At 38.2% G+C, this 72,089-nt stretch overlaps 1 long non-coding RNA gene across 1 annotated transcript; it reads left to right on the forward strand.

Moving 5' to 3' along the window:
- The first annotated feature begins 25,338 nt into the window (after window positions 1–25,338).
- Window positions 25,339–29,555, forward strand: LOC121140722. The gene is made up of 2 exons (XR_005877642.1): window positions 25,339–25,384; window positions 28,166–29,555. It is a non-coding gene; the product is annotated as an uncharacterized LOC121140722 (long non-coding RNA).
- The last annotated feature ends 42,534 nt before the right edge of the window (window positions 29,556–72,089 follow it).

Below are 72,089 nucleotides of genomic sequence, written 5' to 3' on the forward strand. Positions count from 1 at the left end.
GTATCTTCAACTCTTTTGGAAATGTTTAAGTTAATCTGTTAGATAAGAACTTAATTTAATCTTGTCCAAATTCACCCTGTTTCTCTAGCACCATTTGCTATTTTATAAATTTCAAGTTGACTTTTATCATATTCCAGCCATTTTATTTGTTTCAGAAATCTCAATTCTGTGAGACTGCTTCACTCAGTGTGTACAGTTAAGTCATTCCTTTCTTGATGTTCCCTAAAATATGTGAGCCTTCATTATTCTGTGTAAATATTTCTTCTCTGTTTTCTTACAAGTAAATTTAGTACATGTGTAGACAAATCTTGACAAGTTAAGAAACATTTCATCTTAATTTTGGTAAAATACTATGCTTAATTTATGGAACAAGTTAGGAGGTTACCACATCTATTCAAAAGTTTGTTATTTTGTCCAGAAGTGTGCTGAAATCTAAATTCCATTTGGGTCGATCAAGTTTTATAGTTTTTATTTTTTTCAAATTATAAATAAAACAGAGCATAGCTGTTGACACATCTCAGTTACCTTGGCACGTAAGAACCAATCCAAGGTGCCCATTGTCCCAGCCCTACAAACAACTTACTTAATGTTCATGTTTACCTTTTCTACTTTAAGAGTCACAGGAAAGCATTTTTACATTATTTTTGTTATTCTTTGAAAAAAACATAGAAATATTCAAGATATATTATTCATCTCTACCTTCTATTCCTCCAATGACCCATGTCCCCATCCTCAATATATTTGCATATATACATTTATACATACTCTCACACACACACACACACACACACACGTGTGTCCTCTGAGTCCTCTTGGTGTTCCCTCTATGCTCGTGGCTGTGTAGTTATCCATTGTGTTGTGGGCAACCTGATATTGGTCACCTCCTCCAAAGAAATATGAATATTCCTCCTAGCAGACATCAACCACCAATAGTTCTTTAGATAGAGATATACCTTAGAAACGCCTCCTGTCTTCTGGAATTTTTAACTGACTTTAGACTGTGTAGGTCTTGTGTAGGTAACCACAGTTGCTGTGAGTTTGTGAATCCACCAGTCATGCCATGTCCAAAGGAAAGCATTTCCATCCTATTCCCTATTCCCTGGCTCTTACATTCTTTTAAATATCTCTTCTGTGATGTTGTCTAAGCCTTGGTGTGAGAGGTATGAGTGGAAAAGAAGTGATACAGATTTCAATTATTCTCTGCCTTTGGAACAGTTATGAGTCTTTAGTTGTCAGTACATTTACATATAATTTCATGCCATGTTAGCTGTGTTTTCTCATATGTAAACTTACTTCTTTTCTTTTCAAATACCTATGTAGTAGATCTACAACCAATGTGACTGAGGAGGCATGGATCTGACCTGGCTGCTGGTGGGTCCCAAGAACAGTAGGTAATCCATAGATATTAGCTGAATTAGCCAGTCTTTTTGGGATTTAAGCCTTTGTTTTTGTTTTCAAATGTATTCTTTTTAAACAAGTATTTGGTTTTCAAATAGAGTTCTTGGTGTGATATTTTGGTGTCCAGTGTTTTTTATCTTATTGTAAAGGTCAAGTACCTTTATAATATATAATAAATGTAATATAATATAGCAAATGTAATACCTTAATTATTTGAAGGTAGTACAATTTGAGATCTTTACTTTCTCCTACGAATAATAGCACATTTTAGTTGGAGAGACTGGTGAGTGCTCAAAGCTCTTACAGTAAACACAATAAGAAAAATTATATTTACACACAGAGAAATTACATGTACAAACCATGATAATATTGACTCTTCTATTTCATTATTGCCCTTTTTGTATTAGATACAAGTTACAAAGTGCTGGATATTAGGCTTCCTCTTTTTCTAGATAATATTTTCTTTTCTTTTGGGTAAAGCAAAGGGACTGTTGAGGATTTGGACCTACAATACCAGTGACTGTCAAACACATGTTCTATTTCTGACCTATTCTGCTGGTCCTGAACAATATTTTCTACTGATTTCAGATAAACTTTACACTAAACACTTCAATTTCAGTTGTGAACGTTCTTAAAGTTACTTTTTCCTCATTATAAATGCATGTCAAAATTTCATTAAAAGACTAAAAGAGAACCTATCATATGACCCAACTGCAATATCCCTGGGTATAAACTTGAAGAATTCATAATTTAATGTATGATAGAGATCCTTGAACCTCTCTTGTCTATTTACAATATCTGTGAGATGTAATTAGCCCAGTTATTTATTAGCAGATAAATGGAAAGTGAAATAATGGTTTATAGTTACAAAGTAGTTTTATTCAGCCAAAAACAAGAACACAATTGCATCATTTTCAAGAAAATGGATGCAACTGGAGAAATTATGGTATGGGTATGGTTTTACATTTATTGATACAAATTCAAGGTCAATTTTGTGATGTGTATATTTCTCCTCTTGATTAAATATTGTGCTTATACTGATCTTTTACAACGTAATGCATAATTGAATACAGATTATAGATAGTTACTTATAATAGTCAGAATTTATAGTTAGGTAAGTTAGGTTTTCTAGATATACAGAAATATATTTGAGATAGATAAACAGTCTTCAAACCTTTCAAAGACCTTCAGAAAATGTCATTTAAAATGGTTTAGGGTTTTTCTTAACAATGAGAAATGTCTGCTCCTGGCAGCACCAATTACGTCTGAGAGGAAGATGGGCATCGAAGAAACTTGTTATGGAGTTTGCTTTCAACATGGCAAGATTAGCCATTTGGGCAAGAAACTGCTCATGCCTGTACTGCTTGACTGTTGTTGTATAATCTGGACATGCAGGACCCACAGAAAAATGATTGCTGAACTCAGTCTTACAGGGTTCCTGCTTCATGGAAGAGTCTACCAGACTTTCTGCAGGACACAGAAAAATGACTAACACACTGCCAATGCAGATGGACAGTTTGAAATTTCCTGCTTTGCTGAGAAGTGTTCCAGACACATTGTGGCCTATGGGCTGAAGATGGATACCCCAAAGTTGCAGAGGAAATTCGGGTGACTGTCCAGGCAGTAAGATATCTCTGTCAATCCTAGTGTTTATATATTATCCTTCTGTAGTCTTTGATGGAGTTGAAGACAGATAGTTATAATTATAGTTTTCCTTAATTATGATAAAAGATAAGCTACATATAGGACTTTGGACTCACAAGGATGGGATGGATGATATTTTCTTTAAATCTTGCTAAATGTTAATAGACAAAATGTAACTGTGTTCTTACTTGATAACTGTTCTGTTATATATAATTTGACTATGTTAAAGTTAAGACCTTTCTTTTTGTTTAAACAGAAAAGAGGAGATGATGGGGGAAGTCCTGTACATTTGTTAATAAAGCACTGTTGAGCCAATAGGAATCTAGATAGGTTGGACTAGGAGTCCAGGAGGATTGTGGGAAGGAGAAACACAAGAGAGTCAACATGTAACCACCATGGGGTTGGAGCCCGGAACTATTCTCTGGTAAGAGACATACTTAGATTAACAATTGTGGGGTAATTACTTAAAGCAGAGCTAGCCAGTAAGAGACAAGCAGAGCCAACAACTTCATAAGGAATATAGCCTCCTGTGTGTTTATTTGGGACTGATGCGGTTCTAGAACCAGGCTGGCGGGAAGGCATTCTCAAAGGAAAAAGCTTCCTTTTACAAGAAATCTATTATATATGAAAGAGCCAGATTCAGAAAGATCGCTATTTGCTCCTTTGAGTCATTTATGGTTATCAGATCTTACATAGATATGTAAAATGATACATAAAAACAGAAGTGAGACTGGAGGAATGGAGGGGACCAGTGGTAGGTGTGAGCATAAGTGAGGGTAGGCAAAGGGGGTGAACATGTTCAAAATGCTGATATAATTGGGAGAAAATGTCTGTATGAAGTCCCCCAGTATTTTCCACGGATATACACCAACCACTTTTAACCAACTCCCAGAGATGATATGAAAGGAAAGTTGACTGCTTTTGTTTCTTACTCTTAGTGCTGAGTATGCTAACCATACTGTGTCAGTCAGTCAGTTCTCTCTCTCTCTCTCTCTCTCTCTCTCTCTCTCTCTCTCTCTCTCTCTCTCTCTCTCCCTCCCTCTCTGTCAAGAAATATCTGCAACAGGTTGCATTTTAAAGGAGGTTTATTTCAGCTTTCAAGTCTTGAACTGTTAAAGGGGGTTTATTTAGCTGATAGTTTGTGAGGCCCAAAGTCCGTGTGGCCTGGCACAGGTCTTGTACAGAGAGTTGTCCTTTGCTTCTGTCAATTTGTGACAGATAGCAATGATGGGAACAAGAAAATTCTCTCTTGAGTAATAAAGCATAGAGAATGGAAGGGAACAAGCTTACTGCTTTATAACAACTCACTTGGGGAAGAGCAACCAAAGGGTTGAACAAGAACCAAATCATCCCCATCCCCTGATTGGTTACCCAAGAACTTTTTTCTTAAGATTTGTTTTTTTTTATGACATATACAGTGTTCTGCCAGAAGAGGGCACCAGATTGAATTGTAGATGGTTGTGAGCTACCATGTGGTTGCTGGGAATTGAACTCAGGACTTCTGGAAGAGCAGTCAGTGCTCTTAACCTGTCAGCCACCTCTGCAACTCGCAACCCAAGAACTTCTAACTATGCTCCAACTCTAAAAGTTCCAACATGTGCCAGAAAGTGGTGGTACACACTTCTAATCCAAGCACATCGCAGGCTGATTTCTGTAAATTCAAGGCCAGCCTGGTCTGCAAAGTGAGTTCCAGGACAGGCTTCAAAGGTACACAGAGAAACCCTGTCTTGAAAAAAAGAGTTCCAACATCACACAAAAGCAGCACTGTAGAGACCACACCTCTAACATATGAGCCTTCAGAGACACAAAAAAAACAAAAAACAAAAAAATGGTATTTATACTATAACACCACTGAAACATATATAGATTCTATACATTCTATAGAACAAAGCAATGATCATACCTGGCAAATTCAAAATATGTGAAAAGTTCAACAATGAATTAGGTGTGTATCAGTAGAGGGATTTGGAATTGAAAAAAAGTGGAAAAGAACCAAATAAGGAGTGAGACAGTTTCTATCATCAACTACTATATCTAATATAGGTCTTAGATTAAATTAGTAAAACCATGACAGATATTCTCATGAAAAATCATCTTTAAAAATAAACAAACCCAAGAAATAGAAGTTAAAAATTATTTGAGTAAATTTTAATGATCATGCTGTTATTAAAGGATCCAAGGAAGAGAAAAAATATTCCATAGAACACACACACACACACACACACACACACACACACACACACACACACACACGTACACTTCACCGAAGGGGTGCATGTTGTATAACAAAATAAAGAAATAAAATAATGAAATGAAATGCTCTGCAACTCTAACATAACATTATTTTCTGCAAGTGCCCCATTCATGTGCTTATGCTTTTCCCTCAACAAGATTCCTGTAATCAATAACACATTGCTCATGTTGAAGAGGAAGGATATTTGAGCAGAACTGTAAAATGTAAATGTAGCGTCTCCATCTGAACCACCGCTTCTCTTTACCTCTTCTCAGGATGGCCAGAATTGCTGTTTCTCTGTCATCCCAGGTCCTGCTTAAGATAATCTAGAGAACTTTTAGCCTCACTGTATGCTTATCATCCTTGGAAAGGAAAAGAGGAACATTAATTTTTCTTATAGTGAACACTGAGATGGTGGGACTGATATTATCATGAAATGTCTTCTCTTCTGATTGACTCAGAAAGTTTGGGTAACTACCTTGAGCTGACAACATAAAAAAATTACAACTTAAGAATAAGCAAGGGAAATGGGTCAGTAGATAAAGTACTTGCTGCACAAGGATGAAGAATTGAGTTTGGATTCCCAGCACCCACACACACAAAAAAGGTGAGTGGGGCACTGTGCTAGCAATCCTTGCTCTGGAGAGGCAACTGGATGGTACGGTAGCCTAGAAAGCTACACTAGTAGACCTGGAGTACTCCCTGCTCAGTGCGAGACAGAGGGAAATAAAGTGTAGAACAGTTGAAGAAGATACCCAATGTCAGCCTCTGGCCTCTACAAATACATGGACACAATCTCCCCTGCATTCTAATTTTTGTTAACATACAAGGTATTGCATTTGATTATGTTACATTCAAATGGACATGGACACACATACACACACATTCATGCACACATGCATGAACATATACCCACCCCATGCACACATGCACACACACACACACACACACGCACACACACACACACCTACACAATGTATACTTTTCTCCTCTAATTGGTCCTCTTCTTCCCTCTGCATAAATCTCACTTCTTGCAGGGTCTTAGCCAAGGAAGGGGGAGTGTGCTGTTCACCCCTTCCCCAACTTCCCAGGATCCTGGAGACAATCAGATGAAGCAAGGAGTCTAGTCAAGCAGGAACTCATTTATTGCCCCACAGCAAGCATCTTTTCAAGCAAAAATCTGCAGAGTGAGAACAGCCAGCCATTTGGTTTAAAGGTCAGTCTATCATGTACCTAGGCACCCTATGCTTTATCTAGTGAACATGGATCATTCATGCAGTGACCTCATCTAGTTAAATCTGCCGATCAGTCACCCTTTTTTGTAAACATCTCAGGATTTGCCCTCCTGACTTCCTCTCAGCACCATCTTTAACTGGCTCATGTGCCCTTCAACTTCTGTTTTATGTCACATATATTCCATGAACTCATCTTCCCCTACCCTGAAGAATACTTCCTCCCCTCTTGTTTTTCTTCCATTTACATTATTTAACAAGATGAATTAATGTGGATATACATACCATGCATGAGCACACAGGCACACAAACATGTTATGCTTTTATATATTTGCATATATCTGTATGTGTATTTAAATTTAGATTCTTCACATAATCAAAAGCATACAAGAGTTGTCTTTCTGAGTATGGATTATATTACTTTCTTAGTCAATAATCTATAGCTGTGAGGTGACACCCATGGCCAAAACAACTATTATAAAGGAAAGCATTTAATTGGGGCTGACTTACAGGTTCAGAGATTTCATCCATTGTCATCATGGCAGGAGGTAAGGCAGCATACAGAAAGATGTGATGCTGGAGAAGGAGCTGAGAGTTCTACATCTGGATTGCCAGGAAGCAGGAAGGGAGAGCCATGCTGTGCCTGGATTGAGCTTCTGAAACCTCGAGCCCTGTGACACATTTCCTCTAACAAGGTTACACCTCCAATAATGTTATACTCTATGAGTCTATGGGGGTCATTTTCTTTCAAATCAACACAGTTACCTAAAATAATGATCTCTAATTCCAACCATTCTTCTGCAGGTGTCATGGTTATATTTTGCTTTATGGCTGAAAAACTCTTACTTTGTATATGTGTCAATTTTCTTCCTTTTAAGTAATCATGTGTGTGTGCGTATTTGTGTGTTTGTGGATGTTCACATCTATGTTAATACATAATAGAATTCTATTATTGCCTATTATTAATTTTGGTTTTAAATGTACTTCTATGTATATCAGAACAGTGACCCCAGCTTTTTTCAACTTCCATCTGTTTGATAAACTGACTTCTAACCTTTGTCTCTCATTCTATGATTGTCTTTATCAGTGAGGTGTGTTTCTTGGAAACATTGAAAGTTTATGGCTAGTTTTGAATCTAGCCCCATTTATAAGTAATAAAATTATTTAATTAATTTATTTTTTGTTTTGTTTTCTTGTTGGTCAGGTAATTTTTTCACCTTTAATAATATTAGGGGTTTTATGGTTTACAGTGTTGAGCACGATGTATTCCTTCCATGTTCTCATGCTCTCATTGGTTACATACTCTTTGTTTTTCTCACCCTCTTCTATGCTGCCATGATTGGGTCTGTTTTCCTTCCTTTTCTGTATGAAATATTCCTTACAGTGTCTACTGCAGTGTTTACTTGATGGTTGTGGTTATGAACTACCTTAGTTGGTTTTTATCTTTTAATGGCCTTATTTCTCTATACATTGTGAAGGATGGTTTTGCTTGATATAGTGATTTCATTTCAGGACTTGAAAAGTATATATCATTCCATGCATTTCTGGCTGCTAGGATTACTGACTAGAAATCTTAAATTATTCTGATATATTTGCCTTTGTGGATGAGCTGGTCATTTTCATTTACAGCTGTTAGTGTTGCTTCTTGACACATTGACTATAACCTATCGTTATGGGATTCTTCTCTGGCAATCTATTTAGAGTTCTAGTGCCCATTTTGTTTGGATGTTCAATTCTTTCTTGACATTTTGTTTTTTGTTGTTGTTGTTGTTTTTAAAAACCTATAGTTGTATAGGTTCTCTCTCTATGTTTGTTTTTTTTTCTAACTGCAGTCTCTTCTTTTTTCTTGTTAGTTGATATTTCATGGCCATCATGGCCATAATTTTTTGGCTCTCATTATTATTTTATCAACCCTGTCTTCCTTTTCTGATATTATTTCTTCTGCTTGCTCAACTCTATCATTATTTCCCTGTGATTTTATTTGATTTCTTGAGGCTATACTTGCAACATTTCTGGATTGTTCCTATTCAATATTTTCTGGGTTTTGTTTCTTTTTCTCCTTATGTCAACCTTCTTATAACTTTTGTTGTATTTTTCCTTTATGTTGCTGACTTTCTTTTCAGGGTCCTGGTTGAGTTTCCCCTCACATTTGTGTCTTTTTTGTCATCATTGATCAATTTCTCTAGCAAATGTTTTAACTCTTCCTCCCGTACTTTGTTACATTACAACCTTTGGGTTTAGACTCTTTGTGAAAGCCACATTAGATGCCTGTTTCACTTTTCTAAACTCCAGGTGTTATGAAGGTGTGTCAAGTATTTTATCCATTGAGCCACCTCCCCAGACACAGAGTCCTGTTTCTTTATTTGAATGTTTTGCACAGTTGAAAAAATCCTGCAAGTATAAATTTACATCCCATTCTTTGCTTGATAACATAGCTAAAAGTTAAACTGATAACTCATATTAATAAAATAGTCTAACAAAATATTTCACATTAGTAAAAGTTTCATAGGCATAATTAGGGAATAATAAATATGATGCATAAAATTAAAGTGAGCGTTTTCACTATTTGTTATTTAAAATAAAATAAAATACCAGGTCTGAATGATATTTAAAGCCACTTTTGTTTATACTGACTAAGAAATGAAGAACAGTCTATGGCTACTATTTTGTCCTCAGTTCTGATATTGAATAATTTTACCCCCAGAAGCTTACATCATCAAACATTCATCTTCATGTTTGGTATCTGCAAGGAAGATGCTCCTCATGGCTCACTCTGGACCTGACTACAAACTCAGTACCTATATAGAGTAGTTCTTTCTCAAAATGAAGTGTGATAGTTTCAAGGAGACGATTTGATTCTTTTCAGAGAGTTAAATATGGAATGACACACTGCCTTTTCCACTAATTTCCATTAGGAGAGGTCACATGGTAAGGTTCAATGTTGAAGGACAAGGGGGTTGGGACAGGAAGAGAAGGGAAAATGTTTTCTAAAGCAGCAAACACCCCAATTTGTTATTATTCATCACGAAGGAGCATGTTCAGAGTTCATGTAAATTTGTTAAGGAATATGTAAGGAGAGGCAATAAACACCTCTAATTTGTGATACTTCAAAGGATTTGATTTGCCAAGAGGACTTTGCTGCATTCCCAGAATACTGCTCTAAACATACAGGGCAATTTTGTGAAACTGACATTGCATGAGAGATTAAGGCATATCTGCAGAACTGAATAATGATAGTAATTGAAAATATGCTTAGTTCAGACGTATTCATGCTCTGATAAATGAGACACAGTCGTACCTGAAATCTGATATTTTAAAGAAAAAATGGGGTTGGGGTTCAATTAAATATATAGCAAACATAGGCTTTTAAAGTAATGGTTTTGTGAACACAAGGTGAATTGCAATTTGAGCCTGTGTAGAATAGATGGTAAGATAGGGTGAATCTTCCTCAAAGGTGTTGGAATCCTGGTAACTGAAACCTCCACATACTTCATGTATATGATTTGGATTAGGGAGACTTTGGATGGGGAAATAATCTTGAATCATCTACGGCTACCACAAATTTAATCACAGTTGCCCTTATGGGCAGGTGAGGGGCATTTTACAGCAGTTATGGGTAAGACAACATGATTGAGATGGAAGTATAGACTGGAAGGAAGTTTTCTGAAGTTGGAGAAAGAGGCCAGAAGTCAAGAAATGTAAGTGGCCTTTAAAAGGTGAAAAACATAAGGAAGTGGTTTTACCTGAAAATCTTGCACAGGGTAGGTAGCTTGGGTAACAACTGGCTTTCAATTCAGTGCAACCACCTTTAGACCTCTCATCCTCCAAACTGTGGCTATTAGTTACAGCAGTGGTGAGACCCATACCCAAAGTACCCAATAAAGGTTTTTCTGAATTGATCTGTATATCAGAGATGACATTGTGTAAAGAGATACATGACTAAGGAAGTTTATGTCGACATAATGAGCCTCAGGTAGTATTCATTAAGGGGTCTGTTTCAGTTGAAGACTAGAAATGAAATCTTTCAGTTATGATGTGTTGATTTCTGATCATCAAAAAGATGTTAGCATTCTAACATTCAATAGCTATGATAGCAAACTTAATTGTAAATGATAGTCTTTTTAAAACATTATTTTAGTTACCTATTTTTAAGTGTGCAGTGTGTGTGTGTGTGCATGTGTGTGTGTGTGTGTGTGTGGACCAGAAGTCAACATCAGATTGCTCTTTAGATATTTTGAGATAAGATTTCTCACTGAATCTGGAGCTCAACCAGTTGGGTAGACCAGCCGGCCAGCAAACTCCAGTGTTCCACCTCTGTCCTTGTATCCCCTCGCTGCAGATCTAGAGCCACTGTGCCAGGCTTCTTCATGTGCCCTTGTGCGAGGCTTCTTCACAGGGGCTGTGGATCTGATCACAGATACTCAGTCTGTGCAGCAGGTACTTTACTAACTGATCCATTCCCCAGTCCGAGACAGTGTTTTCACAGATAATCAAACTTAGATGATATTATATTAGGCATTGTCGTGCACACCTGTAATCTCGGTACACAGGGCATTGAGGTAGGATGATTTTGAGTTTGAGACCTCACATGGGTAAACTTTGTCTCAAAAATCAAACAAAATGTCAATGGTGCATTGATAACATGAACAACTATTTATATTCTCAGGCCCTTTTAAATTATGATTATAAAGGCAAACATGAGGCTTCCCATTGGATCAGTTTTAAATCTTTTTTTCCTTTTAATGAAGTTTTGCTTTATTTTTTAGTTCAAATTTAAAATTTAAATGCACAAATTTCTAAGTAACCAATTCTGAGTTTAATATGGTGAGTAGTCTGGCTTCTACATCTAGCCAAGTTCTCTCTGTCTCCCTCTATGACTCTTACCATCCTTCCCTCTGTCCCTTCAGTCTTTTAATTCTCTTTCCCTCCTCTTTTTTCTGCACTTCTATCAACCAGGTAGCAGAGTCTGCATTTAAGAGAGTGTGGCACAGACGGCATTGCTTAGAACTGAAACGGACTGCCAAGGGCTGTGAGGGCAATCTCTCAAGGCTCAGTTAGGGAAGAGCTCATCAGATTATCCTCAGATTGTAGATTCAGAAAACACTTCATTCCATCTCTATATTCCCCAGCCACATTCTTTCCAAATGGCAGAACCAAAGGATGTGTTTCCCCTTTTAAGGACAGAATGAGAGCCTTTGGTGTTGTCTGCTGACTTACTGAATTTATTTATGTTGGGGGGATGAGGGAAGAATGGAGGGAGAGTAGGTGCAAGAGAGAGAGAGAGTGAGAACATGAGAGCAAGAGAAGATCAAAATGCCGAGATATCACTGCTTAGAGATGTTGACCACAGCATATTCCTATATACACACATCTTCCAGCATTGGTATTAGAAACTTCTAAAGGCTGTACACCTTTACTGTTATTTAGCCATTTGCATCCTTCTTTTACTAGATGGCTGCCCTATCAACTTTGGGTATGGACACTGACTTTTTGTTTTGTCTTGAGACAAAATTTCTTTGTATATCCCTGGGTGTCCTGGAGCTCTTTCTATAGACCAGGCTGGCCTTGAACTCATAGATCTGGCTACCTCTGCCTCATGAGTGTTGCGTTTAAAGGCATGAACCACCATGCCTAACTACAGATACTGCCTTTTAAGGATCTCCTGATGCCCCTGAGAGGCCATATAGAAGTATGGTGCTAGGAGCAGTACCACATGGAATGAGAATCACATCCTAGGACCACATACTGCTGTGAGCCAGACCCACAGTGTCTCAGGAGGTAACTGCCTTCAAGCACTGACTTTCTTTTTAAACTCACATATGTAGAAAGATTGTTTCTTAAGCAAGAACTGGAGAAGTGATAGTGAGTGCAGCTGAGGTGGTCTAATGAGGAAAGAAGAGACGCTTATTAATTTAGTTTCTCTGATAGGAAGAATTACAGATCTGAAATGTGTAAAGTAATTGTCACAGGTTTTAGTCACACTGCTAAGAAATGACATTTTTTGAGAGTTCAAAGAATAATTTGATGGGATTTAGATCAGAGAAAAGTTCACGACATCTTGTTCATTTCTCCATGCTTGCTAAGAAGTCAGGTAACCACGATGCTGCACAGCTGAGAGTGTGCTCTGTGCCAGAAGCTGCTCTGTGCATTTTCCCCGAAGGAATTCTTTTAATCCCCACAATGACATCTTACAGTAGATGTTGTGACTGCTCTTATGGGTGAAGGAAACTGAGAGTTTGAGTTGTCATTCCTTCTCAACAAAGCAGAGGCAAATGTGGAATAACAATTTCACAAATAGGAAAATGACCTTAATTTGATCTTTTTGGTTTTTAAGCTTTTGTTATAACTGTTGTAAACACACCAAAGAAGCATCCTGAGAAACAATACTCTTTTCTAACTTATAAGACAGTTACTGATATAGTTTGAATATTGAGTACACCCTCCCTCTCCCAACCCACTGAAGATCTATGTCTGAAAGACACAGTTTACAGGCTAGCTTTATTGGGAGGTGGTGAAAACTTGTAAAAGGTGGGACCCAGTGAGAAGCCTTTAGGTCACTGGGGTGTGCCTTCATAGGGAAATGTGAGCCCCTCACTGTTTCTCTCTGCTTTCTTGCTAATGAAGTATCTTTGCTACACTCATGGCCTGATCATGTTGTATTGCTATTGACCCAAATTGATGGAATCAGTGTTCATGGTCTACAACCTCCAAATCTGTGGGGCCCAAACTTCTTCTTCCTTCCTGAATGTGTCACCCCAGGTGTTCTGTTACAGGGATGATGAGTTGACTAATGCTTTTTCTAAACCATTTTTTAGCACCTAGAATGTAACTATGTGTCTCTCATACCCACACTAGAGTTTTTGTAAGCCTGTAGCTATAAATGTATGGTTGTTTAGTTCTGTTAATGACTTTTCTTGTTGTTTTTATTTTGATTTTTTTGTAGTGAGATTACTTTCTGGTGCTGTTTGACTCATTGCATGTGGATTAAGGTTACATTGGGTGGATGATCCTCTGCAAGGGTTTGAGAAGGGTTAAATTAGGGAACTACGCATACGTATTCTATATTCTTTGCCTTCAATACATTTACATTTCAACTTGACTTTTCTGTTGTATCACAACAAAAATATATCATTATATACACAGAGAACAAGTCAGAGAGACAGACAAGGCTGAAAGAGAAGGGCAGTCTTTTGGGTGAGCCAATCCCAAAGCCCCAGGTGGGACAGTAATCAGGACCTCTAATAAGTCTAGTGCTTGTCTGAGCTGTGTTTTCTTTTTCTTCTTAAACAGTATTAACAGATGCAAGCAGCCCCCAATTCACCCCAATGAAGGAATTCCTGAAACAGTCCATGCTGCCAGGAGTCAACAGGACTGGAAAGTTCCCAGGCTTATAGAGACAGAAAGCAGTAGAGTCCCCTCTTTGACTACAGACTTTGTCCCTAGCTGTAGCCATTTGCTTGTGTGAATGCAGATGCGAGGCTTTTCATTTTGCATTCTCTCCTCCACTGAACTACAATTAAAAGGTCAACCAAGGACCCTGGACAAATTGTGCCTGCCCTGAAAGGGGAGAAAGCAGAGGCAGTGCTTTGTACGTGGATTAGCCTGTTTATGGCAAAGCTAAAAACATTTTGTTTCAAGCTGAGTTTTATGCCTTTGTCAATAAAGCCAGGCTTGGAAAGGGCAAAATTCATCCTGCTTGTCACAGAGTCCCCGACATGCTTGAGATTCTGGCCTTAGCAGAGGGACTTGCAAATGTCTTCCCATCCTAACAACACTCCTTCTTTGCCACCACTTAGCTGGGGAAAAATCTGTGAGGCACCTGCCACTGCAGATACCAACACAAGGATTTGAATTAAACCAGGATGCACAGGTTAGACAGTTAGGAGATAAGATTAGGAAACAAGGAAGTCAATACAGCATGGGCTTATGAGTAGATTTCTTACAAGGCAAGGAGGGCTCAGTCTTTCTAGAGAGGTCTAAGCCACAGTATGGAACATAGCTCAGAGGACTCCCATAAGCTATTGTTTGACATTATGAAGATGTCCTCAGGGTGTTAGAAGTCTTGTGTATGCAAGAAAACCACTGTAACAGGGAAGCACAGACAGAAGAGGGAAGGAGGAGTGGTTGCCCAGGTGAATCATTATGTTTTCTCCTGCAGTCTGTAGCTCTAACTGGAGACGGGGACAAAGATTTGGTGACTTCATCAGATATTATATTATATCACCCTGACAGAGTTGTTCTCAGGGAACTGCTGATGCTTTGTTCTCCAAAGGTGACAGGTGAGAAAGACAAGAAAGGAAGCCTGTGTATCATGAGGGAGCCCAGGAATCTAACCTCAAGACTGGCAGCGTGAAATCAGGTCTTCTGGAAGATAAGGAATGAGCAGCATTGCTTTGGAGTTTGGAGCAAGCAGTCTGGGCACTCTATCTCTTAGAGTTGCAGTTCATCTCACAGCCTCTCTACTAGTGCTTTAACAAATTGCTTCTTCATTTATACAACTATGGAGCAAGATAGAGATTTCTATTTCCTACTTAAAAATCTGAAGGTGCTAGGCTGCTTTTAATACATTAACGTGTTACCTGGGACATAAATAACAACTTTCCTCCATGGATAGGTTATAAACTTCCTTTGGCCCTGGTCCTAAACACTGATGGAGTTGGTTTCCCTGCCATGGAGCCTGGGAGTCAACTGCATTCATCAGAGTACTGGTATTTTTCCTTCTGTCTTTCTTAAATCACTTATATGTCCTACTTAGCTTCTCTAAGAAACTGAACAGGTAGCTCCTCAGGTTAGCAAGTTGCTGTCCCCATATAACCCTCTGAAGGACAGTCACAGAATTTTCCTTGTCCTTTATGACCCAATTCCAACAGTCAAAACTGTTCAAACTCTTGGGTCTAGTATGTAATATATTTGAGGGCCTTCCATTAACAAACTCGATGTCTCTCTGCCTTAACCTACTATTCTTATCTGTAACACATATCTGACCAGGCAAATTGGCCAGTGATATCCAGACCACACCATTGCAATCATTTTTCTTGTCCTTCCCACTCTGAGTAGAATTTTCCCCATGACATGATAAGATATGAAGGCATTGGACACCCTCACTTCTCACTGTATCTTTTGGCTTATCTCTGATACATCAGCAATTTAGAATCATCACCATCAGACTTCCCCAAGTGTTGTATTAATGTGCTCCACCTCCCAAGCTTCCTTCCAGCACAGACTACAGCCTTCTGTCTGTGATTATGTTAATGGCCTTCGCATGAACTTCATTGTCTCAACTCCCCACAACTCTATGGTCAATGTAAAAGCAGTGTGATTCTTAGGAAGCCTCTACTGACTCTCATTATTCTTTGTTCTCAGCCAACTCTCAATTCTTCTGCAACTTTATCTCCTACAAATCACTCAAATCAGCCTCAGCAGTTGTCCTTCCATCTTTGCTTTGCCCCTGGAACCTGCAGCCATGATAATTTATTCAGGGGTCAACTGCTGTGCCTCGAATGCCTTTATGTCTACAAACCATCTCCTTTAGAGTTGAAATGCCACAACTTTGGTAAGGGCTCTGATCATCTTATTCAAACATTTTAAACCTCTTTCCAGCTCCCCAAAATCTCTTATGTTTTACCTCCAAAATTTTTGACACTCTTTGATACTATTTTACCTATTTATTGTCTGTCTCTGCAACTTCACCCCAACCCCACCAGGAAACCTGTTTTATTACTAATTTATCTGCACTCTTTGACTGAACCTGACTCCAAGCAGTTATTCGATTTCCTTGCCTAATTTTCTCTTATCTAGGCAGGAAATTTTCTCTTAGCATCTAACTACATCTAACCGAGTTTCTGAGCACATATACAATTTCACCTTTTCTAAGAAATATTTCTCATTGCACTTGTCCATTCTATAATATTCCTTGAAGTTAAAACATAAACCGTTAGAGAAATTGAGAAGTATAGTATGGTCTTCATGACTACCTTTACCAAGTACATGGAAGCAGAGAGTGATACAAAAAGGCTTATGATAGAACTATCTTATTCTCTCTCACCTTGCTGTGCTGCTATCCAGATTCTACTAGACTACAGTAGAGGCATGCCAGAGTTTTTGAATTATGGAAGCAAAATAGAGAAAATACCAAATGGGAAAATAATCACATGTTTTCATGTATTGATGAGATACAACTACTTGAAAAAAAAAACTATCCCAGTGCTTAGCAGCCTAGATCACAAGTGTTTGTTATGGATCACAAATCTATAATTGACAATGCTGTTATTCTGATCCAGGCTTCATTGGCATCTTCTGTGTTGGTGTAGGATGTAGGTGTATTTGCCAGATGTGAATGGCAGAGGACTGTCCAATAGAGAATCGCTTCATGTCCATTTCTGGTGATTAGCTGGCGGTTGAGGCACTTATGTACTTGTCTGGGGGCATGTCAGCTTTTTTAAAGCATGGTGTTCTGCTGCACTTGACTGCCTGCAAGTTTTGAGGTTTCTAAGGAGTGTGTATTACACATAAGGCTCTTGGGGACTTACAGGTGTGTTCTATTACCAGGTATGCTACACCAAGAATTTTTATTTTCACACTCATAGAAAAGTTGGGAACAGCTATACAGATAAATTGGTTGCAACCTTTGAATATATAGCAAACAGAGTTTGAAAGAATTTTAATTGCTTCACTAAGGAAGTGTTTGGAAGGCACTTTGGTGCTTGCTGCAATGCCATATGTTTAAGCATGGCCTTTAAAGCTCCCAAGATAAGCCATGAATATCAAACGTAGTCTGTTTCTTTCGAATGACCAAGCACAAGCATTCTCTATGGTCTGTGGCCTCTGAGAACCAGATCTGAAGTACAAAATAGATTGTTTCTTGTGCCTCTCGTAACAAGGCAAAAAAGGAATAAACCAGAAAGAACACAGAAGGAAAGATAGAACATGAACCCAGAACATGGCCCAATGAAGAAATTTAGTGCAAGCCAGGGAGAAAGAAGGTTACTTGCCTTTGGGTCTTCCTTTATGAAGATATTGAAGAAACACTGATTTTGTTGCAGGATATGCTGGGATCTCATATTGTTAAACATGGTCCAATCCTACAAGGTTGGAGAGGGCCCACAAGGGAAGTTTAAGAAGGTTTTTGCCTTTCTCTCATCACACTTAATATTTTGCCAAATTGCTTAATGTTAGCCATGTTGTAATTTAATATTCTGCAAAATCTGCAATTTCACTCTATTTTCTTTGCTATCTATTTTGGAGTCAGCCCAGTAAAACCTTCCCACTCATGAAATTACTAGTCAAAATATTTTAGGAAGGAAACTCAAACATTCATTGTGTGCCTTATTAAAAATTAACTCAGACAGACTGAGAAAGAATACAAAGTGTACTCTAATTCCCCTCCCACTTGTCATCTGTCCCCATCATCATTGGGCACATCAGGTCTCATATAACCTAGGCACAGGATCGCTTTTGGATGCATTTAATAACAATGAAATGGAAGTCAAAGTGCTTTGGTTCCAGTCACTTGAATTAAACGGGTGGTGACAGGGCTGGGATTGAGCCATTTGGACAAGATCAGTAGTGCCCTCATGGTACCACAGGAGTGCAAGAGTAAATCTTTGTGTGGAGAACACTGCCCTCATTGTGCCCAGATGTGCTCTTTGAACAGATGTTAGTAGCCATGTATTACCTTCTCAGTCACTGCCTTTCTTCTGAGTGTCCAGCCTGTAGGGTAACACATATGCTGCTTTAACTCCTCATGCATTAATTTCTGCAAGACTTCTGAGTGTCACCTCTGCCATTGGTGGTGCAAGAGAGTAATAAAATGCCTCTCTATTCTCACACTAGCCCAGACTTTAAGGGATCTCGTGCTACAAGACACACAGTATCAGAAGTTATCATAGGTTTTATGGGAACACAGAAGAAGAATACTTAACCTGTTAAGACCCCTGTGTTTGGAAACATAGCTCCTTTTTATGCCTAACATTTATCACTGTAGATATAGGTAGTACTATTCTTGTTGAAAGGCTATTGGAAAAGAGGTCATCATTCCCCAGCTAGGATTGAGCAAGCATCTAAGCTGTCAGGGGCCACCTTGCATAGCCTGACTTCAAAAGTGAGTCCTGTTTAGGTAAGTATTTTATAGGAAAATCATCTCTGACAAGAGAAAAGTGAACCAAAAGTTCAGGTCTCAAACGTGACCTGCTTAAATGAAAATAAGATGGTTTAAAGCACCTGTGTGACCAGGAGCCTTGTCTAGCAGTTTCATATCACTGAGTCCTCCTGACAGTGATTTTTAGGAGATATAATATATCCCTAATTTACAATAAAGAAGCAAAGATGGATAGTGAGTGACTCATTGAGTTATTAATGGTCACACTGCCTACAAGTGGCTAACATAAGCGGAGAAGGAATTCTATAAGGTGTAACGAAGTACAGAATAGAGTGAAATCCCAATGTAGGTTAAGACCAACAGTAAATGTTATATTCAAAATCTTGCTGTTTAAAAAGGCTTAGACGATACTGAATAAATTTTGCTGATGCTGGTGTTGGTGTTGCTATGTAAGAAACTGTCAATGTGTGTCTATAGAGCAGGATACCCAGAATATAGGGATATATGAAGACTTGACCTCATTGATTCAGTTTCTTTCTCATGAGGAGGTAGACCCATATGCAACTTTCATTGAGTTGAATTCTGAAAGCTGACACAACACGGGGAGTTTTGGAAGTAGAGAGCCAACATATAGGAATGAACCATCAAAGATATTAATCAGCCGTTCTCAGGAGTTTGTTAAAAGCCACAGCTCACTGTCATCTACAGTGTAGAGATTTCATTGTGTGCATCTGAAGACAAAAGGCTGTCACATCCCTCATCCCTCCTTTCATGCTTCTTGACTTTGAATATTTATCAGAAGTACCATTTCCCAACTGCTGACCATTGCTTTCAGACAGAACAAATTTAGGTTTAGGTCTGAACATCATGTGATGGCTGATGGGTAAGACAATGAAACCTATAGTAATTATTCTCACTTTTAAATTTGTAAGCCTACTCCTAGCTGAATTGCTAGTTTCTATTTTTCTACCTACTCTGTTCATTCTACTTGTGAACACCAGAGAAAGCTTCTAGAGATCCCTTCCAGAGAACTTGAGGGACTTCTCGACAAAGGATACATTCCCACACAGAGTACATGATAAGGCCATCTTGGAATATTAAGTTCTCTACTATTACCTATGGTTGTTTTGGATTCAAATCTCCTTTTTGTATTAGTTCCTCTCCAATATTCTTGTTTATTCTGTTATAGTGACTTTCCAGTCCTCACTTATCCCTGAATATGTCCTCTAGGATTCTTCCCCCTTGTCATTCATATAGTTCTCACTGCTTGTAAAGCCTTACATATTGTCATTTCATGGAAATTTCTCTTCCTTCAAAGACTAGCTTTCATGTTAAAGATTCTTTTATGCCTCCCAGGAGAATAGAAACTTATTGTCTTTATCATAAATCTCAACAATAAATTTTTATTATACCCTTTCTCATGGTTAGATTTTTACTCCAGGAATCATTCTCCTTATACTACAAGCTACTGAGGGAATAGGCAATACTTGTTTATTTGCTGCCCTTACCAATGCAAATCATGGTTTCAAACCTTCACATGATGACCTTTCTTCATGTCTAGGGGTATAATGATAACCTATGGCTAGACATTTCTCAACTTCTCAGACATAAGCTAGAAAGCATAGAGATAATGATCTGTATAGTTAGAGAGACTTTTGGGAAACATGATGTCCTAATTTGGAAACTTACTTATTTCCTTCTATGTAACTCCTAGGGCCTCAACATCTTCATCTATAAATCAGGATCATAACTATTCAGGGACATGTGACACTATAATCCAGAGGTCTGAGTATTTAATCTGTGTCCTGGTGATTTCCACATGGAAGAACGATGCTAACCGGGATTTATGTATCATAGAGAGAATTCCTGAGATACACTCCTGATTCCTCCCAGAGAACCTCGTTTCAAAGGCTCCCCTGGTGCCTAAATTGCAGATGTGGTTGACCTTCACATAGACTAAGCAAGAAGCTATGATATTTGCCTAAGACCTACATTTTAGAAAGACTTCAGAAGGCCTGAAGTGGATTTCCTTTCTTCAAGTCCCTTCTTAGTTTCTCCCTTACTCTTGGTAGTGAGACAGAAAACTTGCATGGGTTCTTTTTGTTTGGAAGTGACCATGCAAGGAAGGGTTTTCTAGTCTGTTTCTGTCTATGTCTTTTTAATTTTCCTCAGAAAGCTTCATACCTTGCAGAACTACCCTGTTTGACTAACACTATAGTCTCAAGTTCATAATTTAATTTACTTCAGTTTTCTACACTTTTGTAGGGTAGGAGTGTGTGTGTATGCACATATTTGGCAGAGAGTCCTACTTTATAAAACAACTATTTGAATGTAAGAATCTCAACCTGAGTTAGCAAGACACATAATGGGTGAAAAGAATATACTTTTTAATGGTTTCAGGTTTTGTCTAAGATCAACTGTAACACCTGATGAAGGCTTCTTAACACCTTTGAATTTCAATTTTAAAATAGAGATGATCATATCTATCACCTAACACTATTTGACCATCAAATAAGATAATGTGTGTGAAGGTCCCATCACAGCAATTGCAAAGAAATAGGTGTTTGATACACACTGTAACTTTCTTTCCTCTTTGATGTTGACCTAAGAAGACCTTCTCTCGGTTTGACTTCATGCAGTCTATTTCTTAACAAAGAAACAAGGAAAGTCAATACTAATTTTGTTATCCCACTGTCCTGAAAGGGAAAAACACCATCAAGGGCTAATTTCACACTTTTCGCAGAAGTGAATTATTTTATATCCTTCTTGTGATTTGAAACAATTTTTAGCTTACTTAACACTTGCCTACTTAATATGTTCAAAACCCTCAAGTTAAACTAAACATTTTCTGTTCTGCATTACCTAAATCTCTGTGTCTGGCTTTTGCCCCATGGAAAGTCATGGACACTATGAGCCAGAAGAAATGAGCTTATGGACTGTGTTTTGGTTATGATGGTATAATTTTCATCAATTGTCATGACCTAGCCCAGCTGTTAAAGAAAGAAACATACTGTTCTTGGGGCCATAGACATGATTCTTAGAGCAGATTGCTTCCTCTTCCCCTTTCTGGAAGTTGACTTTGAAGAAATAATTGAAGGAATCATTCATATTAGATAGTCCCATTCACTTCACTTTTATGTGTATATGTTATGTGTCAATCATTTTTATCAAAAATGTCCTTGAAAATTTTGTCATAGAATCTAGACTTCCCTACCATATTCTGGGAACTGAAAATATATCCCACCTTACACATCTACTTACCCCAAGTGGATTCTGAATTATGATATTGGACATTTGAAAAATTCTTCTTTATTTATTTTAGGGGAGTGTACTCTTTTTAGACATAGGCTATATTTATGTTGTTGTAGTTTGGGCTGATGTTGACCTCTTGATTTTCCTGCATCTGTTTTCTGGGAACTACAATTGTAAGCATGGGCTAACGGTGCAATACTCTTCTGAAGATGGCTAGGGTAGTGTTGTTTTGAGGCACATGGAATCTAGGACCATTATTTATTTATAACACTTATAAAATTAATACACTATATATTAAATGTGAATATAATATTCAATGTTATTCAGTAAATGCTGCTAAATACACTATTTCTAAGTGATTAGGAATTACTGAATGACAGACATTTGAATCAATTTAGATTAGATTGACTTATTAAACCAAAAGGATAATTTGTCTGGTGAAAATGTTAATTAAGTAGAGGGAAAATTAAGGAGCTTACTCTTCTCATTAAACCTGCATAAATGCTTATTTATTGTAATCTTCAACATCTTGTTGCATAGACAAATAACTCCTTTAGCTAGGAATCACAAAAGAGGAAACCAAAATTACGCTAAATGCAAGCCCTGAGAATAAGAGATTGGGTGGTCAGTCTTAAACCACCCCACCCCAACAACACATACAAATCACAAGGTTCAGAGAACATCTCAGAAGAGGAGGCTGAAAGAATTTAAGAACCAGAAGATGGGAAGGAGTACTGTGAAGTGCTCTGTTTTCTACATGACATAGTTATTGTCCTCATGAACTCACAGGAACTATAGTTTATACAGGAACACAAGACCTGCAAGAGACTAAATCAACCAAAATCCTAAGCATAGATGTGAAGGTACTCTCCAGGGCCCACCCCCCACTGTGGCGTTATCATCACTGAGAACAAAGCAAAGCAGGGTAGGTTGTGAATGCTCAGTAGTCAAGAGCATTTGTTGTTCCTGTAGAGGATCACAGTTTACTTCACAGTTATCACATTTGACAGTTCAAAACTGCCTGCACCTCGAGATCCAGGAGATCCAATATTCTCTTTTAGCCTCCATGAACACTCACATACACATAAATAAAAAACATGAGTAAAAAGAGAAGGTATGCAGATTGGAGAGGGATATATTAAGGGATATGAGAGGTACTGGAGTGGAGAAATTGAAGGTGGATATGATTGTATTTAATATATATATGCATAATTTCATATATATGTATGAAATTCTCATGAACATAGAATTTTTGAAGTGAAACATTGACCAGATATGGATTTATGAAATGAAAATATATGAGTCAATATTATATAAAGAGTGATTGATATAAAAATATCACCACATAAATGTAAAACAAAACTACAACTTCATCTCACTCTCATTAGAAATGTCAAAAGTATATGCTGGCTAATATTTAAAGGAAAATTTTCGTATATTGCTAGTGAGAGTGTAAATTAATATAAAGATATAGTAAACAGTGTGAAAATTCTTCACAAAACTAGAAATAGAATTACCATGTGATCCAGAAATTCTATTACTGGGTCTATGTCCTAGACTATAGTTAATCAGTATTTCAAAGATCCATGAGCACTTGCTTGTTTTTATTACAATTCTAGTCACAAAATAATAATGATATACAACCAGCAAAAGTGAAAATGTGGGATATATATGTAACGAAACTATATTTGGCTGCAAAGCAAAGAAATTCTGTCATTTTCAATAACATGGATAGACCAGGAAAGCATGTTGTTAGGTGGCATCTGTTTGGTAGAGGAAAGTAGCTTAAATACTATGTATTTTTACAGTCTTATTTACATGTAGGAACCAAAAAGTTGAGTTCATAGATGTAGGATGCACAATGTTACTAGAGCATGGGAAGGATCAAGGGCATGAATGAGGTGTATGGCTGAGGAAAGAGGAAGTCTGCAGTTGGGGGGAAAGCAGCTGCTCCAAATTCTCAAGTACACAGGAGGATAAGTGTGAGTAACAATAACTGTAACTGACAAGTAATTCCATAACCAATGTTTGGGTTGATATGTATGTTAATTTTCATGTATTTGCACATAATTACCACAAGACAGCCCATAAACATGCATAGCTACTCTATCAATTAAAATTTAAATCTTTTAATAAACAATTAGGAGCTAAAACAAACAAAAGACATTTTAGACAGGAGTTGATCAGTTGTTTGATTTTCTTCATTTGAGTAGAAAGCTTACATTAATAATTCCTTAGTGAGTCTTCCTTCCTTACTCCTTTCTTCCTCCATCACTCCACTCCCTCCCTTACTTCTCTCCTGTGTAAAGATTTCCTCAAATTAGTCTAATATATATATATGCCTTAAACTCAGAAGAGGGTATCAGACCCCCTTGAAATGGAGTGGCAGATGGTTGTGAGTTACTATGTGGCTACTGGAAATTGAACCTAGGTCTCCTGAAAGATTAGCAAGGGCTGGAAAATTTTCTCCTTCCTTCCTTCCTTCCTTCCTTCCTTCCTTCCTTCCTTCCTTCCTTCCTTCCTTCTTTCTTTCTTCCCTCCCTCCCTCCCTGCCTCCCTTCCTTCCTTTTTCCTTTCTTTCCTTTTTATATAGTGTTTAATTGTATAGAACACACTGACCTCCAACTCTGTATCTTCCTGTCTCAGTTTCCTGAGTGATGAGTTTGCAGGGGTGTATTAAAATATATTAGACTCATAACAACTGGCCTCCATTGACTTCTCTTCAATGCTCTATCCCACAGAGAAGATGGTTGGGCTCCTTAAGGAAGGGTAGCAGCTCTCTCATCTGCAGGCAAAAGGAAAATTTTCCTTCTGCAAAAGTTCTAAAATCAGTAAACTATGAGAAATCAGTTTTATTACATTTATTTTATTTAACCATTCATTTATTTATTTGTATATGTATATACTACAGTGTGAATATGAATACCAGATGATAACATGGGACTTTTTTTCTTGTAACATGTGGGTCACAGGAAATAAACTCAGATGATCATGATTGGCTCCAAGTGCCTTTACCTCCTGAGACATTTTACCAATGCCATCAGTGTTCTCTGATATGGCTTATTCCTGTCACCCTGTATATTGTCCTTCAAACATAGTGTCAAATATATGTATGTGCACTTCCTTTGTTTTCACATATAAAATCACATGAACACACAAAAAATGCAGAGGTTCACCATAACATATGAATACATGCATACTTATCCCCTACACGCACACACACACACACACACACACACACACACACACACACACACACACACACTTTCTTTGTTGATGTGGCCATTCTGTATAGTACAGACAGAAGAGATGATTCTTTGTGCTCTAACCATATTCTTTTATGAGGTGCTTCTCTAGGAATCCAGACCAGCAGGGCAATTCCATATCCTATTACAATCTGCCAAGGAGAAATAGATAAATCTATTAGCAAGCACGATGCTTGTTTCATCATTGTGACAGCATCTTATGCTTCTACATCCATCAGGCTCCCAGGACACCTGACAGCCAAGTCCCCACCAGAAAGCTGTGGTTAGTAGTGCCTTAATTTCTATTTAATTGCTCATTAACAATTCTGATACTGCCTTCTTCTCTTAATTCATTAAAGATATTTTAAGTGGAAGTAAATAATGAAATTCATAGCAACCAACTTATAATAGTTTTCATCAAGATAAGCAAAAGAAAAAGTGATCAAATCTACTTGTAGATTTTTAGCATGTTAGAATTGGAAGGAATTTTGGTATTAATTAGGGTTACTGTTGTTGTGAAGAGGCACCATGACTGTGACACCTTCTATAAAGGAAAACATTTAACTGAGGAGGCTCACTTATGCTTCCAGAGGTTGAGTTCATTATCATTATGGCAGGGAGCATGGCAGCATGCAGGCAGATGTGGTGCTGGAGGAAAAGCTGACAGTGCTACATCTTGCAAGCAACAGGAAGTTGACTGACAAACCTGGTGACATCCTGAGCATAGGAAACCTCAAAGTCTGCCCCTGCAGTGACACGTTGCCTCCTGGAATATACAGCTATACCCCAGTCCTTGGTACCAATTTCTGTCTTACTTAGGGTTACTATTGCTGTGAAAAGACACCAAGATTATAGCAACTTTTATAAAGGGAAAACATTTAAATGTGGGGGTTCACTTATGGTTTCAGAGGTTCAGTCCATTGTCTTGAGGGCAAGTATGATGGCATGCAGGCAGACATAATGCTGGAGGAATAGCTGAAATTCTACATCTTGCAGGCAACAGGAAGTTTACTGACAAATTCGGCAGTATCCTGAGCATAGGAAACCTCAAAGCCACCACCACAGTGGCAAACTACTTCCAAAAAGGCCATACCCACTCCAATAAATCAATACCTCCTTATTGTGCCACACCCTATAAGATTATGGGGGTCAATTACATTTGAATTACCACAACTATGATATCCTTTCTCAAATTGAGACTTACAAGTTATTACATACGTCTCTGTAGAAAGTGATATTCTGTGAGGTGATATATCTGGTAGATATGATGCATAAATATATTATACTTCATAGTGCTAAGATTACATTAGCCCATTAAAAGTTCTGAGGTTGCATAAGCCTGTTTACTAAGTTCAGCCAATCTTTATTCCAGCTTACTGGGCAATAAAATCGCAAACTTTACTAAACAACCATTTTAATTTAGGAAATCACCCTCCCTAATTTAGTGGATTAAAGTAAGTAGGGTAGATTGTTTTTCATTATTCTTCAGTTCTTCTGTGGCAAGAGACAGAAGACAGGCTAGAAGCTGGTTCTGCCTGGTCATTCACTTTTCTTCCAAAAATGTTCCTTAGGACTGACCTCAAAATAATGTTCCAGTAGTGCAAATGACAGAAATCACAAGGTTACTGAAAGCCTTGTCTCCAAAGTCAGACAAAACCACTTCTGTCACATATGAGACAAAGCAATTCAGAAAACAACAAACAACAACGAAACTAGGTTGAATTGTATGTGTCACCCCCTGTTGACGGGAAGATAAAGTCGCTTTGTGAAGAAGCATTTGGAATGAAAGGAGAGGGGTGCTGGTGTAGAATACTTTTCCCATTTTCTAGATTAAGAAACGGATTAATGGCCTCAGGTCACACAGCTGACAATCTTCTCAGCAGAGTTTTGGCTACCCCTCAGGCTCCAAGCCTTTTCAGTTGATTGTCCTGAAGGATGCTTCACTGATTGTGACTTGAGCAACTTTAGTCACTCCCTGGATTCTGGGAGTCTTAGTTCCTGATCCTGGTCTGAAGTTTGCTTAAGGCTATTATGACTTGGCAAGTTGCCTCAAAAATGGTTTTCAAATTTTTAAAGTGCTTAAAATCAAAGCCAGAAACAATAAGAGTCTTCCATGTGTTTTCCTGAAATGGCCAATTGGGTGTGGAAACCTACAGAGTTTAAAGACCTGCAGATTTAGTTCAAATCTCCCTTGCTTATTTAGCATTGTGGTCTTTTATTTTGTGTGATTCAGAATATTTTATCAAGTTTGCAAAAAGCGTATGTTGTTTGAGTATATTGTCCTCAAGTTCAGTCTTTTGTTTATTTATAATGTGCTTGAATTTAATTTAACTATCATGCTGATACTATAAGCTCTCAGGATCTAAGCAATCCTATCAATGGTGCTGCAGCTAAAATTCATGTTTGTAAGTCAGGCATGATGTTGCAGATCTATGTCCATGCACTTAGGAGGCTGAGGCAGGACTATCAGGAATGCAAGTTGAGTTTTAAATACGTAAAATACTATATCAGAAAATAAAACAACAAAAACAATGAAATCACCACCACACCCAAACATACACACAGAGGATACTAAAAATCAAACCTGCCACTCCAGCAACTTAGACTATTTGATGACAATGATCTCCATAATAAGGATAAGACTTTGCCTCCTAATAATATTCCTTAAACATGTACCACACTTCATAGATAACACATGAGACTCCACCCTCATCCTTCTTCTGTAACAGATTTATCATGAGAAGAATACTACCTCTTACGGACAGTATTTTCAGCCTGATGTATCACAGCCATGACAGGGTCTGAAGGTCATATCTGCTTCCTGGGCTTAGCTCCTTCCAATGCAGAAGGACAGAATGACAAAGGATTTGGGGGTTGTGACACAGGGTGACAATTAATTCCCTGTTCTGATATTTAAATCTGAGATAACCCAGAAACTAAACAGAAGAAGGGGGAAAGCATCCTCTACTATAAACAGAATCAAATAAATATCAAAAGATTTCTTTGGAAATGCTGTTAAAATTCAGTTCAAACCTTTAATTGTTTGTTTGTTTGATTTTCACAGAACAGAGGCTACCAGAAGCAGAAAAGCAAATACCATACATGATGCCTATGTTTGAGAACTACAGAGAGGCAGGCTCACTGGTGAAGTTCAAGTGTCAAGGAGAAAATCCCTTCTGAGACTCTTCAGATTTTAGGAGGTGTCAGCATTCCAAGGCCCTGATATTAAAGTCTACTGAGAATAAAACTGGGTCCAGTTGGCAGAACAGCGAAGCAAATGACATTTTGGAGACTGGCCTAATCTGTTGAACAATTAAATCAGGCTCTCTTGAAATTTGTCTTTACAAATATTGTCCATGTTCAAGTCAATATAAAATGTAAAAATGTGTTACTTTAGAAATGAAATGACCTCTAGCATGAATTGAAGTAGTTTTTCTGGTCCTTGAGCCACCTTCGTAGAGTTTGTCATCTGTCACCTGTGACCCTTCCTTTCCCTCCAACCCCTCTGCCCTCATATTCAGTTGCTTTGCCCTCCTACCTGACTTTCCATGGAGTGACTCCTCACTAGAATTAATTGCCCATTTTGATCCTCTTTCCACACTAGGGTCAGAGGGTTAATATATATGTTCTGTGGCTTGCTTGTAATTCTTTGGAGTTAGATAAAAAGAGGCAGATGCAGACACAGAAAGGCAAGGGGACTGATGAGGAGACAACAAGGTCATTGAAGTCTCCTAACAAGCAGACTGTCTTTGTCACTGGGGAGTAAGAGTGTTTCCCATGAAAATGTCAGTTTTCATGGAAGCAGGTTTATGAAGGAGTAAAGACCAAAATGGTCCTGCTTGTTCTTTTAAAGAAATGACACACAAGGTGACATGCAGAGAATATGTCTTGGGATATTATATATGTTGTATCAGATGAAGTGGGAAGAAGAAAACTAGAGTGGAGAGGGAGTTAAGATGTGGAAGAGGAGAACGAGGAAAGTCAGAGATAAAAAAGGGGCATTAAAAAATAAGATGGTTCTTGAGAGACCCCAAGTCAACATTTTTAGACCCCTAGCAACTTGCCCAGCACAGAGTAACTTGTTCTTCTGCCCTCTCCTGAAAAACCGGCGACTTCAAGATAATCTTAAAAGATAACACTCCTTGATCCAGGAACTAGCTCACCACATTCCTGCTCAATGTTTAACTGTACAAAGCCCAAAGAATGTTTGCTTGAGATAAACTATAACTTTCCCTTTAAGTCATGAGCTATCACTTAACTTCCCCATCCTTTATGGTGTTCACCTAACTTCCCCATCCTTTATGGTGTTTGCCTAACTCCCCAATTCTCTATGGTTTTTCTCTTTTAAACCCCCACCAACTACAACTACTGGGGGTTAAACTCCTCTGCTCCTGTGAGGGTTACGAGCTCAGCCCCAATGCACTGGTTCCCCTAATAAACCTCAGGTGCTTGCATCAAAATGGTCTCTCTTGAATTATTGGGGCATCGGCTTATCCCAAGACTTGAGTGAGGGTCTCCCCACTCTGGGGGTCTTTCAGTTCTCAGCAATCTAGATGACATCTCAATCTTAAATATGTGTGGCCAAAAAATGGAGTTGCACTGTGAGACACAGTGCATAAAACTGACATGAAACATAAATCTCCACTTATATAGGCTTAATGCCCCTTTCTCAACTGTTGGTAAAATACTCAGAAAACCAACTTAATTATAGAAGAAATAAAAATATTAACAATAGCATTTACTTGAAAATCTAGCATACCCTACCAAAGAACAGAATATACATTCTTATCCAGTAACTACACCAAAGTAGAACATAAAGACCATAAGACACACCTGAACAACTGTAAAATAATGTCATAATTCTGGGTATGTTTTCTAAAGACAATGGTGTCAAGCTAAACATTTTTATCAGGGCATCAGGCAGAATATCTTAAGATACTTCTAAATAAACAAGGAATCAAAGATAAAGTCTCAAAAGAAAATCAAAAGTATGTGAGATATTGAATATAAACACTATGCAATAAATTTTTGGGATACAGAGGATGTCTAGTGAGAGGATAATTTGTGAAACTAGATGCACATAGTAGAAAATGGAAAATATCATTAATCAATAACACAATCTTCAACCTAATAGACCCTAGAAAAATGAATGGAGTCAAATAATGTTGGGTGAAGTAAGTCAGACTCGGAGAGTCAAGAAGGGCATTATCTCTCTTTTATGAGGAATGTAAGAAAGTCAATCACGTAAGTGAGGGATGAACGGTGGTTACTGAAGCCTGTGGAGAGTAGTGGCAAGGGAGGGTCAAGAAAACATTGATGAAAGGGAACTGAGCTACAGTTTGATAGGAGTAGATCTGGTGTGCTATTCCACAACAAAGTGACTGCAAATAACAGTAATGTATTATATATTTTTAAAAGACAGAAGAAAGGAATATGTAAGTTTTTACCTGATTTAAACATCATAAGATGTATACTTGAATTGAAAGAATCTTATGTTGTCTTATTAGCAGATACAAATATGTTTTATGTAACATTTAGAAGACAACCTCAGTTTAAAAAGAACCAAAAATAAGGTAAGAAGAAACCCAGAGCAAGTAACATAGAAGAAATAAAGAGGAAAACTAAATGAAATTCTGAGAAACAGAATAGGCAAGTTCAACAAAGAGCTGATTCTTTGAAAACAAGAATGAAGTAACAGCTCTCAGTAAGACTGATGGAAGAAAGAAAGCAAGGAGTATAGGGAGAAGTGAAGAGCCAGAAACAAACAGCATGCAATAGACTAAGTTGTGGTCACCATTCGACCAGTCATTGGGATGTTACCATTTACCTGTGAATGTTCCCATACTGGAGAATGTATCTTGGCAGATAGAATTAATATAAGAATTCTCAAATAGAAAGATCATCCTACATATTGCCTTGTCACAGGAGAGTAAGACATACATAAAAGATAGACTGCAAGGTGCCTATAGAAAGGGCACAGTGACATAGTAATGAGTCAAGGAACATCATGGGAAGTTGGAAAAGACTGAGATTTGATCCTTCCCTAGGCATCTTGGAGAGAGTATGACACTGACAACAGATTGAATGGGGCCAAGTCATACTGGGGAAATGAGCCACTGTTGTTCAAAATCTGTAGAATTTTGGTAATTTCCTTTAATGTCATAGAAAACCAATATATGAGGGAATGCCATGAATGGCTGTTCATACATAAATCCTGCACCTCCAAATAAAAAGGTCAACTTTCTGGGAAAGTATACATTTCCACATTTATCTTGTAACTGTTAAGGAACTTGAATTAAAAATTCTCGAGAGAGAAATGTTTAGGACCAAATGGCTTTACTGGAAAATTTTGCATAATTATTACTGGAGAATTCTGGATAATTAACATGAGGTTTACATGATCACTAGAAAAAAGAGAACATTTCCCAGTATTATGAAAATAATGCTATTCCAATTATGAAGCCAGATTAAGGTAGTACAAAAAGTAAATACCAATGTATCATATGCATATTCACCGATCCTTAGCATAATATTACGACTAAAATTCAGCCAAAAGTGTGCAAATTTGTGTTACAACTAAGCAGGGTTTATTTGAGAGTATAAGGTCGTTTCAATGTTTTAAATATTAAGCAATGTAATCTATCACATAAACAAAATAAAGAAAATTGATCCATGAATAGATACAGAAATTGACAAAATTCAAGATGTATACACATCAAAACTATCAACAAGTAAAGACTAGGGTACAATGATGCAAAATGTGCAAAAATCTTGCAGTGTATGATATGAAGAATTCTTTGCTGCTAAGATTGGGAGGAACGTGTCACCATTCTTATTGATCATGCCACCAAGTCAAATGACCAATTTTCAGGGATGTGTTAGATATCATTGAATCATTGGAGAAAAGGGACTCATAGACCCTCTCCCACCAATATCACAGGCTATTTTCATGGTTATTGGTTACTCTCCATAACTTAATGATAATGTCCAGTTGGTGAAGATACAACTTACTTATGTCATCAAACAAGGAGAAATCAAGTTGGTATTCAACAAAAAGTTTCACCCCTACTGACTAACATTTATAGTACCAAAAGGCATTTGCATCCTACCAGAGAAGAAAAGTAATCTTCAATCTCACACAGCTACAAACTCTGTAACCTACAATAGCAACTCACTTGCAAGATATACAGGTACAATATTGACAAAATATCAATGAGAATAACCAGTCATGTTTTGATTGAGTTTAAGACCCACTCAAAGAAATAGAACCTATACCTGACACTGCTATAGTGATCTAAAACTTAAGACTAAATAGGTCATGGGCCTTAGGGAAAATCTACTACTATTATTTCTCTAAAGGAACATAGCAATAAAATAACGACATGTTGCTATACCCATAGATCAGAGCCCTCAGCCTTCATCTGAGAAGATTCTTCCAATAAATGTGAATTAACAAAGACTCTTCAACTAGACGATGTGCAGAGAGTGAAAGACTTTGTTTGGATCACTTGGCTTTAAATGGCATGTCTTCATCAAACCCCTTACCTGAAGTCTCAGGGGTTCATAAAAAGGAAGATGAAAGATTGTAAGAGCCAGAAGTGGTAGGAATCTTTAAGGAAGCAGTGTCATATATATTACCTGACAGAGACTATGACTGCATGCATAAGACCTACATAGGCTCAAACCAGACAAAATCCAACACTGAGAAGGGGAACTGGGGAAAGCCAATCAATAGGCTATTTGCAATTCATACCTGCTGGAAGAAAAAAGACCATTCTCCAATAGAATGTCCCTGGGAGTTTCAACCACACTTCATGGTAGGCCTCATGTACAGGAGTAGTTGACCAACACTAAATGAACTCAAATTTTGTGTACTTTTTGTTTTCTTTTAATATTTTTCTCTTTTATTTGTTTTTAAATTTTTGTTTTGATATTTCCTTTTCTGTTGCTTTTCTTAGTCTTTTGGTTGTTTTTTTTTTAAAGAAAAAGAACATGAAGTTGGGTAGGTAAGGAGGTGGGAAGGTCTTGGAGGAGTTGAGACAGGCAAATATATGAATACAATATATTGTATGATCCCCATTGAAGGCCTCACTCTCCCTGAAGAGTGAATGGGGTGGGAAGGGTGGGTTGGTGGGGGTAATGGGAAGATGGGAAGGAGAGGGAACTGGGATCGATAGATAAATATAAGTTTGTTTCTAAGTTAAATAAAAATTTACATAAGAAAAACATTTTAAATAAAAAAGTAATCAATTAAAAAGGAAAATTGAAATAAAAGAATATAGTAGATGATGGAAATAATACCCCCTACTCCCTGAATATTGTTATACAGGATTTGTCTGTGTGGTTATTCAGAAATGGAAATACACATATTTGTCTAAAAATGCAAAAAAAATTTGAAGGAGCAAGCCACAGCAAACCTTCTTAGTGTCTCAGCAGACAAGAGATCAAGTTCCTGTTTCTCCCTGCTTATGTCCTGTTTCCACCCAGATATCTCACTTCCTGTCTGTCTGTACAGTCCTCCAGACCTCTATGGTTAGCTAGTGGCAACCTCCATTCTCTGACCTTCAGACAGGCTTTATTTGTACAAGCAAGATATCACCACAGAACAGGATGAATAAATAATCAATAATGCATAGAGATTTATTTATAATTCTTACCACATAGATCATCAAGTCATTGATATTTTCACTTTTAGCCATCACAAAAAAATGCAAAATTTAATTCAACTCAAAGAACACAATCCTGGCCATGCGAGGTGGTTCATGTCTTTAATTTTGACACTAGAGAGGCAGAGGTAGACATATTTCTGTGACCAGAAGCCAGATTGCTTTATTTAATTGGTTTCAGAATATTTGGAGGAATTAATGGATACATAGATCATTATTTTAAATAAAATAAACTAGCAGAAAGACAAACACCACATGTTTGTTAAGACATGAAAGAATAAATGGATTTTTCAGTTGGAGGGAGATCACTATGAACACAAAGGGACAAAACAAAAGGTAACAGGGGCTTAAATATGATGGAAGTACTTGCACGCATATATAAAAATGACAGAACACATTATTTTGTACATAATATTAATTAGCAATAAGTAAACTATTTTAAAAGAGTTGTAGTAATGAGCTTTGTTTAGAAAAATTAGAGAACACACCAAAGTATTGTATTTGTAACTTGATGCATAGTAATATAAACTTTCAGCCATCATATGTAAATATGAATGTATACATTTTATCTGCAATGTTATTATATCATGCATTGTCTTCATAGTTATTTTCTCAGGTAAACATATCTGACAATATAGGATAAATGCTTTTCTTTGCCTCTAAGAATTCTAAAAATTTTACTTTTTAACAGTATGTTTGGGTCACTTTCAATACACAAACACACACACACACACGTAGTAAAATCCTTATTTAGAATGACTTTGGGTATTTTCAAGGTACAGAAATAGTTTGATGCTATTTAAGAAACACTGTTCATTTAGTTTCCAGAGGGCCTCAAGTTTTTAGTGAATGAATGAATAAGTTCGATTTTGCCCCCAGTGAACATGACAATTTCAAACCCTGAGTTTTACTAAATATGGATATTATTGTAATTAAATATTAGTTTATTTAGGTACAACATTTTATTATTATTAAAATCAGTACTTAGTGTTTTTCAATAGTGGGTTGGAACCTTTTGACACACCTAATGAACATTTATAATTTCTGTTTATGTATGTAGACACCATGGATATTGCCATTTATTCTGCTGATGAATTGTGTCTTATATTTAAGAGCTCTGTACTTACTAACATTATTGTGTCTTATTAATATTTGAAATGCTTTCTTTATATATATGTAATATTTGCATGTGACTATTTCATATGTGCAACAACACTTATCTAGAAGCATAATTAAGACAATGTAGCTGCTAGCATGGACTTACCTTCTATTCTTTAAATGCATCAGTGCAGTCTATAAATTCAAGAGCTGTTTGAAAGAGCTCACCATAACAATGAATATTCTTTTTGTATCTACACCTAGATGGAATTTTAAATGCAAATATCTCTTTTCAAGTTGTAACACTAATGTATTTTTCGTCCATTTCCCAGAAATATAGACAGCAAGTTCCTTAAATGCCACAGTAGCAGAACGATCAAGGTATCCCTGGGGATTTTGCTTAATCTCATGGGGGTCAATTTGTTAGCAGAAATCTGAGTCTTTGCAGCAGTGATAAAGTTTGCTGTAAGAAGGTATTCAACTGTTGAAAGCTTAGGCAAGAATGGAATTTTCTCTATTATCTTTAATTTTGTTCAGTGACATTTCTGGGTACATAACCACTGAAGACATGCTTGTAAAAATAATGATCTCAGTTACAGAGGAAATTATTAAGCCAAAGTCTTTAGGAATAGTAATCCAATGTTTTGTAAAATGTGGCTCAGAGTCTACTTTTATCTGTATCTTCTAATATCACCTTAGTTGGGGGAGCACTTAAGATTTTAGATTCTGAATACATAGACATATAGATTCTGAATATATAGACATAGAATTTCATTTGTAATAAACTCCTCAGATGCTTCTTGTCAAAGAAAGAGGTGGGGTGTGTGTGTGTGTGTGTGTGTGTGTGTGTGTGTGTGTGTATGTTTACACAGTACAGGATGATTGCCGTATTAAGACAACATCTGAATAACTTGTGTATTTAGATCCATTTGCCTTCCTAATCTAAAAGGGCTTCAACTAGCCACAGCCAGCATACTGCTTTCAGACATCCCTGCCTGTGTGGAATGAGTAAGATGAACACAGAAAGCTGCTGTATTTCCTGGGACTGGAGCAACATATAATTATGAACAGCCATATGGGTGTTGGGATTCAACCCATAGTTTTCTGCAAGGGAGAAAGTTATCATAACCATGGAACAATATCTCCAGCCCCATTATAGTACCTTCAAGTCTTTGAAATACATTTTTATTTATTCTTTAAAAAAACTCATACATGCATTTGTCTGTGAATTTCATGATGTCCTTTTTTAACAGCTGAGTATTACTCCATTGTGTCAGTGTACACCATTTTCTTTACCCATTCTTCAATTAGTGACATCTATATTGTTTCTAGGTTCTGGATATTACAAATTAAGTTGCTATGAACATAGTTGAGTAAATGTCCTTGTGGTATGATTGAGCAACCTTTGGGTAGAAGCCCAAGAGTGGTATTGCTGGGTCTTGAGGTAGATTGATTCTCAATTTTCTGAGTCACCATATTTATTTTCAAATAGGCTGTACAAGTTTATACTCCCAACTGCAGTGGAGTCGTTTTAATTTGTATTTCCCTGATGACCAAAGATGTTGAACATTTCTTTCAGTGTTTCTCTGCCATTTTTGATTCTACTGTTGAGAATTCTCTGTACTCCATTTATAACTAGATTAATTGTTTTAATGATATCTAGTTTTTTAAGTTCCTTCTATATTTTGTATATTGGCCCTTTGTTGGTTGATGAAGTTCGTTTCCTATGCTGTAGGCTGCTGCTATAACCTGTTGATGGTGTCCTTTTCCCTATATAAACTTTCCAATTTTAAGAAGTCCCATTTATTAATTGCCCATCCTAGTGTCTGTGCTCCTGGCATTCTGTTCAGAAAGTTGTCTCATCCTGAGTGAGGTAACCTAGACCGAGAAACACAAAGGTGGTATGTACTCATTTATAAGTGGACATTAGCGGTAAAGTAAAAGATAAATATATTACTATCCACAGAACCAGAGAATCAAAGTAATGAGAAGAGCTCAAGGTAGGAGGGTGCCTGTATCTCCAAAGTAAGAGGAAATAGAAGTGATTTCATGGGTGGACTAGGGAAAAGTGGGCATAGTAACATGAAGGATAAGGTTGGGGGGATGGAGGGAGAGATTATAGAAACAGATGACTGGAAAATGAGGGCATTTCAGGGTCAGGAAGAAACCTAGTGCAAGGAAAGCTTGAAGGAATCTAAGGAGCTAAGAGTCTTAGCTTGAACTGGCTACCTCCTGCGACTAGACAAGACATCTAGGGGAGAGATTGGGACACAAATCCAGCCACATAAACTTCAACTTACTATTTGTCTTGCCTACAAGATGTCCTGGGTTAAAGGCAGCACAGAAATTTTGGGAGCTGCCAACCACTGACTGGTCTAGGCTGAGACCCATGCCATGAGAGAGTGATCCCATGCCTGACGATGCCTGGAGTCCTAGGCCCCACATGTTGGATAGCCCAGAATGTAGGATAGACCCAAACATGATTGGTTTAAAAAATAATAACCCGATAGTAAAAATGCAATGATGACTAACAGTATTCTGTTATACTTATAGATTGGTGCCTAGCCATATTGTCATCAGAGAGACTTCACCCAGCAACTCATGGAAACAGATGCAGAAATGCACAGTCAAACATTAGGCTGAGCTTGCAGAATCCTGGAAAAGAGGAGAAGGACAGATTGTAGGAGACAGAGGGATCAAGGACATCACAAGAAAACCCACAAAATCAACCAACCTGGGTGCTTAGGGGTTCACAGAACCCAACAACCAGGGAGCCTGCTTGGTACTGACATAGGCCCTCTGCATGTATGTTACACTTGTGTAACTTGGTCTTCAGTGGAAGCAGGAGCTGTCTCTAACTGTTTCTGGCTTTGGGGGTCTCTATTCCTCCTATTGGGTTGCCTTTTTCAGCCTTAATAAGAGCTAAGGCACCTAGTCTTACTGCAATTTGATATGCCACTTTTCAGAAAACATGAATTATCCGAGGGAAAGAAGCTGACAGGACAGAACAATATCAATGAGACAAGGGAAAACCCTCTTATTGAAGGAAGGAAAGACTCCCAAGAGCAGGTAAAAGAATCAGAGACACACCCACTCTGACTGTTAGGAGTCCCACAAAATCACCAAGCTAACAGCCATAACATACACATAAAGGACCCGGTGCAGACCCATGCAGGTCCTGTGCTTGTTACTTCAGTCTCTGTCATCCCATGTGACCCCCTTTAGTTGACTCGGTGAGCTGTATTCTCCTGGTATCTTCCATTCGCTTTCCAACTCTTTTAGACAGGGTCTATGGAGCAAAACTCTAGTCTTCACACTTGCAAGGTAAGTTCTTTACCTGATAAACTATGTCCCCAGATTACCTTTCTAGTTTTGATGGGCCCTGAATTCTTCACAGAGTAAAGAACTCTTTTCTGTCATCTTGTTTCTGTCTTGATCCTTTTCCTGCCCATCTGTTCAGCCTAAGCCATGGCAAAGTGTCATCCCAACCCTGAACAGCCCTGAAGCTTCCTTTGAGTTCAATGAATCAGTGATCTGCTCAGTTGTTTGTTGTGTTTTCTGTTTTGTTACCTACTCTATCATTACCAAGGAAACCATAGAGAAAATTTAAAGGGCATGTAGGTGAAACTTTATACTTCCAGGATTCTATTCTTCATTGTATTGAACCTGGAAAAGAGCACATGATTTCAGAGCTCTGAAAATAAAATGCAAATGTCTATTATCCAGATCTGGACAGAGAACTTCCAGGGTTAAATGATTTCTAGGGTGCTGATGGCGGAAATATGTGCTCATGTCTTCTATAATCTGTGTCCTCTTGGGAACTTCAGTGAACACCCAGCCTTTGTGTTTGTCTTTTACTTAACAGGAAACAAAACTTTGTTAGAATATGGTGACCTGTCACATAGCAGAGGACAGTTTGCTTTGGTTTCCTTAGGTATGACTCACATGTAGAATGGTATTACAAGTATACCATTAATATCTGCATATATCCTATATGTGTTAATTACATATAGTCTATGTATGAGAATGTGTATATAAAACGGCTTCATATGAAACTGAAGATGGAACATGTATTTTATAAGATACTTACTGGGCCCTTATGAGGATGAAGATGTCACTCTCACAGAAAGATGATGTCTTACTATGAGGAACTCTCCCTTAGGACTTCTCTAGAATTTGGAGGGACATAAAGAGTCAGAGTCAAATAAATAATAACTTTCTAATTAAAAAATAGCACCTTGGGTAAACAAGGATTGTTGCTTCTAGACAGCAAATGTTATGAATAATAAACCTTCTCTTCCAAGTGATAAATAAATGTCTTCTTGGGGTTACTTACTTAGAAAGAGAAATCAGCCAATATTTCTCTCAAAGTGGGCTTGTCATGTTCTCACAAAGGCAGGGACCATAAGGCAAACAGTCCTAATCTTGTATCACCCTCTCAAGTTCCACACTTGGGTGACCTGAGCCATGCTCTAAGAAACCTGTGACAAAACAAGCTGATCACTGGAGGTCACAAGTGAAGACAGTGTTAGTTGCTCAGACATGTAGCTCTTGCCTGAAGTAGCTGGAAAGTGGTGATAATAAATCACAATAAACCTGAGCTAGAAAATGGATTTGAATTTTGTTATTACACATTTTGCAATTTTGGCAGTTTTGAAGGTAAAAAATATGTCAAAGGGTAATATGTCTCAAGGACAGTCAGTGTTAAATCAATATTAATTAAATAGACACATTCTTATTTAACAAAGCACTGGAGTGTGGAGGAAGGGATCTGCTGTGACCATTTTCTTTAATTTTCTTCTGCCATCTGTCAGGTAAGGAAAGACCTCCAAACTCCACACATCAGCATTTTAAAAAAATAGCCAATTTCCAGCTCAGGTTGCTACTTAATGATGTATTTACTGTGTCTCAGTTGTGATTTGCCAGAAATAAGCCTGTATTATTAAGCAGAGAGGAAGAGAGGTACTTGCAAAGACAGAAGATTTGAATCAAGAACTCTGTTGAGCTTAGTTCTTTTAATCAACTCAAAAACACAAGGATGTGACTGCACACAGGCTTGAGATAATGAGCCCTATCCAAACTGTGGAACACGTAAAAATAACCACATGTGAACCAGCTAAATCATGAAGACCCAGGTCTGAACAGTCTTTGTCTCTGCATTTTACATCTTCTGTGAATCAGGTTCCATGCTCTAACTTTCCAGGACAGGCTGTGCATCAAGAGGAAGGTATCCACCACAAATAAATGACTATCCTGTGAATTGATCATAACCTTTTTAGGGTGTAGATACTCTGATGGAATAGCCAATAAGATCAGAGCTTTGGGTCTGATGATGTGTGGCTGGGGGAAGAGGAGTGAGAACATGCCTGTTGAGCTGCCTAAGAGCAAAGCTTATGAGAACAAGAAGTCATTTTACCAAATCTGGAACTGTAGAATGTCACTCTGAACTTTCTGTGCACATGAGTCTCTATTACCAGAGATCTTCTTTCAGTTATCCCCACAGTGCTGATCCAAAGAAGGTTTAAAACTGGTCTCAACTGAAGTCAGAGTTCTTGGTCTGTGGACTCAACTTACTACCCTCTGCTTCCCTTGGCCTTGTGATTCTGGCATCAAATGCACACCAGTTCTGCAGTTCACTACATGACTTGAGAAAATACACATTGAAGTAGTTTGGTCTTACATGTGTATCTGTGATCTCAAACCCCTAGGCAGCAGAGTCAGATGGATCACCACACACCAACATGTGCTACATAGTGAGTTCCATGCTAGGAAACATCTTGGGCTACAAAGTAAACCCTTGCCTTGAGAAAAAAAATGAAGACACCATAATAATGAAAATAACTCAAAATGTCTTTTTTTAAAAAAACATTGAGCCTATCAGCCATATTAAAGGTGCAGTGTTTGAAGGAGGCTGTCTGACAGGTGGTATTAGATAGTCAAGCAAAACAAGAAAACAAAACAAAATATAAAAAAACCCGAAACAACAAAAACAATAGCAAAACGCCCAGACAAACAAACCTTACTAACTGTGTTTTTGAACTATTTTGAGATTCCCTAAGAAGGATTTCTCTCCTTCGGTGCAGAATGGAGGAAACAAAATAATTTTTTAAACAATGTGAACCTGTGTCACCTTTAAATTACACGAAACTGGATTAAAGCGTGGATGAGTTTATCCCCTATGCTGCATGGTATGCTATACTAGGCTTTTTTTTCCACATGGAAATATTTCCATTAGGGAAATCAGTTTAACATGGCCATCATCTGCACTGTCTGCAAACACTGCAAACAAAGTGGGCTACTTTGGAAAAAACTCAAAATAGGCCCTGTTATGCTGCTCACACCCCATTGCTGCCTGATGATTTGGAGAATCTGGTGTCTGGTTTGAGCTACTTAGATTCTAACAAATGTGTTCTTTCACTTACAGTGTGTTTACCTCTTGTTTATTCTCAGAATAATCCACTTCATTGTGATCTGAGATACTTACAAATTTTGAAGGGGCAGAACTTCAGGGACCATCTTTATGCCTAAATTTTACAATATGAATTATAAGATAATGTGACAGTCTGCACATTTTACATGTCCAGATCTTACAGTATTTTGAAGGAGCTCTCAGCAGTCACAGAATGTTTGCTTCAGCATGCATTACTTAGCTACAATAATGAAATTATGCAGGGTTTCCAAGTCAAAATTTTGTGGAAAAAAGGCTTTAAACACTAACAAACATATAACTTCATTCTATTTTTTTTAAAGACAGGGTTTCTCTGTAGCTTTGGAGCCTGTCGTGGAACTCAATATGTAGATCAGGCTGGCCTCTAACTCGCCTGCCTCAGCCTCTGCCTCCTGAGTGCTGGGATTAAAGGCGTGCACCACCACTGACTGAGGAGTCTTTTTTCTTAAGTGAAATACTTGTCAGTTTTGAATATTTTTTGGTTTCCAATATAATTATATTATTTCCCCCTTACATTCTTTCTCCTGGATTCTCACATGCACTTAGCCCTGAACTTTTTCAAATCCATGACTTCATTTTATTTATTTATCCAAACATTTTATAGCTCGAAATAAGGACAAGAACAATGAATCTGAAGCTTCTCAGAATATTTGAGTGTATCACTGTGTTTTGCTAGTCTAGGAGGCATTTTTATGCTTAGTAAGAATCCAGAGAGATTCATTTCTTTCATCAAATGAGGGCACAAGAATGGGCCCTTAACTTCCAGGAAGTGCCTGTAATTTCATCACTTGCATGCATGTGGAAAGCAGTGCTGTGCTCATCTGTAACCCAGGAAGAAGCCTCCCTGTTGTCCTACCATGATGAAAGAGTGATCTTGAACCCCCATCTTCCAGAACTTAGATCTGTATAGTTTATGTCCTCCAGTGGTATTTTGTTGGAATAATAACCTGACTAATGCAGTCCATCTCAAAAAGATAAATGTCTACTAGAAAACATGAAAATAAAATACCCCACCCTTAGATTTTGATGATGCGAGCAATTGCTAGCACAATTTCATTTCATGATCAGCCTAAAAACAAAACCTCACCTCTTATATCCACACAGATACTGTGGCATGCTTCCATTAATTGTTCACTGGCCTGACAGCTTAGGTGTCTTGAATATATGACTGTATCCTTAACTACTTCGCTCCACACAAAACCATTCATAGGTCAATAAAAGGTCCAGCCTTATATTCTTTTAACAGTTATTAGGTAACTGATAAATGATGTGACAATGAACATTAACAGTCCTCTTTTCTGAATTTTGGCCAATTCTCAGGTAAGATGTTGGGTGGAAAGACCTCATTCTCTAAAAGGCAGTTGGAATCAGTACAAGAGAACATGTCCCACGAGCCAAAATATGTGATTTATGAAAGTGGAAACCTCCATTTGGAAAAGCATGATTCCATTTGAAGTTTTTTAATACTGCACATATGAAAAGTAATTTTATATCTTAAAATACTAGTAATTGAAGCAAAATGTGGTCCAAAGTCTTAATTGATTCAGAGAATTTGACCTCATGAATATGATTAAGGAAGTCATTGATCTGTAAGATGAAGGCTAACTTACATATTTATGGGGCATATAGTATGATGTGTCAATATGTCAATGCATTGTGTACTTAAATAGATGAAGGCATCTAGCATATTAATACTTTTGTCACATCTATCACTTCTTTATAGTAAACATCCTAAATTCAGATCTTCTTTTATGAGGTATTCCATACAATACTGTTAATTTAGTTACCATAGTGTGCAATAGAATGTCTGACATTCCTCCTCCTGTTAACTATAACCCATCACCCTCACCTGCTCCTTCTCCAGTTCCATGCTTCTGGTAACTACTGTTTACTCTCTTACCTTCATGAGGATAGCTTTCCTAAATTACACACATAAATGAGAGCATACAGAGTTTACATTTCTGTGTCTCTTTACAAAATATCTTTCAGATTCATCTGTTGTGCATAAATGACCTGATTTCACTTTGTGGATAAATTCCATTGTGTCTGACTTCATTTTACAGTTGAATTCCATTGTGTTATGCATATATATCACATTCTTTTTTTTTTTAATTTTATTTTCCAGTTTAAATTTAGATAAGAATCAAGGTTGCTTCACAAGTCAGTTCCAGGTCCCTCTCCCATTCCCTCCCTTCCTCCCGTGCCCTCCCCTCCCCTCCCCCCCCCCGTTATCCTCTCATTTCTCCAGGGAGGGTGAGGCCCTCCATGGGGGTGTCCATAGTGTGTCATTTCATATAGGGCAGGGCCTAGACCCTTTCCCAAGAGTTCTGGGTGAGAGTGCACCTCACATTGTTCTATTGGAGTCCAAAGTCCGTGTGTATACTTGGGATGGGTACTGATCTGCTGCCCAAGGCTCAATAGATTCCCTAGGCCTCTTCACTGACACCCAGATTCAGGGGGTCTATCACATTCTTTTAATTTATTCATTCACTGATAGACATTTAGGTTGATTTCAGTATCTTAGCTATCATAAATAGGTTACATTAAATATGTCTGAATATATATTTGTGTTATCTTTGACACGGATCTTATTTTGCTTGGACACAAAACTTGTAGTGCAATTGTTGGATCACATGTCTTGTATTTCATTTAATGTTGCTGCAACAAAGTATCTGAGGGCAGGTATTTCACAAAGAAAAGAAAGAGAAATGCTAATTGATTGTACCGTTTTGGTGGGAAGTCTGAAGAGTTACTATCTAGGGCTCCCTGGCCGCATCACAACATGGCAGATGGCATTACATAGCAGGAAGAAGAGTAAAGAGTGGCTCGTGAGGAGAAATCATATGGCAGGGAACAAGGCTAATGGTCTAATATATCCTTCAAACTGTGACATATGTTTGTCTGGGGCACAAATCTTTACTTTTGCAGCTATGATTTGCCTCACAGCATGACAAAATCATTCCCTCATTGTCACAAATTCTGGGAACAGAGTTGTGTTGCAGCAGTTAACTCCAGCTGGAAGAAAACCTAGCTTTTCTAGAAGGAAGGAACATTCTTTTAGCTATTCTTAACTTTTGTCAAGTGTTCGAATGTGTTATTTGTTCAACTAGAAAGTAAGGTTTTAAAAAAACATCATTTTACTAACAAATAAAATAGAAGCTAACCTTCACATGATAAAACTTCAAGACAAATCTTGAACCTCAATCAATTCATAGAGAAATAAAAATTAAGAAACTGAAGAGCCATGTGAAAAAAAAACCATAGTAAGATTTGCCTATAAACATCTCCAGGCTAAGTATGTGTGAAAAAAGAGTGTCCTTAAAGAGAAGCAAGTGTTATGAGATTGGTTTTAGGATGTGTGGAATTGCAGAGGATTTGGGGAAAATGTGCAGGGAATCTTATTTCTCTGCCTTTCACAGTAGAAAAACAAATGTTACTCACCAAAATTTAAACATGACCTTAACAAACAAGGAATATTCTAGCCATTTTGTTCATAATATTATTTCTTAAATCACAAAAGAGGCATTCAGAAAACAGTAACTTTGTAGTGAAATGGTAATTACTTGACGTTCAGCCAGCCCTTCAGTTTCTTATCAGTATTTTTCTCCTAGGAAAGTCAAGTAGAATAACAGTTCTTGCTTTAGCTTTATCTTTGCATTACTTCAAAAAAGCATCCGAATGGTATGAAACCAGTATTGATAATGTTTTGGGGAGCATCAGGGGTATGAGTGTAGTATAGACTACCTTCTCTATTCCCAGTTTTTGCCACTGTTTGAATGGTCTAGCATGCAGGCTACAAAAACACATGCCAATAGGGTAAATTTAACAGGGAACTTAAGCTTCACTGTTCACAGTTATTTTTGTGTAACTTATATTACATTTGTTTAAATTATGTCACACTGTATGCTTCTAAAAATTAATGTTTATAATGTAAAACAGACTCAAAAAGGAAATTAAAACTCTAACTAATACAATAAATAGACTTTTTAAAAAGACAGCCTCCATTTCCACCTGCACATACCTGACCCTACACACTCACATAGTTTAAAAAATGAAAATAAATAAAACAAACTAATATGATAGTTGAGGTTTTTTGGTTTTTTGTTGTTGTTGTTGTTTTTGGTTTTTCAAGGCAGTGTTTCTCTGTATTGTTTTGGAGGATGTCCTCCTGAAACTCGCTCTGTAGACCAGGCTGGCCTCGAGATCTGCCTGCCTCTGCCTCCCGAGTGCTGGGATTAAAGGTGTGCACCACCAACGCCCAGTGATAGTTAAGTTTTGTAAGAGGTATTTAAATTGCAAGGTAAATGAGACTATAACAATAGCATTAAAAATAAGATAGAACACTAGTTATCAAAGTGGTAAACAATAAGTGCTTAAAAATAAAGCACAACAGTTGGCTGTAATCAAAACATTGAATGAGACAGCTGGGGAAAGTCCAAATTTTAACAGCTTACTAGTATGAATAAACAAGGCAAAGAATGTGCTATTCAATTTCTTCTCACTTCTGTGGTATAAGTGGAAATCTAGAACCAAGATGAGTCTTGAATTAAAACAAAAGGGTGAGGAAGTTCATGAAGACCACAGCAGGAAAGCTCAATATTGTGTGAGAACATTGAAGTTGGAAGGACAGGAGCTCAATAGATGGAGTCCCAAATATCAGTAGCCAACGGATTTGAATTAATTTTTATGCTTTTTTTATTTGTGCACATGCGCACATGCACACACACACACACACACACACACAGAGAGAGAGAGAGAGAGAGAGAGAGAGAGAGAGAGTAATAATGATTTAGAAACCTGCTGTTTTAGATATGTTGACGTGTTAACACAGACTCATGGGACTCAATTTGTCATCCTTTAGCTATAAGAAGGGGGAATATCATATCCTTTTCCATCTCATAGGGATAGAAAGTGAGTCTTAGGAGATGAAATGATTTTCCCAGAAGTGTTTCATTAGAGACTATCGGAATGATGCTGCAAACCCTGCCCAGCTATGCTGGAGGGGTCTGAGGTGTTGTGCTTCAAACCTAGATACTGCCCAAGGGAAATTAATCACATAGAGCTCATAAGGCAAGAATTTCACAATCTCTGCATTAAAAGGAAGTTTGTTCTCTCTAGATCCTCCATGGAGAGCCTCACCCTCCCTGGGGAACAGAGTGGAGATTGGGTGGGGGCTGGGGGGCCTGTTGCGGGCCAGGGTAAGAGGGGAGGGAGAGGGATCTGGGATTGACATGTGAAGCAAGGCAAGCTTGTTTCTTATTAAAATAAAAAAGGAAGTCTGTTCATATTTCTAAATTAAAAAAAAATGTTATCAGGAAACGCCAGTTCAGGCACCATCTCCACTGTTGCTAGGGATCTTAGCTGGAGTCATTCTTGTGGATTCCTTCAAATTTCCCTAGCATCAGGTTTCTTCCCATCCTTGTAATGGCTCCTGCTATTGAGATACCTCTTTCAATACTCTCCCACCGCATCCCTCCCCTAACTGCACCATCCAGTTCCTTCATGTTCTCATCCCCTATTCTCTCTCACTTACTGCTGCCCCAGCCTGTCCCGTTTACCCAGGAGATCTTTCCCTGTAATCAGATGGTGACTACCCTAACTATCATCATAGAACCTTCGTCCAGTAACTGATGGAAGCAGATGCAGAGATCCACATCCAAGTACCAGGCTGAGATACAATAGTTCAGTCGAAGAGAGGGAGAAGGAATTATATGAGAAAGGTAGGGTGGGCAAAATCATGATGGTGAAGCCCGAAGAGAAAATGACATAACCTCGTGAGAGCTCATGGGCTCTAGACCACAGTTGGAGACTCTACATGGGACCACACCAGGCCCTCTGCATGTGGGTGACAGTTTTGTAGCTTGGTCTATTTGTGGAACCCCTGGCAGTGGGACTAGGATCTCTCTCTGGGGCACGAGCTGGCTTTTTGAAGCCTATGGTCCTCCCTCAACTGCCAGACTTTGTTGACATCCCAATGGGAAGCCTTACCCTTTTTGAGGAGTAGTTGGGGGTAGGTTGGGGAAAGGTGAGAGGGAGGAGGATGAGGGGAGGGAGGAAGAAATATGGTTCGTATGTAAAATGAATAAAAATTGTTATCAGTGTTGTCTGTACATATGTGTCATTTGTGTGTAGGCAGTCCATGTGAAGAGGTTTAGTAGACAATTTTATAGAGGGAGTTCTTCCACCTTTATGTAAGTTCTTGGGATAAATCTCATGGCACAAATCATGCAGTATAAGTGCTTTCACCCATTGAACCATCTCTCTGGATTTTATTCATGTTTCTAAACAACGATCAGTTGAGAAAGTGTTTAATGTTTTCAAAGAATATCTACCGACAAGACATTGGTCAAAAATTTCAGGTCATTCAATTTTGTGTCCCCTGCTGCTATCCACTACTCTCCAGATTTCTCTTTCCTTATGGAAAGACAAAAACCTACCACTTCTCCAATGTGCTGCAGGATGTCTTGCCTCTCCACAGGCAGGGGTTGTTTGCTTCTTTAAGATCATAAGAAACCGATCTATCTATTTGCATCTTCAGTGGCATCTTCCTCCGTCTCAGTTGGGGGTTAGCAAATTATCCTGGGTTAGTAAACCTCTAACGATATGGTAGTTCATTTCATTTCAGAGCAGCAACCCCCAATGGCTGGGAGTTGTTTGCCCAATGTTTATCCAACTCGTTGGCGAAGAGATGGATTGTCCCTCTGCAGGGAAGTAAGCTTGCTTTTCACCCCTACTGCTGCCTCCTTGACCTGCTCACTGGGTGGTAAGTGACTACTGTCTCTGTGACATCCAGGCCCTGCTCATTTGCTCCATGCTTATGTTAAATGAAGTGTGTCAAGGCAGAGTAAGTAGAAACAAATTGCGTAGGAAAATACAGCAGAAGATTCATCATAAGGAGAGCTTTGAAAGTTCTGGCTCAGCATTGTGCCTCTTTATCATGGCTACTACTGGCTGTAGGAACTGAGATTCCTTCGTCATTGTCCATGGTCAAGGGAGGTCTTCTCTGACCTATTGCCATCCCTTTCCATCGAACCTCCTGATGACTACATTTTTCTTTACAAGTGGCTCACTAGCCAGATGGGTATATGGTGTCTTACTCTTGTGTCCCTCATCATATTCCTCCCCTTTGCCTTTGCCCCCTTCTCCTGATATAAGCACCTGCATGTCCTAATCAGATTGCGTGTGTTTTACATGAAGTAGTTCATTCCCAGGTGAATACCTTAAACCTGGCAACAAGCAGCTTGTTTAGCGCAAGAGAGTCCTATGGTGGCCATGTGTGAATGCTGCTATTTGGAATTGTGTTTTCTAAAGACTCATGATTGAAGGGTTGGTTCTCTTCCCGTGCTGCTATTGGAAACTTTTAGGAGGAAAAGAGTCTCATGGGGAGGAAGTTTGGTCCCTGGAAGCATCCCCTTGAGGTGAATTGGAACTCCAGGCCTTGAGTTTCTTTCTTCTTCTTTCTCAGAATCACCATCATGAGGTGAACAGCTTCCTCCACCACTAGCCCCTATGACAAAACAGTGTGCTTCCACAGACCCAAGAAGAAAGCCAAATCACCATGGATTCAAAATTCCACAAACTTGAGCCAAGCGCCACCTTTTCTTCTTTAAATATTAATTCAGACATTCCATAACAGTGACAAAAAGATGACTTACACAACACACCCATGTTCAAGACCAGCAATGCCCAAAAATGCAATTAACAGTTCTCTTTGAAGGGCACTAGCAAGAGAGATGAGAACTTGTAAGTTGTTTTCTTGGAAATTGGTGCCCCTGCTATTCTTACCCTTCATAACCCCTATTGTGGAGAGACAGGACCTCCTTATGAGATTCCTAGGTTGCCCCAACTTCTGAAGCCTAAGGCACAGTAACCCAAATATCTTCACCAAAAACTTCCTTTGATGGTAGAATAAAAGACAATATTTTCCCCTTTTTTTGGAATGTTACATACTCTTCAAGATGACAGTAAATGACATCATGTCTTCTTTTCCCTAAATTCTGGCTCGTTCTTGTTTACCTTACATTTGACAGACTGGAGAAAACATACCCTTAACCATCAGAACTATTTCCTGGGTTCCTGACAGTAGTCCTTCAAACCTCTTCTCATCCTTACCAATTACGACTGTCAAATTTTTATGAAATGCTGACTTGCTGGATTGAGCTATTGTATATGGATCTTATTATAGCATCTTAAGTTGTAAGTGTAACAATCATCTTTATTATCTGCCTTGGGAAATTCCATTCTCTTCCTCTTCTGTGATTGACATGCATGGGGTATCTCCTCCCTCTCTCCATGCTGAAGACCCTCCTTTCCTTTGTCTGGGAGCCCGGCCTCAGCTCATTCTTTTGAGGAAATTCTTTGACATTACTTCCCGATTTTTCTTGTGAGACTCAAGAGGGTCAAAGGCTTTCTGTTTCTTAACCCTTTCCACAGTCACTCAAACTTCTTACTGATGGAAAAAAGGAAATAATTGGTTCTATTTACATACATTTCTTAGAACACTTAGCATTATAGACACAGAAAATAAGATGGAAGCTGACAGGTACTAAGCACAGGATAGCAAATTATTCCTTAATGATTATAGATCTAAATTCATACATGGAAAGAATCATGGAGCTAGTTGGTGGTGGTGGGTGTATAATATTGTGATTTCATTTAATACCATTGAGTGGTACACTCATTATGCTGAAGATGGTAATTTTATGTTACACCTATTTTCCCATCACTAAAAGTTTTGGGGTAAAACATACCAGTAAAAGCAGTTAAAGAAAAAAGAGACATAGAAACTATCTAATCAAAGTAAACATGACAACTTAATATTCACTGTTGTCCTGGAGGTGATGCTTAAACAAAAAAAATTGCCACTAGATAAAAATAAGGAAACTTGATTAAAATATTGACATTAATTTACAAAGAGTGCAAGCTATTAATACCAACAAATATGCTTCCTTTTTCTCTTTCTGACAGGGCAGTGGGGCACATGCCCCAGGAGCTCAAGTTTCTCTGTAGTCATTTAGAGAGGAATTGGAAGGGTGAGAAGGGCTGGCAAGTGGAGATCCCTGGTGTGTCTCAAACTGAGCAATGCTGCTGTTCTTATTAGAATATGACCAGGAAAAAGATCCTTGAAATGTGAGGTAAGTAATTATGAAATGACCTTCTATTCAATCTGCAACTCTTTCTTACTGTGTTGTAAATAGAGTTGTATGAGGTGCATTGCTTAATAAAATGTGCACTAGAAAATAGAGATCATTTGCAACAGAGAAGACAGAATACTAGAATGTTCTAAACTGTGTAAAGAAGAGGTCTCCCTTCTTTTTTCAGGGTGTCCTGAAGTGTAGCACACATGTAGGATACATGCACAGATCACCAGAAAGAATACACCCTCCCTGGGGAAATGAGGGGATAACGGGGGGGGTTGGGGGAGGGCACGGGAGGAGGGGAGGGAAAGGGAGAGGGACCTGGAACTGACTTGTGAAGCAACCTTGTTTCTTATCTAAATTTAAACTGGAAAATAAAAGAAAAAAATCTCAAAAAAAAAAGAATATACTACAAACTCATTTCCTGATTTTTTCCTCTTTTTTATAACTCTGTTACTTTTGCATTGGTATTAGGGAGAGAACTCAGAGTAGGCATCAAGGAGGAAGATGAAGAAGTGTGAAGAGCCAGACACCAGGATCACAGGAAGAGCATTGCCAGTACTACTGTGATGCTGTTACTGAGTATGCTAGACCCTTGATTTCAGAGCTGGGAGTCCCTTAGACCAACCAGAAGCACTGCTATAAGTATTATTTGGTGGCATACCCTTTGTGCTACCTGAGAGAAGAACATAAAACTTTTTATTAATTATATATGTGTATTGTTTTTAATTTAGATTAGAAAGAATTTTATTTTACATAGAAATCCCAGTTGCCTCTCAATCCCATCATCCTATGCCTCCCACAAACCCCCTACCCCATCTCATTTCTGCTCCCCAGGGAGGGTAAGGAATTTCATAGGGTATCTTCAAAGTCTGTCATATCATCCTGGTCAGGGCCTCGACCCTTCCCTGCATGTCCAGGCAGAGAGAGTATTTCAGTATGTGGAATGGACAACCAAAGTCCATCCATACAAGAGGGATAAATACTGTTCCACTACCAGAGGCCCCATAGATTGTCCAGGCCTCCTAAATGACACCCAGGTTCAGGGGGGCCTGGGTTGGTCCTATGCTGGTTTCCCAGATATTAGTCTGGGGTCCATGAGCTCCCCCTTGTGCAGATCAGCTGTTTCTGTAGGTTTCCCAAGCCTGGTCTTGACCTCTTTGCTCATCATTCCTCCCTCTCTGTAACTGGATTCCAGGAGTTCAGCTCAGTGCTTAGATGTGGGTGTCTGCTTCTGCTCCCATGAAATACTAGATAAAGGCTCTTGGATGGAATATAAGATAGTCATCAATTTCATTATAGGGGAAGGGCATTTAAGGTAGCCTCTCCACTACTGCTTAGATTCTTAGTTGGGGTTATCCTTGTAAATCTCTGGACATTTCCCTAGTGCCACATTTCTCTTTAAACCTGTAATGGCTCCCTATATTAAGGTATCTCTTTTCTTGCTCTCCTCTCCTCTTCCCCTGTCTCAGTCTTCCTGCTCCCTCATGTCCTCCTCCCCCATCATTTCCTCTTCTCTTTCTCCTAAGTCCCTCTCCCCTCCCCCATACTCCCACTTTTCTCAAGAAATCTTGCCCCTTTCCCCTTCTCTGGGGGATCATGTATATCTCTCTTAGGGTCATCCTTGTTTCCTAGTTTCTCTGGCGGTGTGGAATATAGGCTGGTAATCCTTTGCTCTATGTCTAAATTCCATATGAGTGAGTACATACCATTTTTGTCTTTCTGTGACCGAGTTACATCACTTAGGGTGGTTTCTTCTAGTTCCATTCAATTGCCTGAGAATTTCAAGATTCCATTGTTTTTTTCTGCTGAGTAGTACTCCATTGTGTCAATGTGCCACATTTTCTTTATCTGCTCTACAGTTGAGGGGCATCTAGGTTTTTTCTAGGTTCTGGCTATTACAAATAATGCTGCTATGAACGTAGTTGAACAGATGACCTTGTTGTATGAATGTGCATCTTTTGGGTATATGTCTAATAGTAGAATTACTTGTTCTTGAGGTAGACTGATTCCCATTTTCCTGAGGAATCTCCATATTTATTTCCTAAGTGGCGGTACAAATTTGCACTCCCACCAGCAGTGCAGGAGTGTTCCCCTTTCTCCACATCCTCTCCAGCATAAACTGTCATTGGTGTTTTTTATTTTAACCATCCTGACAGGTGTTATATGATATCTCAGGGTTGTTTTTTATTTCCATTTCCCTGATGGCTAAGGATATTGAGCACTTTCTTAAGTGTCTTTCAGTCATTTTACACTCCTCTGTTGATAATTTTCTATTTAGTTTGTTAACCTACATTTTAATTTTAGTACTTGGTGTTTTTGTGATTAACTTTTTGAGTTCTTTGTATAGTTTGGAAATCAGTCCTCTGTCAGATGTGGAGTTGGTGAAGATCTTTTCACATTTTGTCAGCTGCTGTTTTGTCTTGTTAACTGTGTCCTTTGCCTTACAGAAGCTTCTCACTTTCAGGAGGTTCCATTTATTAATTGTTGATCTCAGTGTCTGTTCTACTGATGGTATGCTCAGGCAGCGCTCTCTTGTACCAATTCATTCAAGGGACCTCCCACCTTCTAAGAGCTTCAGTGTGGCTGGATTATATAGAGTTTTTTGATACATTTGGACTTAAGTTTTGTGCATGGCAATAGATGTGGATCTATCTGCAATCTTCTACAGGTCAACATCCAGTTATGACAGCACTATTTTTTAAAGATACTTTCTTTTTTACATTGTATAATTTTAGGTTGTTTGTCAAAAATCAGGTGTTCTTGTGTGTTTGGGTTAATATCAGGGTTTTCAATTCAATTACTTTGGTCTACCTGTCTATTTTTTGTGCAATGCTGAGCTGTTTTCAGAACTATAGTTCTGTAATAGAGCTTGAAGTCAGGGAAGGTGATGCCTCCAGGAGTTACTTTTTTGTACAGGGTTGTTTTGGCTCTCCTGGGTTTTAGTTGAGCATTATTCATTCAAGGTCTGTGAAGAATTGTTCTGGTATTTTGATGGGTATTGCATTGAATATGTAGATTGCTATTGGCAAGATTGCCAATTTTACTATGTTGATCCTTCGTATTCAAGAGCATGGGAAATCTTTCCATTTTCTCTTATCTTCTTTAATTTCTTTCTTTAAAGACTCAAAGTTCCTGCCATTCACATCTTTGACTTGTTTGGTTAGAGTTATCCCAAGATATTTTATGTTGTTTGTGGCAATTGTAAAGTTTGATGTTTCCCTGACTTCTTTTTCAGACCATTTATCTTCTATATATATTATGGCTACTGATTGTTTTGAGTTAATCTTTTATCTTGCCACTTTGCTGAAGATGTTTATCAGCTGTAGGAGTTCCCTGGTAGAGGTTTTCTTGTGGAAACCTTAAAAGTATTAGATTATACTCAAAATCTAAAAGAAAAAGAAGTCAACTATTCATTGTACTATTTTGTGCCTTGTGTTTGAAGTTTATTATAGCAGAGGATTCTGTCAACATTTTTCAGTATACCTGTTCAGAGCCTTTCTTTCCATTTAAGTAGTTTTAGACTCAAAGTATGTAAATTACCAAGAATGACAAGGAAGCCAACATGCAACACAGACACAAGCAACTACTTACTCCTCAATGTAGGCATCCTATCCCTCCTAGGTGGCAAATGCCTTTCTGGGGATGAGGGATAAATAAGTTGAACATGACAAACTGTCCTGTCAGGAAGGACAATGACAAGCGTGTGGTTGACTTATTTAGAAATAAAAACCATCCTGTTGCATGTCTGGTGTGCTTGAGACACAGATGAAAGAAGAACACATGCTGTATTGCCACTAATATTTCCAGAATGAGAAACACAAAACCTTTTGAGTGATAATTAGCGTCAGTAGGTGTGTTTATACAGATAAACAGAAAACCTAGATAGGTACATAGGAATGAATGACAGATGGTTTCAAATGGAGTAGGTAAGGAACAATAAATGCTCCTGCTACCCTTGCTACTGAGTATGGAGACCAACTAATAAGGCATGTGAATAACCATCTGGTAAGGAACTGACATGGCCAAGTTGCTTCCTGGGACCTTCAGACTCTTGGGTGCAAACATGGTTCTAGGCTTCTAATGTTTTGAGAAATTGACAAAAGCTATGGAAATTTTCCTTATAATAAGTGAAAAATACAGGCAGAATATTTTGCATAAAAATTGATCAGATTTGAGCATCTCTGATATCTGTATACATGCTTCTTCCAAGACAGTTGTTGACCTTCATTCTCAACCAAGTTGTCATATGATACAACATTGAAAATCTAATGTAATGTTTGTGATCTCAAGAAGGTGAGATCCTTGGAGGAAGAATTTATTTCAGAATAATTAGCTACCATTATTGAAACTTGATTGTTGATTTTTGCACCTAGTTAAAAGATCATTGGAATATCAAAACACTCAAATATAAAGCATCAGTTTAGCATGAAGCATGTTCCCAATATGTCTTTTTCTAGTCTATTTTGGCTTCTGTCATGAAAATATTCACACAGAATAACTTCATATGAAAATTACTTTCTCACAGAGCAAAGACCAAGTACTATCAAAAATTCTACAGTCTTCCTAGGTTCCTGTTGCTCTACTATTTGTCTATAGTTATATAAAACTGTCCTGGAAGAGCTCTTTTCTCAGGCCACCATGCTAAATTATCCCAAAGACTAATATTCACATTTTTACTGGCTAGTTTTATGTCAACTTGATACAAGCTAGTGTTTTCAGAGATGAGGGAGCCTCTAAATGATAAATGCCTCCCTAAGATCCAGCTATAAGTATTTTCTTCATTATTGATTGATGGGGAAGTACCTAGCCCATTATGGGTAGGGTCACCCCTCAGCTGCTGGACCTGCATTCTATAAGAAGGCAAGATGGGCAAGTCAGGGGAAGAAAGTAAGTAAGCATGCTTCTGCTTCCAGGTTCCAGCTCTGCTTAATTTTCTCTCTTGGCTTTCTACACTGATGGACTACTGTGGTGATATGTTGTTTTTGATTTATTAAAGCCACTGGAGATTAAGATAGCAAAGCAGCCATACAAGTTATCTATAGTATCTGGGCAGTGGTGGCACACACCTTTAATTCTAGGACTCAGGATTAAGAGGTAGATGGATCTCTGTTAGCTCAAGACTACACTAACTAAATGAAATTGATCCAGTCCTAAAAGAAACAGCTCACCTTAAAGAAAGGTGCTTTCCCCACCTGGAATCACCAGACTTTAATCCCAGCACTAATGATATGACTAGACAGAGAAAGGAATAAATGGAGGAGAAGACAGGAATTCTGAGCCTTTGGCTTATGAGGATTTGTGAGGACAAGATTGTCATTTCAGCTGGGTAGAAGTAAGAACTCGCTTGACTGCTTTGCTTCTCTGATCTTCATCTTGAACCTTGAACCCCAATACCAGTCTCTGGGTCTATTATTTTTCATGTTACAGACTACAATGTGGAAGTGTAAGTCAAATAATTTCATTTCTCCCCAGCTTGATTTTCACCATAGTGTTTCATCACAGCATTAGAACCTCTAAGATAACATTAAAACCTAAGATGTTTCCAAAATAGTGTCTGTCAAAGTATGTGTATGGGGGCTTTGTTTTGGGGGCTAAGGTTGTTTGGTGCTGTTATTGTTTATTTTTAAATAAAAGTTGTAGGCTGACTATTTCTATTAAAACCTCTAGGTTAGACATTGAAATCTTTTTTCTCAATGTGGAATATGTGTTGTTACTAAGTTATGAAGGCAGACTTATGAACAAGACTACAGAGAGCTCCCTTGCCTTTCCACTCAATGAAGACATCCATAGAAGACAGTCATCTTTGAAATGGAAAAGCCAGACTTCATCAGAGAATTTGTTGTTTTAGAACTTTCACTTCCCAGCCCTAGACTGGATTTGGTTAACATGACATCACACAGAGACATTGAAACTAGAAGGTGACTTTTCCTGTGGAGATAAAACAAGTGCTACAAATGGACCTATGAAGCAAACAAAGAAGTAAATTCCTTTGTGCTGGAGCCAGTGGAATGGCTAGGTAAATATCCCCTTGGCTTTGGGGATTCTATAGCTCTGTGGATGAGGTATTAAATAAAAAAATTGTGAGGCCTTGACACTGATACAAGCTTCTGAACATTCACAACAGATCTTCTCCCTTCTAAAGCTCTTATCTGAGGGAAGCCAGGACACATATTTTCCCATTTGGTGGTTACTGTCATTTGTCAAGGGAATCTAGAAATAGGTCTGCAGGCATCCCTGTGAGAGATTGCCTTGGTTAGGTTAATTCATGTGGAAGACAAATCTTGAATCTGAGCAGGACCATTTTCTAGGCAGAAGACCCTGGATTATATAAAATGGAGGAAGAAAGCTGCGAATTAGGAAGCAATCACTGCTCCTTGCTTCCTGATTTGGAGGTGGCATGCAAGATGCTTCGAGCTTATGCTGCATTGACTTCCTCATGAAAGACTATATCTCCAACTGTGAGACACAATCAATTATTTCTCCATTAAGATGCATTTATCAGGGTAATTTATCCTAACAACAACAAAATAAAACCAAAAACACTAAGTCCTTATGCCAACAGCTTCCAGGTGAGGTTTTCAAAAAGGCCCCAATTGCAGTGTCAAGCAAAACAATCCAGGATATAGAACTTTAGGATTCTTGTTTCTCCAATAAAGCATTGCCTTACATGTATAAGTACATATGGAACCAGTTAGAAATCATGAGATAACATACACTGACTTCTCATTTTATCTTTAGCGATTGGACCACTTTGACCAATTTCGTGGCATTGGAGTATGGACATCATAAAAATCTATCAGTCACTTTCTGCTGCCATCAAAGGCAATTGTGATCCATTAGATCACATTTGAATCATGATGTTTGGGTTCTATTAACTAATACCTCTTGGGAACAAAAGAAGACAAATGAACATTTATTGGCCACTGGCTGTATAAAGTTTGTACTGCCCAACACTGCATCTTAATCTTGTTAGGAGCCCATTTGTCTCAAGACTAATTCTCCATCACTTCTTTCCAAATAACTCTTCTAAAGCTGATCATCCCCTCTCCTGCTTAGGATTACTTAAAGGAATACAAATCTGTATGTCAGTTTAATTTGGGGGAACAATTGAGAAAAGAAAGATACATTACAAGTGCAGGTATTTGTGTCAATTGCATGGTTGTGTGAAATGTGTCAAATTTATTTGTTGGTCTGAGATTTCAGAGCTTGAACTTACCCATGGATATTTGCTGTTTCACAAAATGGATTTTGTGTCCACTATCATTGCTACACAGAGAATAATAAGAAAGCAAGGTGTTACCCTAGCAACAGCCAGATAACTAAATGCAAAACTTCCTCCAAGAATGTATAAAAGCATTGGATTCTAGGATGCTGTTTCAGGCATACTGAACTTTCTGCTGAGTTACCAAAAACCTCTTTCACATAACCATTTTCTCAGACATTAGAAGGAACATTGAGAAAAGACTGCTTCAAGTATAACACCTTAAGTCAAGAACGTGAGCCCCTCTCCCCATAGTAGCTTATCATTTGCATGCACGGACTGGAATAGCTGCCCTACCTGGTGACAGATGTACAGAAAGGAAGCAAGCAGCCTTAATTGCTACTCATAGGTAGTTATGATAACTCTAACTGTACTGGGATTTGAGGAAGGCTTCTTAGGTTGTTCCTGAATAGAAATGACAGCAAGAGAATCTTCCTTCCATAAAGAGTCAGTTTGGGGACCTTCGTAGGCAGAAGATGAGTCTGGGAGATGTCAAGTCTGTCAGGCACTCCTCACAGTGTGAGATCAGAGTGTGTTTTGGAAACCAAGAGGCATCCACCAGAAATCCTCTTGAACTCCATACTTCAGTTTTGGCTGTACTGACCTTGTGTTTTTGGTCAACACATACCTGTTACAACCACAAAGGGAAGGAAAACAAGTAAGAGGTAAAGAAAGAACCATTCTTAGAGCCTGTGGCTAAGGAACCCAATATGGTGAGCAGCACTGCGTTGTTGAGAGAAGACAGAAAGAGTTCTGGGTTCTGAACAACAGCATTAAATGCTTGGAGATAGATGCTGTGGTCAACAACCAAAAGAATTTCCAAGTAGGAGCTTAACACATGGACCTTTACAAGGCAGAGAAGCAGTGTTTCTCAGAGGGCTAGAATAGGAAGAAGGGAATATGAAATTTTATCTTCTGAACTCTTTTAAATTGACACCTGTAATGAGGTATTAATCCAACAAAACATTTTGAGGCTTCTTCACTTTTGATTAATGACATCATATTTGTCTAAAATTGGTAAAATATGAAAATAGACTTTACAGAGCTACAGCAGACATTATCCTTGATTATTTTGGTGGCTAAGGGGTATATCATTCTGGCTAGGTTTTGTCACAAGCAGGTTGTTTAATTCATATCTATAAAAGTCTATGTGCTGTCATAGCAGTGACAGACTCAGATCTTTCATCTCATTTTCACCCTTATGATTGTTGATGGCAAATTCTTACAGCTGAAATCCTTTCTGACCACATCTCCCCTCCTTGTCACACATGGAGACTCCTTGTTTTCTGTGAGAATTTATTGCTGAGTCTATTACTGACAGAGCTGATACTAGTATTGTATAAAAACAAGTTTAGACTGTATCTATGAAAATCAAGGAGGTGTGCAGTTGCAAAGCCTTCAGAGACCTGAGAACTGTGTATGTAGTCAGAGTCTTGGCTGAAGCTCTGCTTTGTCTCTGGGCATATGATTGTGTGATTCTCCCAGGCCTAGAAATGTGACAGGTACAATGCTATATAGAGAAAACTGGAATTGTTGACAACAGAGCTTGCACGTTCAAAAGCATACTTAATTATATACTTGGGCACAGGTACCTTGGGAAAGAACAGGAGTTTCACATAAATTAACTCTAAACAATCTGTCACTCTCCCAAAGGAACTACTTCTTTGCTGTTTCAAAAGCATAGGTCTAGTCATATATAGTATACTCATATGAACGAGCCCAATTTAAGTGTCCACTCTCTTCAATTTAAACTCTTAATTTGTCTGCACAGATCGATGAAGTCATACATTTAAAGTTACTTCTAGGCACTTGAAACACAGCCATTAGTTACCTACATTGACTTCCTTGTATCTCCAATATCTTCATCTAAAGCTGAAGATAGGAAGGGGATTAGCAGTGACTCTGAGGAAACTCTGTAAGGAATAATCACCAATATGTTGCAATGGGCCTTGTGGCTGTTTGACTCATGAAGGAGAGCTGGGGGTAGCTCAGATATTCTGCACAGTTGACTCCAAGAAAAAGGATTATATCTTCTGCCTCTTGGAGCCTTGTATACCTAAAGGTATACTTATGTGTCTCTTTGCTTCATTTTACTAAAGAGTAGTAAATTTTGAATACAGAAATCAAATTAGCCCTTTGACTTGGGATTATGAAAAGATAGAAATGAAAAAAATCTGTTTTCTAGGTAGAACACATGGCCAAAGTTCATCGAAGCTTCAACCCAGAGCACATTCCATGATGGATATCACACAGGAATGGAGGGAGCATGGACAATGTTTGAGAGCTATGCGCCACAGTGAACTAAGTCAAGAACCAGCAGAAGGCCAAATAGCAATATTTTATTGGTTATTGAACTACAAGGTGGAAGACAGTGTTCCTCAGTAGTAGTTTTCAACATTGTTTGCACACATTCAACAGATGTTAAAGGTCATCTATTATGATATGGACAGAAAACAGATTTACACTTCAATAGTTTTTTTTTAATCTATGAGGATAAAGCTGCAGTCACAGAGCTGGAACCTAATATGATAATCTGAAATTATAACTTCCCCCAAATCTGAAAGCCTGGCAAACAGACATGGCATTGCATGTTGAAAATCTCACATCAGGAAACTACTCAGGCACAACTTATTCAGTCTACAGCATCAAATTACCTGTGGACCCTAGGTGTTAGGCACATATAAAGCATCAATGAACATTTCGTTTAGACTTTTTCTAAATACGTCATAGTATAAATACGCCAATATCACAAAATCAAAAGGATTCTGAAATACAAAAAAAAGTTATTGTTCCAAGAGTTTTGTGAAACAGAACTCCTCTGTGTGTAATGTGTGGGCTGGTATTAATGCTTTTGCTTGGAGCACATGCCAAAATGTCCCAACTCAAGTGCTCCTGAGGAAACATCAGAGTCCCAAAACAACGATATTTCACAGTGAAGTGCTATGACTATTGGTTTCATTAACTTTGGTACATCATCTCATTTGGTACATACATAAATAATCTTTATGTGTCTGGGTAATGGCGTCATTACTTACTGTTTCAGCTGTGCTAGCTTTGTCATATGGACAACTATTTTGTTTGTTATCATATAAGACTTGTTTATATTACTGAGGTTGAAAGTGATATTTCCATGCATGTGCAAAGTGTGCACTGATCTCTCCCATCCACTCTCTTCTTCTGACCTCACATCCTTCCCAATGCCTTGCAATGATTATTTTATTTCTGGTTAACATTTTAGTTTCTACTTATGAAACAGAACATGAGGTACTTGTCTTTGTGCATCTGGCTTAGTTCACATGAATATAATGTTTTTTTTTAGTTATCAAAGAGAAAATGTTGATTTAGATAGTACCATGTACAGTGCAAGCAAAAGAAAATGATGTTGAAATGATAGTGTAGAGACACTTACACCCAAAGATAAAACACATGTATTTAATGTATTTATTAGAAGTAAAAGCAGTTGCAGTGCAAAAAATATTTTTAATGGAACCTGTTGAAGAGAAAACCATATTTTCCTAGGTCATTTGAATCTCTTTTAAAATAACATTTTAAGATGGAGCTTTTCTTAGGTATGTGTTAACTTTGAGTATTGGCTAACGAGTAAAAAAGCTATTTTTAAATGGTTAATTTCATGTTCACATAGCCTTTTAAAATATAGTTTTCACATATATTTTTAAATAGTCATGATGTAATAAAGCATTATATAAGTAAATAAAAGTTAAAATACGGAATGTACATATTGGAAGAATATATTCAAATAATATTCCTGGCTTTAACAGATGTGAAAGCTGACTGCTCCAGGGAGCTCTAATGATAAAAAAATGCAATATCAGTGAACCTTAATTTTTGTTATTCTTCTTCTCTAGCCACCTACCATAGCAATTAACATTTATGAAGAGGGGATGCTGTTTTAATCATTTTCCTCAGAAAACATTACAAAAGTGCCATTTTTGTAGTTTTACAATTGAATACACACATGTCCACAGAAGGGAAATATGGCCTTGCTGTGACATTTTGGCACATTGAGTTATATTCCGCATAAGACTTATCATCACTCGCTGAAGACTGATTTATTCCCATTCTTTGCTTCGGGAAGAGACTATGTCTCACAGAGAGTACAAGCCTCCACTGAGACAAGACAATTGGTCACTAACCTTTAAGCTGAAAAGAGAAGACTCAGTGAGGTCCTAATGTTTTCAGGATCTGATAACTTCTCTGGAGATGGCTTCAGTTGAGGAAAGAGGGAATGAGGGTCTCTCTTCAGACATGTGGAAGGTCTCATGGCCAGCAACAACCCAGTTGAAAGTGTTTTGAATAATGGATTTGGAACTTGCGTTTTAGTCAAGAAAAAGACATGGGACTGAATAATAGTGTCAAAGAAACACCAGTTGTATGTGCTGATTCAGCCATAGACGGTAAAAATATGTGAGATCATTTCAGCAAGAAGATTGAAAACAAGAGCTTCTATCACAAAGTCTAAATTCAGCAAATCTTTGACTAAATACCTGCTATGCATGTCTGGGTTGTCAGTGAAGACTACCTACTGAAATGTAAAAAATAGATGGGAATTCTCCTCAATACTTGGTAAAGCAGAAAAAAAGGGGAATTGGGTCGATTCAGAGAGTTTGCAATCTTTGGAAAATTAGTAACAGTAAAGCTAGATATTGAAAGCTACCAAATGAAGTTAAGTTATATATATATATACTTCTGTGGATAGCAGAAGGAAATGAGGTGTGGGAGCTACTTCATTTTGTATTAAAGAAAAATGAACAAGTGAATTTAATGGATCCAGTCTTGTTTAAATTTGTAAAATGTCAGTTTCCCTAAACGCCCTAAAGTATTAAAATCGAATTGTAGAGTATCAGCGGCCCTAAACCCCCAGACCACGAGGAAAAAGCCCACAGATACCTTCTTCTCCCAGTGTTTCCTTTTTTCTAAGCATTCCTCTCTAGCACTACCAGATACTTGTTTTTCCCTATAATCTGGTCAGGGAAATGGAAATCACTTAAAGAAGAAAAGCATTTTATGTAGAAATGACAGCTCTATTGGATTCCTCATGGTGGTGGTGGGAAGGTTAAGGGCTTCTAGGAACACCACCCTGTAGCCTAATAATCAGAAACATCCACTAATTGTCTCAGCTAAATGCATCATAAAAATCACTGAGTCACTAGTAGATAACCCAAACTTGGGCAAAGCTCCATCACCTATCAGTACAAATGTAGCCTGCACACATCTCCCATGAATGCTATACTGTTGCTTCTGTTGCTGGTAACTTTCCAAGTCTCTTGGAATCTAATCCAGAAATTTTCTGATTGATAAATGAAACCCCTATGCTTATAATTGGTGTACATTATCTATGTTAGTCAGGGTCCTCTCACTGTAAGAAAATACTTGAGAGAATGGACTTATTTTGGCTCAAAATTTCAAAGGCTTGAGTTTCTGTTCACTCAACTTTGTGGTTTGGGACCTTTTGTGGCATAATATATCCTGGAGAGAATACATGACAGAAAAGACCCATTTATCTGATGATGATTGGGAAGTGAAAAACACAGGTTCTCAATATCCCCTTCAAATACATACTTCCAGTGACCTAATTTCCTCCTGCTATACCTCACAACCCAAAGATTGTGCCACTTTCCAGTTGCACCACATTCTAACAACTAGAACTTTAGTATACAGGCTTTGAAAGACATTCAAGATCTAACCTATAGCAGCAACAGAAGACAGAGAAAAGCAACTGGTAATGATACCAAAGCTTGCTCATGCTTTCTTATTGGTAGTAATCAATAACACCAATATAAAGCCATGGGTATAAAGCTTGATAAACATAAGTTAAGATAAAAATAAAATATCTAAAAATTACATAGAGTGCCTCTAATGTACTAAGTATCCTTTCTTAGGAACATAGTATTCTATAGGCCCAATTGCTTCCCCTCATGATCACATGGCTGCCTGGAAACCTGGTCCAAGATTTCAAAGGAGGGTTGTACTGCAGATCAGTAGCTTGGAGGAAAGACAAAAATGCTAAATACAAACTGTGTTTTCTAGTGCATGGAAATCACTTTTGTACAATTGTAAATTAAGAATAATGAAGGTGGTATCATTGTTAAGTGAGAAACAGTCTGCACTCAGAAAAATGCATACTGCATTTTATTGAAGTACTGTGAATTGATAACACATCTACTATTGATTTAAAGTTCAAGAAAAGCCCTCTCTTGTTCTTTAGTGTGTCTACATGCTCTGTACTGGTGTCTGCCATATGAGAGAATTTTTGTTGTCCTTGTGGTAATCTACTCCCCACATGTACCACGAACACATTTGGTCTTCAGCATTGATTCTCACTATGTTGAGTAACTCTTTCTTGTTAGGAACATATCCGCATCATATGGTCTCAGTTAGGATTTGTACTCAGATTTTCAAAAGAAAACCATTTATTTTGTTCTCATGTTGACTCTTTCAGTATATTACTGGGGCCTTTAGGACTGAAAACATTTTGAAAGAAAATGCCTGTGTGGTGTCTCAAATTGCTGACTCTAGACAAACTGGGTTTGTCTACTTAGAGTTCGGAGGAAGATGGTTATCCACATCCCTTGTCAAAGAGTTCCACATTCATGGAAAATGTGCATTCAGTTCTTTTATCTCTTCCATATAGAAAAGTGTGAACCAGTCTCAGGAACTTAACAGAACATGATATGATTCACATGAGCATGAAGGACTAGATTGGAGAAACAGGTGTCACTTTCTGTGGCTTCTACTGCACTTCAACAAAGCCATGTGTATCAATGCTCCAGAGAGGCAACTTAAAAATATAGTTCTGTGGATTCAGGTGCTTAGTGCCAAAGCTAATAACCTGAGATACATCTACCTCTAAAAACAGTATGGGAGGACAAAACAGTTGTTTCAGAATTGACCTCTAATTTTAATGATAGAGTGTACATACACACACACACACACACATGCACACATGCACACATGCACAGGTACACGCACACACAAACACAGAAAGAGAGAGAGACAGAGAGAGAGAGACAGAGAGAGAGAGAGAGAAATATGGGGGAGGCATAGGTACGTTCAGACAAAATTAAAATTTAAAACATAAAAACTGAACACATTTTCTTACATTTCATGATTATAGAAACTGTAATTAGAAACTTTAGTCAGGGCTTAAATCATAATACACAGTGCAATGGGGATCATTGCTTCCTAGGAGTCTGAAGGCTGGAGAGTCTCTTGGAGCAGGATGGAGTCTTCCTCATGGCAGCATCATGGTACTTGTCTCCCAAGCTGTGAAAGATCAGAACTAAAGGAAAAATTAGGAACTGCCCTGGACTGGTGTATTTTCCTCTGCAATTCTCTTCTCATGGAGTGCTGAAGTGTACAGTATTGATCTAGAAGACACTGGTCACAACTGACATTTCCTTTCACTATATTAAGAAGAAGAGAGAATGTTGATGAATGTCTAGACATTTATCTTAGACTGACATTTTGATTCTTTTTAAAGGAAATGTATTTCTTAACTATACCCTGCAGATAGATAACTCTATTGTTCTAGTCGTTTGTCCTTGGAATTTCAGAAGAAAAATCAAGCTTCCCAGCATGCTGAAGTATTTGATTTTTCAGATTGTCATAATTCACTAAGACTCTGCAACAGACTTGCATAAACAGCAAAATGTACAACATTCAGAGAGAAGAGACATTCAGAAATGGTTAAGGTTAAACCTGGGCACACATTTCTACATTTGGAAACAATATTAGGAACAGTGGTTACAAATTGGGGACTAGAAAGTCATACACAATATGGTACACCACTAGCTTAAAACCCATTATAATTTCACTCGCAAGATGACCATGCAAGCATATTATCATGTATAAATCAGTTTATAATCTCATATTAGAGAAGTGGGGAAGCATATAATAAAACTGTATTACAAAGTCCAAAGTTATGATCATTATCACATTATAATCTACACTCGATATATGCACACCCAAATGGTTGTTTCATAAGAAAAAGTCCCAAAGACCATATTGTGATTGTTAAAATCTACTCAGAAGTGATACTTTATAATGTCCTGGATTGGGACCAACAAAAGAAATGTTTCCTAACACTCAACTGGGTGACTAGCTGGTTAAAATGTAGTGTTGAAGGACTGGGAAGTCACCCTGTAAATACGGTTGGTGGTGAAGGTGAAGAATCAAGGATCTGTCTGGAATCGGGTATACTGAGTTGTCAGAGGACTGACCTCTGAAGCATCACCTTAGCCAGACCCAGAGGCATGCAGTGTTGGGGTAGGATGGTTAGGACTGGCAGGTGTAATGATCTTTCTTAGAAGGTGTATCACCAGTTTTTGTGCCTGTAACTCAGACTTTGGATGGATATGCTGTACATTGGTCTTGATAATCCTTTAGTGCTTCAAGAGAAATTATTTTCCTTAGAGGAGTCATTTTAAGAAAGATGAGAATGACAGTGAATGGATGCACTCTAACTCATGAAATTTTATTCAAATATTGTGTAACATTCTTATAGTCTCGGCAGGCTAAATAGCTGTGTTGTACACTTGTTTTATAATCATTTGTGCCTGTGTATTTTTCTGTTTGTTCTCTATGTCTATTCTCACTTCTCTTATTATTTGACCTGGAAAGTTATCTCCAATTATTTTGCCTTCCTATAGGCATTGGAGTCCTGTGGAGGAAGAGTTGAATCAAAACATTACACTTTCTATCTCCATTCTTACAACATTTACTGAAGCTGCATGTACTCCTCAGTTGAAAATCTCTCTCATTTTAGGGCTTTCTGTACATAGTTCTCTCCAGATTGAATGTGGTAACTAATTTACCCTCCATTCCTCCCCTAGAAATTGTAAGCATATGCCTCTACTAACCACAAGGCAGTGCATTACCTTTAGTAACTCCTTTTCAGCTCAACTCATGTGTTTGTAAGTGATTTGTTTCTTGAGAAATCTTCAAGTAACCCAGAATGCCACACGTAAGGATGATAGCCAACAAATGCACCTCTGAGTTAGTTGTTGCACCCATCTCATTCTCCTGCATGCAATTTACATGCACACAACAGTCCATTGGAATCACTTGCATTGTCATAATTTGGTGGCACTTATCCAGAATACATTTTACATGGTTAGCGATCTGTGAGCTAGAAGCTGAGATGGCCAAGGGGGTTGATTTTTCACTGCTGTGGTGTACGAGTACAACAAATAACATTGTGAATAAATTTGTGGTAAACCTGAAGTCTCTATTCAGGATGGGATAAAGCCTTAGTAAGTAATAAATCTTATAAAATCATATATCATAAACTTCCAATACAAAAGAAGCTTCCACCAATCATTTATACTAATAGCATTTGAATGGTGATTATCAATCTACTTTTAGATAAATGCATATATATGTATATGTATGTGAATACCTAATGTGATTAGTAATTATGGTTTAAATGATTGTGAAGTGTGTACACATTCTCCTCTCATTTTGAAAAATAACTCTTGTGCCTCAAAACTGCTCACACTGATTATAGGTAGTTACACTTAGTGAGAATAGTCACCAATGTGATTACCTAAAGTTTAGAATTTTGACCCAGAAGTCTGACCTGTATTATGTCCCACCTATACAAATTTTGTAAAGGTTCTGTGCCTTTGTGAACCTCAGTTATCTTGTATGCAACTTGGGCATACTTTTAGTATGTATTCTGAAGTATTGTTTAATGATATGGATAATATTCCCTTTGTAGAATATATACAAAGAGCATGAAAAAGATGTCATCCATATTGCTAATCTCACTAGCATGGTGTATATGAACCTGCCTAATGATCTTGCTGAGCCAAGAGGCTATTGTTTCCTTCTTGGCTCATATTGGTTGGCGTGGAATATAAAGAACAATTTATGTGGAGGGGAATTTGAAAGAATTACACAGGGTAATTTACCCTCCATCCCTCCCCTAGGTATTGTAGCAGCCCTTATCTAGAAACTGGGAAAAGAGCCCATCTCTTTGTGACAAGTGTTCAATAATATGTTACAGAACATCTTAACAAAGAATAGTTAATTATTTGTGTGACCATTCTTAGTTTTATTTTCTCATATTTTATTCTACTCCAGAAAATTATCTATCATGTTGTGTTCCTTCAGTGACAAGGACTTCATTTATTCTCTGGAATTCCTATCTAGTCCATTACAGGACAACCCTGATTATTAGAGACTTGGACTTTTCACAGCACAATGCTTGTCCAGGTTCACGTCTCTAATTTTAGTACCTATTTTGCATCTTTGGACTTTTTCTGTTATGGATTATTACTCAATTTTCTTCCTTTATTTTCTTTGTTACTTTTTGCCATGCCTATTGGAAATGTGGCATAGTCTGATATGCCTGGAATTTTAAAACTTGCCTATTAGTTAAGCCAAAGATGTAAAGTGATATTCAGAAATAAAATATCATTGAAGCCAGTGATAAGGAAGGGCATAAATGCGAAAGAAAGGGAATACATAGGGAACAAGACACTCAGGGAAGAAAATCCAAAGATGTAGGTCCACCTGAGGCAGGGATTTTAATCTTTGAGTAGAATGTGACTCTTATACAAAGAACATTCTGAAAACCTGTCTTTGTTTCTTTAAGAAAAAAAGTAACAATTGTTGAAATGAAGCTGCCTGGAATCTGAGGCCAATAACAGGTGGGAAAGTCAGAAGGTTTCATAGGAAGAGAAGGAAACTGCTTCAGAAGGCAAGCTCCACTTCTCAGCTTGCTGACCTACACTGGATCTGCCTGACTCCTGGAAACAATGCTTCAGATTTAAAAGTAAAAGCTTGCAAAAGGATGGCTTTCTAGTGTTTGAGGAATAACACTAAAGAAAAACACTGCAGTGAAGAATATAAGAATTTCTTTGAGCTTAACTGGATGTTTCATCCTAATAAAAAATAATAAATAAGAATTTTACTCAGATATATTGATTATGGTGGCTCATTTGAGTCATATAACATTCACAGGTGCTACAAGAGGTCATCTTAAGCTAAAATAAAGATCCAGGAACTGATTGTTCAGACTGACCTGAGATTCCAAATATCCACACCTGGAGGTCATATTCTCTTTTGACCCAGAACACCATCCTGAAGACATTGATATTAGTTATTTTCTCACTGATGTGATTAATCACCTGATAGATAGAAGTGAGTTAAGCAAAGGAGGTTTATTATGTCTCATGGTTCCAGGCAGAATAGATTACATGGCAGGGAAAACATGGCAGAGCCAGTGGTTCAATGTAGAATGACAAGAAATTCTCACACCATGCAAATCCAGAAAGAGAACCTGGTACTAGAAACAGAGGCAGACTGTAACTGTCTAGAGGCTCCATGACTGTCTAAAGCAGTACTATGGATGAAGGGTGGAATGTTTGATCCCATGAACCTGTGGAAGAGGCTTAAACCAAGCAATCCTGCAGTGCTAATAGCTGAAGGACTAAGCAGGCACAGTGAGAATCCGTTTCTAGCTTAAGCACCTCGTCTTCTTTGTCTACAATTTATCATCCATTCACTATCCTATATCTTGCTACACACTTTCCTTGTGGTGATTGATTCCAGACTTTTCTTCTTAGGGAAAATTATGGTATTATCCAAATATGGAGAAGAAAATTTGTGCGGAGAATATTTTCTTCCAGCCAGATAAAATAAATGCAAATATAGTTTCCACTTCGGTGGGAGATTTTGTGTTCATGATTTTGGTGTGGGGATTTCTATAGGCTTTTTAGAGAATATTTGCATCTGACTCTCTCTCTCTGGATGGAAGAACAGCAGGTGTGCCCTTTCTGTCTGTGGCCAGGTCCTCCTTTAACAGTCAATGCATGCTCCTTTTTGTAAAAGAGGGAGAGGTCAGACTAATGGTGAAGAAGCTCACAGAACTAGACAAAGACTCTCCCAGGGAGCTGGGCACTTGCCTTTCTTATATGGACACAGGGCAAAGGAGGTTGCATGGTCAGAATAAAGCAAATTGTCTTGCATAGCAAGCATGAAAGAAATGGATTTTTGAAAGATTTCTTGGGTCTTTCTTTTTTTGAAAAAGATAACAGCCTTTAAAATAAGTCTAACTTTCTTTAAGATCTAAGGGACCCACTGATCTTTCTTTGAGCTTGGAGAGTTGAGTTTTGAGTGGAAAAAAATTGAAACCAATGGAAGGTATAACTCTGAATGTTTGTCTGTACATGTGTTGGCACGCATATAGATACAGAAATATAAACATACACACACAGAAGCTCATGCACAGTGAGGAGTGGATGCATGATAAACAGGGCTCAGAGGTCTGAAAATCTGTAGTCATCAAGCTAGATGCCCAGGGTGAGTGGTGATATAGTTTGAATATAAAAACTTGAGATTCACAAAAGCTTGCATTTTAGTTTGAAAGAAGGGAAAACTAATATATTATTCCCCCAATAAACATTTATATCAAAATGCCCAAAGTCTCAGGCAGGAGGAATTACCATTCCTTTTATCTCTTTGATCTTCTACTGATTTGGATGAAACCTTTTCATATTAGGGTGAACAATCTGCGTTACTGATTTCAATGTTAATCTCATCCAAGGCTATCTTCACAGCAATACACAGAACAATACAGTAAGATCTGATACCTGAGACCCAGTCAGGTTTATGTACAAAATTGTCCCTCATAGCCTCACATTTGTTTATTTCAAATAAGCATAGTACCACACAAAAAGCAAGCAGAAAGAATCCAAAGGAGAAATGCTGACATGGAAAGACTCCAAAATAACACTTTAATCTTGATGTTTGCTATGGGAGACTATGTAATTGCTTATTTTCTTTAAAGACAGCTCTTTGGATTATGGAATACCATTGTAATATCACTCAAATGAAAATTTTTAAAAATGAGGGAAACAGAACCTAAATAAAAAGAACTTGAAATTCCCTTGCTTCAACCCTGCCTCAAACATTTTAGCAGTACTCTTTTGCTGTTCCCATGTTTTTTTGTGCGTGTGAATCCAAAACCATTGACTAGTCTTTGGAGATGCAGGAGAATATAGGTGTCAAAAACAGTGTTAAGGTGGCTGGAAAGATGGTTCAGTGGTTAAGAGCTGTGCTCTTATGTAGGACCTGAGTTTGCTTCCCAGCAATTATGCTCAGTAGCTGCCTGTGACTCCCAGCTGAAAGGGATCCAAATGTCCTTTTCTGGACTCCATGAGCACCTGCATTCACACATGCACAAACTTGTGTGTGCATACATGTGTGCATGCACACATGCACACACACACACACACACACACACACACACACGTTTAAAACCAAAATAAAACTTTAAAAAAGAAACATAGGATACTTAGGCTCTGTGGCCATGTTGGGAACAGGGAATGTGCAGCTGCTGGGGCCATGCTAACTGGAGTGGCCTACACTACTACCACCAGTGGCCATGGAGTCCTCTGGCCTGACCTGCTGCAATGTCTGGTCTACCCTTCTATCTTATTTATAACCTGCAATGGCCATGTGTGGATCTGTGGTCCCACCATAGCCAGAATCTGCATCAATGTTCATGACTCTGGTTACCACCAAAGGCAGTGAAAATGCCCAGGGTCTGGGCTGGGTCCATTGCTGGAGAACTCTTCTGGGCCTGTGACTGCCACAGTCAGGGTCTATGTTTATTATGTTGCTTCTGTTGTAAGTGTGGGGAGATGTGACTGCTTGGGGTCTGGACCACCACCTTGGGCCATGTTGGAGTATGGAGATGGTACACCTGCTGGAATCATGCTGTTCTGTGCTCCCACCCTTGTCTATGGTGACATCTGTGCCCAAGCTGCTGCTCTGCATGTCTGGGTCTCTAGTCCTGCCACAGCTGGAGTCCATGTGTTGATGTCTGTTACCCATGTTACCACAGAGGTCCATGAAAATGTGTGGAACCACATGTTGAACCATGCTTTGAAGTATGAGGAGGGCCTGCCTGCTAAACTGGAGCTTTCACCATCCTTTCCAAAGAGCTAACTCTGCCTGTGGCTGACATTGAGATAATGGACTCAACTGTGACTAGCCTGCCGTGAATAGAAGAGTTGCCACCACATACACTTGGGATAGCTGGCTTTACCCCTCAGCCTGCGCATGGGAGAGCCGGTTCCTCCCCTCACCTTAGGGGAGTGGTCCCAGCAACCCAGATGGACCATCTCAGCTGGCACCCAGGCACATATCCAGGTCTATGAACTGATCCACCCCAACATCTATCCCATCTGTGACCTCCTGGAGCATATGAAGGGAGTGGTCCTGCAGAACCATAGCTTCAGGATATTCATGGCTCAGAGCAACAGCAGGATATGCAGGCAGAGTTTCAGTGAAGGTCTCATGTTGAGGGAGCACTAGAAGCTGGAGCCCTCAAACCTGAGCAACAA

This window comes from Mesocricetus auratus, unplaced genomic scaffold (genome assembly GCF_017639785.1).
Source record: "Mesocricetus auratus isolate SY011 unplaced genomic scaffold, BCM_Maur_2.0 Super-Scaffold_100006, whole genome shotgun sequence".
In the NCBI taxonomy this organism is placed as follows: Eukaryota; Metazoa; Chordata; class Mammalia; order Rodentia; family Cricetidae; genus Mesocricetus; species Mesocricetus auratus.